Source organism: Pelophylax lessonae (genome assembly GCF_965119305.1).
Source record: "Pelophylax lessonae genome assembly, chromosome: 6".
In the NCBI taxonomy this organism is placed as follows: Eukaryota; Metazoa; Chordata; class Amphibia; order Anura; family Ranidae; genus Pelophylax; species Pelophylax lessonae.
Window position 1 is genome coordinate 45,231,195 of NC_138773.1, and position 72,089 is coordinate 45,303,283.

General features: G+C 42.6%; 1 protein-coding gene across 1 annotated transcript; it reads left to right on the forward strand.

Moving 5' to 3' along the window:
- Positions 1-11,326: 11,326 nt before the first annotated feature.
- On the forward strand, positions 11,327-39,879 carry LOC309558576 (hatching enzyme 1.2-like; the record flags this gene model as incomplete). Its single annotated transcript, XM_082261653.1, has 10 exons — positions 11,327-11,354; positions 16,705-16,714; positions 24,778-24,808; positions 27,301-27,385; positions 28,045-28,197; positions 30,493-30,610; positions 31,634-31,812; positions 32,454-32,538; positions 36,825-36,949; positions 39,725-39,879. 10 exons carry the CDS (start codon positions 11,327-11,329, stop codon positions 39,877-39,879), a joined length of 969 nt encoding a protein of 322 aa, XP_082117779.1.
- Positions 39,880-72,089: the final 32,210 nt, after the last annotated feature.

A 72,089-nucleotide genomic window follows, 5' to 3' on the forward strand; every position in this document is an offset into this window, starting at 1 on the left:
AACGAGTTTTCTTTTGGTAATATTTTATCACCATTGGGGATTTTTTTTTTTGTATAAACAAAATATTAGCAAAAATTTTGGCGGGGGGGGGGGGGGTAGACTATGTTTTTCACTTTCTGTTATAAAACATATCCAATAAAACCAAATTTCTTCATAAATCTAGGCCAAAATGTTTTCTGCTGAATGTCTTTGGTGAATAAAAATCTAAATAAGTGTATTACCGTTTCAGTAATTCAATTCAAAAAGTGAAACTCATATTTTATATAGATGCGTTACACACAGAGTGATAGATTTCAAGCATTTCTTTCTTTTAATTTTAATGATAATGGCTTACAGCTAGTGAAAACCCAAATTCAGTATGTCAAAAAATTTGAATATTACATAAGACCAAAAAAAAAAAAAGATTTTTAATACAGAAATACTGAAAGGTCTGTCCATGTACAGTATAGTGTGCACTCAATACTTGGTCAGGCTCCTTTTTATGAATTACTGCATCATTGCGGCGTGGCATGGAGGCAATCAGCCTGTGGCACTGCTGAGATGTTATGGAAGCCCAGGTTTCTTTGATAGCAGCTTTCAGCTCATTGTTGGGTCTGGTGTCTCTCATCTTCCTCTTGACAATACCCCACAGATTCTCTATGGGGTTTAGGTCAGGCAAGTTTGCTGACCAATCAAGCACAGTGACACCATGATTATAAAACCAGGTATTGGTACTTCATCATCAAAAGATTTGGGTTGTTTCTGCGTATCCACTGAAAAATCTGGAAAGATCATTAGCTTAGTTGACTCAAAATGAATGGTATCCATCTTGCGGGCTTCTATCTCCAAAGTTCAGCAGGCGGAAAATAAAAGTGGGAGCCGGCAGGGGGGGTTGGGGTTCTAGTGGGTGGCATGCGGTGTGCTCTCTCTACCGCAAAGAAGGGGGAAAAAGTGGCCTGCGGGTGCGGCGGGCATTGTGATTGATGATGGATTTACATTGAGGAACACTATTTTTTTTTTTTTTGAATAGAGGACTTGTCAAAAACTTTCTTATGTGTTTATTTTTTTTGTATACTTTTTTGGTGAATAGGTAGGGGTAGGATGCACCCGATACCCATTCACATAGGGGGGGGTTTCCAGATTGCGATAAGCCCCCCACCCGCAGACACCGACAACCACAGCCCAGGGTTGTTGGGAAGAGGCCCTTGTCCCCATCAACATAGCCCCCCTTGCCCCAAAGCACCCACCCCCTATGTTGAGGGCATGTGGCCTGGTATGGTTCGGGGGGGGTGCTTGCTCACTCGTCCCCTCCCCTTTTCTGCCATGCCAGGCTGCATGCTCAGCAAAGGGTCTGGTATGGATCTTGGGGGGGGGACCCCATGCCGTTTCTTTTTTACATTTTAAGTTTTTTTTATCTGTATTGCCTGAAGCCGACAATACATTACAGCTAAGAGCAAGTTCAAATTACATTTTTCCTTTAGAAATGTCAGTATTGCTGCAGCAGGCTCCATACATTGTACATATGCCCCACTTTACAGGCACATTAAGGGGATCCCCCAGACACGATATTTAAAGGAATTTTTCATTTTTATTGTTTCACTTTAAGCATCATTAAAATCACTGCTCCTGTAAAAACGATTGTTTTAAAAATATTTTTTGCATTGATACATGTCCCCCAGGGCAGTACCTGGGTCCCCATACACTTTTTATGGCAATAACTTGCATATAAGCCTTTAAAATGAGGACTTTTGATTTTTCATGTTTGTGTCCCATAGACTTTAAGGGTCCTTTCACACGGGCGTTCCGTATGTCCGTTTTTTTCTCCCATCCATTTGCGGATGAAAAACGGACATAATGTATGTCTATGGGATTGCGGACATTAGCGGATGACCATCCGCTGACATCCGTTTTGCGTCCATTCTGTTCAGTTCCATTTTTTGAGACGGAAGAGAACCCTATTTTCTTCCGTTTAAAAAACGGAACGGACGCAAAAACGGATGTCAACGGATGGGCAGAAGGAACCGCGCATTCATCCAAGGCCCGGCAGTTCCTAAATGTTTTGCAGGACAATTTCATGGGTCAGATGGTGAATGCACCGACAAGAAACAATGCGGTACTTGACCTACTGATTACCAACAATACAGACCTGCTCACGGATAAAGAAATACGGGGCAACTTAGAAAACAGTGACCATAGGTCAATTAGTTTCAGTATTAATCATGGAAATAGGAAACACAAGGGTAATACAAGGAAACTGAATTTCAAAAGAGCCAGTTTCCCAAAACTGTGCTATTTGCTAGAAAATATTAAATGGGATAGAACCCTGGGAACAAAGAACACGGAGGAAAAATGGGAGTGCTTCAAGAGCATACTGAACCAAGGGATTGGCCAGTGCATTCCAAAGGGAAATAAATTTAAAAGATCAAAAATAAACCCTGGGTGGCTAAACTCCAACATAAAAATGCATATTAATACTAAAAAAAAGGCCTCCAAAAAATACAAGACTGAGGGGTCACTGGCAGCATTCAAACATTACAAAGAGTGTAATAAGAAATGTAAAGGCAAAATCAAGGCAGCTAAAATAGAACACGAGAGACATATAGCGGAAAAGAGTAAAAACCCCAAGAAATTCTTAAAGTATATAAATAGTAAGAAAGCGAGGCCAGAACACATTGGCCCCATAAAAGACAACAAAGGAAATCTGGCCACAGAGGACAGACAGAAGGCGAAAGTGTTAAAAAATTTCTTCTCTTCAGTCTTCACAAAAGAATGGCGGGGCTACACTAACCCAGCTTGTAATGCTAAACTAAATAATACACCTCAGGAAGTACCCCTATGGCTACCAGAAGATAGACTTAGAACAAAACTAGAGAAACTTAACATAAATAAATCACCGGGACCGTATGGCTTGCACCCGAGGGTTCTTAAGGAGCTCAGCCAGGTGATAGCCAGACCATTTTTCATGATCTTTAAGGATAGTCTACTGACGGTATGGTGCCAGCTGATTGGAAAAAAGCCAACGTGGTACCAATATTTAAAAAGGGCCAAGATATATCTATAGGCTGGTCAGCCTAACATCAGTAGCCTGCAAGATTTTGGAGGGGATGTTAAGAGATTACTTACAAGACTTTAGTAATGAAAACGGTATTATTAGTAGTAATCAGCATGGATTCATGAAAAATCGTTCTTGCCAGACTAATCTATTAACCTTCTACGATGAAGTGAGTTGCCATCTAGATAAAGGTAAGCCTGTGGATGTGGTGTATCTGGACTTTGCAAAGGCATTTGACACAGTTCCCAACAAACATTTACTGTACAAACTAAGGTACGTAGGTATGAACCATAGGGTAAATACCTGGACAGAGAACTGGCTCCAGGGGAGAGTCCAGAGGGTGGTCATAAATGGGGAGTACTCAGATTGGGCGGGTGTGGAAAGTGGGGCCCCCAAGGTTCTGTCCTGGGACCAATCCTGTTTAATTTATTCATAAATTACCTAGAGGAAGGAATATCTAGCATAATCTCGGTATTTGCCGATGATACTAAACTAGGCATGCCAATATCTTCAAAGCAGGATGTGGAAACCTTACAAGTGGACCTGAACAAAATAATGGGGTGGGCAACTACATGGCAGATGAGGTTTTATGTTGAAAAATGTAAAGTAATGCACTTGGGCATCAGAAACATGAAAGCAAGCTACTCACTAGGGGGGGAACCTATGGGTGAATCTAAGATGGAAAAGGACCTGGGGGTCCCGGTGGACAACAGGCTTGGCAGTTGCATGCAATGCCAAGCTGTTGCAAGCAAAGCCAACAAAATACTGGCATGTATAATAAATGGGGATTCACTCCAGAAATAAAGAGATTATTCTCTAAGATAATTCCTTCTGGTGAGTCTGTATTTCTCCCATTGCTTGGCAGTGTTTGGAGGGTGCCACCATCAATGTATGCACATCTTGAAGTCACACCTATCGGCTGCTATTCTTATTTGCACATGGAATCAACATTTGGACTGTGTATTGTGTGAATATACATATATATATATTCAGGACATTTTATTTTTTGTGTGTTTTTTGCACGTTAACGCACCATTTTTCACAATGGCACCTTTTTGCACAATCAATACTTGTAACTAATTTATTACATAATTAATGTTTTGCACTTTGTTTTTGATATATTGATTATGGAATGATTGTATCACTATTTATTAATTATTTATTTATTTATTGTATATCACAGTAGAGCACTTGGTTTCTATGTGAGGATTTAGCGCTGCTAATTTCCCATTTATTTCACTGAAACTGCCTTACTAAAACTCACTAACTACCTACTAATAGGGATGATCGAAGGGTTCGGGTCGACCATCGGTTCGACCCGAACATTGGCTGTTCGAGGTTCGGCCAAATTTAGAACTTTTTGCTGAAAAAGTTCGGAATTCGGCAACCAGAACCGACCAAAATGCAATGGTTCAGGAAATGGGCTTTAAAAGCCAGTGATTGGACCAGAACCATCAGTAAAAGCCAATTGAGGGGGCAGGAGAATGCTAGGAATGTGATTGGAGTGACTAGGGGGTCCATAGGCCAATCATTAGTGAATACACCCCCCAGTATATAAGATAGCCCCCGCCAAATTCCTAGCATTGTTATACAGGGACATGGAAGAGAGTGGAAGCAGTTCTGTTACTTCTGCTACAAAGTGTCATTTAGCAATTATTAGTGTGAGGAAAGGGATATCTAGTGTAGTTAGGGTGCTATTTTCCACTATAGTTAGCTTTAATTATTCAGTTTCTGTAGGGAAAGTGTTAAGTGTAAGGAGACCGTAGTGTAGTGTAGGGTTAACTGACTCTGACTGCTATGGCAGGGTGACAAAACCCTTCCATATCAGGATGACTGCTATAGAGAAAAGATCGTTTCTCTTAAGTCACTTTCAGAGCACTGATATGGCTTCTCACCGGTCAGCCTGCTTTTTGGCTGCAGGCGTTTATAGGGATTTTTTGAGGACATGTTTGGAGTCAGGCATGACATCTGAACATGTGTATAGGGGTATATATACACACACATGTCTGTATATATACACCTGCACATATATAGGTGTGAAAGGAGCAGAACACTATACTTGCGCTAATTAAATAATTAACACCAATATGGCTCCGCTCCTATCACTCCTATATGTGTGTAAGTGTAAAATACATTTAAGTGTGTGTGTATATATATATACCCCTATAGAGAAGTTCAGATGTTTTGCCTGCCTCCAAAGAACCCAAAAAAATGCCTGCGCCAAAAAAAAAAGCCCAGGTGTGTTTTTGCAGCAGGCGTTTTTTTGGGCATTTTTTTGGGGTCTTTGGAGGCAGGCAAAACATCTGAACTTCTGTATAGGGGTATATATATATACACACACACTTATATGTATTTTACACTTACACATATATAGGTGTGATAGGAGCGGAGCCATATTGGTGTTAATTATTTCATTAGCGCAAGTATAGTGTTCTGCTACTTTCACACCTATATATGTGTAGGTGTGAATATATACCCCTATACAGAAGTTCAGGTGTCATGCCTGCCTCCAAAGAACCCAAAAAAATGCCCAAAAAAAACCCTGCAATAACACACCTGGGCGTTTTTTTTTGGCGCAGGCGTTTTTTTGGGCATTTTTTTTGAGGCAGGCAAAACATCTGAACTTCTGTATAGGGGTATATATACACACACACTTATATGTATATATACCCATACACATATATAGGTGTGAAAGTAACAGAACACTATACTTGCGCTAATGAAATAATTAACACCAATATGGCTCCGCTCCTATCACACCTATATATGTGTAAGTGTAAAATACATATAAGTGTGTGTGTATATATATACCCCTATACAGAAGTTCAGATGTTTTGTATGCCTCCAAAGACCCCCAAAAAATGCCCAAAAAAAACGCCTGCTGCAAAAACACACCTGGGCGTTTTGTTTTGTTTTTTGGCGCAGACCTTTTTTTGGGCATTTTTTTGGGTTCTTTGGAGGCAGGCAAAACATCTGAACTTCTGTATAGGGGTATATATATATATATACACACACACACTTATATGTATTTTACACTAACACATATATAGGTGTGATAGGAGCGGAGCCATATTGGTGTTAATTATTTCATTAGCGCATGTATAGTGTTCTGCTACTTTCACACCTATATATGTGTATGGGTATATATACATATAAGTATGTGTGTATATATACCCCTACACAGAAGTTCTGATGTTATGGCTGCCTCCAATAACCCCCAAAAAATGCCCAAAAAAACGCTTGATACTAAACCGGCAAGGTGTGAAAATAGCGGAGCCATATCCCTGTTCTATAAGTGACATAATACAAACAATCTTTTTTTTATGGTTCTGGACATGCTACAGAGCTGAAACTTCACAGGTACACTTTTTAGACCCACCAGACACTAAATCCAAAGTCAAAATCCAAATCTCTTTTTTTTTTTTTTTTTTTTTTTTAATTTTTTCAATAATTGGTTCTCTATCAAAAATGACAATTTTTAAGAACTTTTTTTTGTGTGATTAATAGTCCCTGGGGCATGACCCAGAACCCTAGGCACTTTTTAGGGGCATTTATTGGGTTTTAGGGCTTCAAAATGGTGTTTTTTGATTACCGAAGTTCGGGTCCCATTGATTTCAATGGGGTTCTGAAATCCGGGCCGAACTTTCGGGAAGTTCGGATGTTCTGGCCGAACTGAACTTTTGAAAAGTTCGATCATCCCTACCTACTAACTGCTAAAACCAATGGCCAGTACTCCATACTCATACTATTGGACCTTTCTGCTGCCTTGGCCACAGTTTACCGCCCACTCCTCCTCAACAAACTCCTCTCACTTAGCCTCCATCATTCTTCCCTTTCCTGGTTCTCCTTCTACCTATCTCAACGCACTTTCAGTGTCACATATAACATCATCTTCTCCACAGCCACTTCCTCTTTCTGTTGGGGTAAGTTTGCCTCTTCCTGACTAAAGACACCACAAAACAACGTATTCACTCCTTGGTTATTTCCCTCCTTGACTACTGCAACTCTCTCCTTACTGGCCTACCTTTCCACAGGCTATCCCCCCTTCAGTCTATTATGAATTCTGCTGCCAGACTAATATACCTTACTAACCAATCCGTGACTGCTGCTCCTCCTCTCTGCCAATCCCATTACTGGCTTCCCCTACTCCACCGTAAAAAATTCAAAATACTAACCACAACATACAAGGCCATCCACAACATTGTCCCCCGGCTACAACACCAACCTCATCTGCAGACATCACCTAAATTGTCCTTTCCCACTCCCCTCAAGATCTCCCGCTCTCTAGCTCCCTTCTTACCTCCTCCCAATGCTTGCCTCCAGGACTTCTCCAGAGCCTCTCCCATCCTCTGGAACTCCCTGTCCCTGTATGTCCGGTCAGCACCTATCCTGTCTGCCTTTAAGCAATCCCTGAAAACTCACTTATTCAGGGAAGCCTTCCGCAGCTCCACCTAAGAACTCATCACCCCCACAGCTATTACCTTTTGTACCACAACCCCCTCCCTTTAGATTGTAAGCTCCATGAGCAGGGCCCTCCTATTATTTCTGTATTGAACTGTATTGTAATTATACTGCCCCCCCCCCTCTAAATTGTAAAGTGCTGCGTAAACTGTTAGCACTATATAAATCCTGTATGATAATAATAATGTAAAGTGCTCTTCATGACAATAGGCCACGTCCCTCTCACAGACATCCATATATTCAAATTCTTGTGAAGAATCCACTAGTTATTACATGAGGACATGCGATATTTCTGAGATCCGTAAACATCAAAAAGAACAATTAAGAGCATCCAGCCTCAAGTCCCATAGTGAATTTCAAGCAATCGCTTCCTCCGAGACAAATGTGTTATTAGCGTTCGTTTTCCTAAACATATACAGGCTACTAACAAGATAGGATCTGTAGGTTTGTTCTTAAAGTGTGTGAAGTCTCCTTTTTTTTTTTTTATAAAAATAACAAACATGTTATACTTAATAAACAAGCAAAAAGTTGGGGGAGCAAACCCTGAACATGTATTTCTAAAGCTTGTGCAGCTATGAACCAAGCGACATGCATATTAAAAAAGAATAGCGCACACATGCAAAAGAAATGACTATCAAATATGAAGACAATCCATAAATAAAAATGGGGATTTGGTCCCACCATATGGCCATATCGTGCTCAAGCCCACCACTACGTCAAAGTACCCCATTGTCAGTGGGTCCTATGTGACCAGCGTCCATGCCCCCTTCAATGCAATCCAAACCGCCACCCACATTACACTATTGGACAGGCACAGAAGCCAGCCCCAGCCACAGTTCGTGAATCACAGGGCGCTTGCCGGCCATCCTGAGCATGAAGTTCATGGCGGCTGGAGCCCAGTGCAGGAAGACAAGAGATATTAGGGAATAAAAGGTCAGACGGTCTCTCCTGCCTCCCCCACACTTCCCCACTGGCTGGGACATAGTAAATTAGCCGGGACAATATCCTATTTGGCAGGACTGTCCCGTGAAAAAACGGGACAGTTGGCAGCTATGGGATCTATTGTTGCTGGCTGCATGGGATCTATTTTACTGCTTTTCTTTTTATCATTGGCAAATTCTATACAATTTACTTATCACCAAAATTGTTACTTTGTTCTGTATTCCCTAAAAAGGGCAGTACTGGGAGGTGGGTGGGGCGGAACCAAGGAATGGTGCGGGAGGTCTCCCTCCTTTCAGTACAAGTACGGATCCATTGAGGAAGGGATCATTGATTGGAGATCCGAAGATGAGACGGAATGGGACTGGGGTTCTAAAGCTGGGAGCAGCCCACCAAGCCCTGAGGTCTTCATTGTGCCAGATAAGGAGACTCAAGAGTCAATAGAAAGAGGGGAGCTGGCCCAAAAATTGGGGTTCTGTGAGGCCTACACAAAAAGGGTCTCAGACCTAACCCCACCTACAAACTATGCCCGGGCTCGGGACCAGAATGAGGCGTACAGCTCCCTGATTATAAAAGAGGAGACCCCTTTTTATTTGCCTGGGAGAGGCAATAGGAAAACCCTCCCCCAAGGGTTTTCCTATTGCAAAGATGGATACACCTCAAGGTTGCAATGGAGTATGGCTACGATTATCCGTATGCTCCCAGGGAGGTCATGTTAAATATTGAAAAAAAAAGGGACTTCTGGTGTGATGAAGCAATATGGGATTTTCTCTTTGTCCCCAAGCCTTTTTGGCACTCACCCAGGACTGACCTTAAAGAGAAATTTAATGCAGTGAAAGCACAGTGGTTATACGGATGATCTATTTACATTGACAGGGTGGACGTTCGTCGTCCAGAGGGATCGGGCCAGGCTTGGTCCATCGGAGTGCGAGACAGCCAGGGAGCCACTGTCGGGGTCCCCCACCCAGAGTATTACATTTGAAAAAAAAAAAAGGGGGGCAAATCTCTACACACAAAACTGTACAAGTAAGGCTGGCTAGCCATCAAAAAAAAAAAAGAAAGAAATTTAATGCTGAATTTTGAAGTTACCAGTTCAAGTTGTGACCTTTTGTTTGAAAACACTGGTGTTCTACAGACCCCTTGGGCCATCGGGCCAGGGTCCTAAAGAGGAACTCTAACCTTAGAGATCCCTTGGGCCAACTGGCCAGGATCTCTTGGATTACAAATGTTGTTTGAAAGACCACCGAATTTTTAGTTAGAAGGAAAGAAGCCGGTGGCCATCACAGTAATGGGCGGTGCATCCAGGAAGTCTGGTGAGGGGTGCTCTGAAAGACCCCTTAGGTTTCCCTGACTCAGCAGGACTGCAGGCCACTCAGGCTCCAGTGGTTTAGCCTGTTTCCAAAAAGGAGAAGTACTGTGAGAGGTGGCAAGAAGATGCTGCAGTGGACTTCTTCAAGGACTCTGCATAGGTAGTCAGTGGTAGGGCACAGATTCCCCCAGGAGGAGGGAAGAATTGGACCCGGCGTGTCAAGCACTGAATAGCAGAGGAGTCAGGGAATGGAGTGAGAAGGTCGCCGCCTGCGGTGAGGGTCTTTTCACTTAACTGTCCAGGTAGTTAGTCCTGTAATGGATGTATGTTAAATACAACTAACTTTTAATTTCTCTACAGGTGGGCTCACGGTAGAGGTAGACAGTCAGGATGTGTATAGTTGCCTAATCCTCACCAAGCAGATTTTTGTTTGGTGGGGGGTGCATCCTTTCATGCACCTTAAATAATTTGTATATGTGTACAGTACAAAGATGTTTATATATTTTTTTACGTAAATTATTTGTACATTAGTTTCTTCCCTTTTCCCCTTTTCCAAGTTTGTGGGATACTCCTGATTTTTTGGCAGAATTTTTGTAGGATGTAGCCAATGGGGACATGGCTCATTTTTGGTGGGGGGGGGGTGGATGTAGCACCCTCCTAGGTAGGTGCTAGGAAAAACCATACAGGTACCCTGTCTGCATATCAGGGGGGGGGGGGGCTGATCATTTAGTTAGGCTGTCACATGTTTCCAGGTGTGAACTGTTGAGCCTGGGGAGTCTCCCCACTGTTTCCAATTAGGGCTTTTACTGGACAGTGGAGGAAACCCAGCCAATAGTCCACTAGGGCTTATGGCTATCTCAGTGGGCGGAGTTTGCTGCAATGCACCATGGGATGAGTTATAAGTCTGAGGGGAGCATGTGACAGGGCGTCTTTGGCAGAAAGCAGAGTCCCAGGAGAAGGATGACGGCTGTCTCTCCTCCTGTCAGCGCTAGTGAGGTTGTCCTGGGCAGTGAGATGAAGGTTGAGATGAGCTGCAGAGAGGGATCCAGTGTGCTGTGGACAGAGTGGAGCTGATAGGCAGACATTTCCAGGAAAAACAGTAATGTGAATACTCCAAACTGCCCAGGGGTCTGCCTAGGAGAGGGGACCACTCCAGAAGGTCAGAGGGATCCGGGAGCCAGCTTACCAGTAGTGAAGACTTAGAAAGGGGGTGCCAGTGTCTAAGCCCTAAAGATAAGTGAGTAAAAGGGGGCGCCGGTGTGGGCCCTGAAGTGTTTAGCAGCGCATCAGCAAGGAGTACTTAAGGGAGCTCAAGGAGGACTTCTTTATACAGGAAAGCAGTCCCAAGTCAGTTTGGAGTTAACGGGCAGCAAGCCATCGTTAACCAGCATCAACCGGCGTTGACCGGCATCTAGCCAGCGTCAAGTCAGCGCCAATCGGCATTTTTCAGTTGTCCCTAGCAATTTGCGCATAGTTGAGCCAAAGGAGTATCCCACTCATTCCCTTCTCCCATCCAAGTTCTCAATAAATATAAAAACCCAAAGATACTGGACTGGTCATTGTCTCAGTGATCACCCTTGGAGAACATGCTTAAACGTGCTGTTGTTGCTAACGGTAAGCCAGGCGGACCCATATCCAGCAAAACGGCTGGGAATCCTGCCACAGTTATTAAAAAAGTTATGCCCAATTTTACATTACTTTCAGTACAGCCCTTGCATAGTGTCAAAACGTGCGAAAGTCCTTCAAATCATGATTAAAATAAATGTATTTTTTAAATATATTGATTCTCTAAAACCCAGTGTACCAAAAAAACATGACATCCTCTTATCCATGTATAATAACTCACATGATGAACAGTGAACACTCCTTAATAAATCACTAATACCAGACCAAGGTGATAATCCAAAGGCTTTCCCACCTTGGCACCCCAGATGTTTTGGAACTACATTTCCCATGATGTTCATGCACTCTGCAATGTAGCTGAGCATCATGGGAAACATAGTTCCAAAACATTTGAGGTGCCAAGGTTCGCCATCGCTCTCTAGACACAGACACACCTTTTTGACCAAGGCGTAACTAATTTATATTACCTAGTTCAGAGACACACTTGTATTTCTTTGAAGGTCAATCTGGTTCCTGTGTCACCTTTCCACCTTATTCCTGCTCACTGAGCAATCAATCAGCACCATCACCTCTATTCAAATAATAGTGTAGGCTTTTAATGAAGGGGAATTGTCCAGGTGTAATCAATCATACAAACCTGTCTAGCTAATAGAATTTAGTTTAGGTCTGGACAAAAAGGTGTGTCTGTTTCCAGAGTGGGAGAACAGGCTTCAGATTAATACCTTGGACTGGACTGATCATAGTAATTAAAGAAGGAATGTAGTCATTGTACATAATGGGAATTGTTATACATGGATAGCGGGATTTCATGTTTTTTTGGCACACTGAGTTTTAAAGGATCAGTGTATTTGAATTCAAAGGATGTGAACAATGAATGGATTTTAATGTCGGGCTGAAGGACTTTCAGGAATGTTATAACATATCATTGAATTATTTACAATAGTGTCCCTATTTTAGTGGGGTACACACTATAAGAACATCGGGCGAACGATCGATGAACGCAAATTCTCCTACGACAAAGGCTTTTTTTTTTTGCTGTTTATTGTTTCTGATCATGCGCAGTCTTTCTTTTCGAATTTTTCCTGTACAAAAATCGTTAGTTTTTTCCCGTATGAGAAAAACTTTGTAGTTTGTCCCTTCGAGAATTTTCTTATGAAAATTCAGAATCGGCTGTTGAACATTGTGTACACACTATACGAAAATCGTACGAAAATTCTTTGGATGAAAATGTTCGCCCGATTTTCTTATAGTGTGCACTAGCTTTGCACAAGGTTGGGTTAATTATGTAGGTTGTAAAAGTTATAGCAGCACTGTGCTTCATTTATTTTCACATTTTTCAGTAGGTGCTGGCTGCTTCACTTTTTGGAGATTCTTTTTAGGGAGAGCATGAAAGGATATCCATGTCTGCTTCCCCCACCATGGGATTTGTCTCTGTTCAGCATGCTCTGCGTTATATTTGAAATGGTAAGCATAATTACAGATTGATATTCAGATATGTTAGTGGGATTAATGATTTCTGTAGAACAATTTATGTTTGTATACATAATTCTTCCCCTTTTTCTCTGTAATCATTTGCATATAGTATTTAGAAACAGTGGTGTGACCTAACCATCTGATCCCTGAAGAAGCCAATATAAGAGCCTTCTTGCCTCGGCGAAAACTGTAGGACGTATTGAGTCACACTGTTTTCTATGGATACGTTTCATGATATACATCTTTGTAGCACTGTACATGTATGTTTTGTCAATCATAGTTTTGACCACTTCCATACCGCGTCATTGTAAAATGACGGCGGCAGGAAGTCTTTGAGGATCCGGGAGCACGCAGCGCGGCACGCAGCGCGGCACGCAGCGCGGCGATCAGGGATGAGGCTCGTCCCTCGGACTGAGCCCATCCCCGATCAAGGTAAACAGCCAATGAAATGAGTAGCAGAATGTATTTTGGGGTTTAATTGCAAGTATGCCTATACTGTGTGTGAGAAATAACTTGTAATTATGATAATTTTGTGTAAAAAAAAAAAATTATTTCTTCATTTTCCCAAGAATTGTGGGAAAAAATTACAACTTCAAAAAACTCACCATGCCTCTTACTAAATACCCTGGAATGTCTACTTTCCAAAAAGGGGTCATTTGGGAGTATATGTACTGTCTTGACATTTCAGGGCCTCAAGAAATTAGATAGGCCGTCGGTACATCAGGTGTGATCAATTTTCAATGATTGGCACCATAGCTTGTAGAGTCTATAACTTTCACATAGACGAAATAATAACCACTAATTCGGGTTATTTTTACCAAAGATATGTAGAAGTATAAATATTGGTCACAATTTATGAAAAAAAATTACTTATTTGCAAAATTTTATAATAGAAACTAAAACAAAATGTGTAGCTATTTTTTCACTTATATCGCAAAAAATAAAAAACCCAGTGGTGATTAAATACTACCAAAAGAAAGCTCTATTTGTGTGGAAAAAATGATAAAAAATTTGATTGGGTACAGCGTTGCATGACTGAGTAATTATCATTCAAAGTGTGAGAGCGCCGAAAGCTGAAAATTTGTCTGGGCAGGAAGGGGGTGTAACTGCTCTTTATGGAAGTGGTTAATATGTATTGTTATTGCACCTTAATAAAACTTATGTTTTTACTACTGCCATTTGTATGTTATTACAGACCACCCTGTAGCCCTTGAAAAATCCCAATTTATACAGTGGTATAGTTTGTTAGCCTCATATGTCCATATGGATTGGAGGACTTCTAAACTACCCTTGCCTGCTTTTGTTCTCCAATATATTTAGGGATGTGACTATGGGTGGCTGTTATCTAGAGCTAACATTCCAAAATCATTATTAAGCATGAAAGGATCTCTTACAGAGATAATTTGTCTGCCTTGCCCTCTAGGTTTTGCTCACTGAGTGCCTCTGCCCCCTGGTTAGTGGTTCTTACTCTGAATGGCCTAAGGTTATCAGTGGTTTACCCCAAGGTTCAGTGTTGGGACCTTTACTTTTTAATATCTTTATAAATAATATAGGGTCTGTGAATAAAAGTAGAATTTCAGTCTTTGCAGATGACACCAAGCTAAGCTTACATGATGTCTCCGACTTACAAGCTGTCCTCAATGCACTGCTTAATTGGGCAACTATGTGGCAAATGAGGTTTAATGTTGATAAATGTAAAGTTATGTACTTGAGGGCTAAGAAAATGCACTTGGGGCTAAGAACAACTGGGGGAATCAATGGTGGAGAAGGATCTGGGTGTTCTGGTAGATCATAAGCTTAATAAAAGCATACAATGTCAAGCTACAGTTTCAAAAGCGAGCAAAGTCCTTTCTTGTATTAACATGGAGGCATGGACTCCAGAGAGAGATATAATTTTGTCCCTGTGCAAATCATTAGTAAGACCTCATCTGGAATATGCAGATCAGTTTTGAGCACCAGTTCACAAAAAGGATATTGGGGAACTGGAGAAAGTGCAGAGACCTTTTCTGAAGTCGCAGCGACTTAAGTAGTGTCAAATGGAACGGATCTCATAGAGGTGCATGGAATTTCACAAGTCAGATCCTAAGCTGCACAGGTGTGAAAGGAGACCAAGGTATATACTTAAAATATGTGAATCCAGTGCTGTCTAACAAAAAAACTCTATTATCACTCAGTGCAAGTGGTGTTGAAATCATCTACATAGATATAATACTACATCAATTCATAAAAACATCAAATAAAGTTCATATAGTGCGGCATATATCCGTGCATCTATTCAGTGCCGACAATAAGTTAGTCCTTTAAAGTGCAATCTGTGCTCCAGTTTTCTTGTGCCGATGTTGTGCAATGAAAAGCAATAAAGTGCTGTGTTCCCCTCCTCATGTGTCCTCACTCATCAACTCCCAATAGGTATAGCGCTATAGAGGCATAGGACAATCCTGTCTGTGATGGGCAATTCACAACTCCTTCACATGCTCTAGCAGGGTAACAGGTCTCTCACATACACTGATCAAAAAAAGTAAAGGAACTCCAGGAACTGGCTGCATACTCTCACCACCTGAGGCCGGACATTGTCGTGAACATGGAGGAACGCAGGACCCATTGCACCAGTGTAGGGTCTGACAATGGGTCCAAGGATTTCATCCCGATACCTAATGGCAGTCAGGGTGCCATTGTCTAGCCTGTAGAGGTTTGTGCATCCTTCCATGAATATGCCCCCCCAGACCATCACTGACCCACCACCAAACTGGTCATACTGAACGATGTTACAGGCAGAATTACAATCTCCATGGCTTCTGCAGACCCTTTTACATCTGTCACATGTGCTCAGGGTGAACCTACGCTCATCTGTAATAAGCACAGGGCACCAGTGGCGAACCTGCCAATTCTGGTGTGGAATGGCAACTGGCAATCAATCTCCACAGTGCCAGGCAGTGAGCACAGGGCCCACTAGAGAATGTCAGGCCCTGTCAGAAACATTCCCACCAGTGGCCTGCTGGAGGTCATTTTGTAGGGCTCTGGCAATGCTCATCCTGTTCCTCCTTGCACAAAGGAGCAGCTAAGGGTCCTGCTGATGGGTTAAGGATCTTCTACGATCCTGTCCAGCTCTCCTAGGGTAACTGCCTGTCTCCTGGAAAATCCACCTTCCCCCTAAGACTTTGTTGGGGAACACAGCAAACCTTCTTTTGCATTCTATTCATTAAGATAAAAAGCCTTCTGTATGTAGCAACCTCCCCAGCACCCCTGATACATACCTGTGCCCCATATCTGTCCAGCGATGCCCATGAGTCCCTCTGCTGTCCGGGACTTTCCCTCCTGATTGCCTGAGACACAGCTGTGGCTTTGGCTCCCACAGCTGTCAACCAAAGTCAGTCAGCCAATCATGAAAGAGAGGGGCGGGGCCGAAAAAGCAGCTCCGTGTCTGAATGGACACACAGAGCTGCAGCTTGGCTCTGGTGCCCCCATAGCAAGCTGCTTGCTGTGGGGGCACTCGACAGGAGGTAGGAGCTAGAAGCAGCGAAGAGAGACCTGAGAAGAGGAGGATCTGGGCTGCTCTTTGCAAAACCAACTGCACAGAGGAGGTAAGTATAACATATTAGTTATTTATTTATTAATTTTTTTAAATGAGACTTTACAAGCACTTTAAGGTTTAAAATAGCAATTGTGGTTCAAGTAAAAGGGGCCGTACCGAAGCCAACCTGCAACTGTGTTCAATGCATGCAATTGCAGCACAGTGGGGGGCTATTAGAGGTTAGAACAGGCAGTGAGGATTGGGATGTAATGCCTTCCACTTCCAGCAGAAGGCAACACTAATGTAAACGTGCTCTAAGGCTTTACTGAATTCTCCTAAATGTCTTTTCTCTTATAGGAAATGTCAGGTACGTTAGACCTAACCCCTAAACTTCATACAGTCAGTCCCCGAATTACAAACATCCGACTTACATACCACTCATACTTTCAATAGAGGGAAACAACAGGAAGTAAGAAGAACTTACCCTTTAACCACTTCCGGACCGCTTACGTTATATTTACTGCGGCAGGCTGGCTCGTACAGGCAAAATGACGTAGGTCTACGTCGCTCGCCTGGGGGCAGCTAGGGGGTGAGCGCGCGCCGCCGGCGGCGCGCTCCCGCCCCCGATCGTCAGCAGGGAAGTCGATGTGGGTGTCAGACGGCTCCGATGAGAGAGAAGGACGATCGGCTGTTGTAAACACAGCTGACAAATCTTCTCCCTGGGATAATCACAGAGCTCCTGTGATCCTGCTATATAGGATTACATGTCTCTGTGATCATTTCACAAGCCATGCCCCCCCTCCCCCCACAGTTAGAAACACTCCCCTAGGCTCACACTTAACCCCTTGATCACCCACAGGGTTAACCCCTTCCCTGCCAATGGAATTATTACAGTAACAGTGCATATTTTTAGCACTGATTACTGTAGTAATGTCACCGGTCCCCCCCAAAAGTGTCAAAAAATGTTAGTTAGGCATCCGATCTGTCCGCCGCAATGTCGCAGTCCCACAAAAAATCACAGATCACCGCCATCACTAGTAAAAAACAAAAAAAAACAAAATTACATAAATTTTCCCGTAGTTAGTAGACGCGATAACTTTTGCGCAAACCAATCATAATACGCTTATTGCAATTTTTTTTTTACTAAAAATATGTAGCAGAAAACAAATTGGCCTAAAATGTTAAAACATTTAGATTTTTAAATGTTTTTTTTTTTTTTTTATTATATAGCAGAATGTGAAAAATATAGTTTTTTTTTTTTTTTCAAAATTTTCGCTTTTTTTTGTTTACAGTGCAAAAAATAAAAATCGCACAGGTGTTCAAATACCACCAAAAAAATGCTCTATTTGTGAGAAAAAAGGACGTAAATTTCATTTGGGTACAGCGTCGCACAACCGCACAATTGTCCGTTAAAATAACGCAGTGCGGAATCGCAAAATAGGGCCTGGTCATAAAGGGGGCAAATCCTTCCGGTCTTAAAGTGGTTAAAAGAGAAATTCACTCCTGTAAGAGTTTTTTTTTTTTTTTTTTTTTTTAGGAAAAAGGTGTTTCTACTGAAGCTTTATCACCAATCCTGGTTTCCACAACAAACAAAATTTTCTAAATCCAATTGTCACAGGGACAGAAAGTGAGGTGAAATCTTCTGAACAGGGGTACACAGCAAAACGAACGTTACAGGGGTTCCCTATTCCCTATTTTTGCTATCCAAAAGATGTAAAAACATTTTTTTTTTTTTTTTGGCTGGAGGTACACTTAGAAAAATGTACCTCTTCAAACAGAACCTATCTTGTTTGTAACCCGGGGACTGCCTGTAATATTGAAAAGATTAGTACCATGCCACTAAAGCACATTATAATACCACTGATGTGAGATGTCCTCCTAGAAGTTTGAAAATAAGTTCAATAATCACTTTATGGAGCTGTCTGTGGGTACCCTTAGTCCCAGGAAAAAGAGAAAAAGGAGGCGCAAACACCTAGTGCATTACCCGTGGTCACTGTTAGTAATTTTAATAAAATGCCAAATGCATACTCACAGACATGAAGATAATAAAAGCGTGCTACAAGAATCCACCATAGATGAACAGGAACATGTCCTTGAAATCAGGACCGCTAACGCGTTTCGGGAGTCAAGCCCCCCTTCCTCAGAGCTGGTCTTACCAGTAGCAGATCAAAAATATATATAGTGGCTTCAATTGCATTGGTTAAGCCCCCCTCCCCCTCCACCCAGAGGGAGTGGGCGGGATCATCCAGTACCTCAAATAATAGCCCTCTCCGCCTTAGATGAACCTTAACCCTTTACGCATGCATTAGATCTTAAAATGCAGTCCAGAAAAGAAAACCCTAAAAAGTGCCAAAAAAAATAAAAAATAAATTGCCAAAACATAGCAAACTGTTATATGTAGTGAAATTGCTATTATCATGACAATATATGTAAGCTCTAGGCGGTATGGGCACTTATTGGTGGGCAGATTCATGGGTTAAGTGTATTTTATTGGGTTAAGTGTATTTTTGGAACATACCCCGCTCAGATCTCCTTGATGTTCCACCGTCCTCTCTGCTCAAGCGACCCCGGTTTAGCATGACTGTGGCCCATCATGTGAGAGCATTTACTACTGCTCTCTAGACAGCATTTTTTTTTTTTAATTTACCCTTAGTCCTAGGTTCACACTGGGGCAACTTGGCAGGCGACTTAGCGCTCCATTCAGTGCTACTGCTATGGAACCATTCTAATTGAAGCAACTCAAGTCGCTCCGACTTAGAAAAAGGTTCCTGCACTACTTTGGGGACACCATACCCCCCCCAACCACACCAGCTCCAGCCCACACTGCCCCCCCCCCCGGGTCACCGGTCCCCCACCAGCTCCAGCCCGACTTAGAAGAAGATTCCTGCACTACTTTGGGGACACCATACCCCCCCCCAACCACAACAGCTCCAGCCCACACTGCCCCCCCCCCCGGGTCGCCGGTCCCCCACCAGCTCCAGCCCGACTTAGAAAAAGATTCCTGCACTACTTTGGGGACACCACACCCCCCTCCCCAACCACACCAGCTCCAGCCCACACTGTCCCCCCCGGGTCGACGGTCCCCCACCAGCTCCAGCCCGACTTAGAAAAAGATTCCTGCACTACTTTGGGGACACCATACCCCCCCCAACCACAACAGCTCCAGCCCACACTGCCCCCCCCGGGTCGCCGGTCCCCCACCAGCTCCAGCCCGACTTAGAAAAAGATTCCTGCACTACTTTGGGGACACCACACCCCCCTCCCCAACCATACCAGCTCCAGCCCACACTGTCCCCCCCGGGTCGACGGTCCCCCACCAGCTCCAGCCGACTTAGAAAAAGGTTGCTGCACTACTTTGGGGGCGACTTGCATTGACTTCTATTAGAGAAGTCGTTTGCAAGCCTTGGTGAAGTCGCGCGACTTTGAAGCCAACCCAGTGTGACCCCAGCCTTACACAGCACCTGAAACAATAGTACATAGCAATACCTCCCATACACAGTTTAGCACATTTCTAATGACATGGAGCATCAAAGTATAATGAGGGGCGTAGCCAGCAGGATTGGCTAGTAGTATATATATAGGACATCAGAGGCTAGAGCTAAGGTACTAAACCAGAAGCCTCACCAAATGAGTCTCTACTGAGCAGCAAAGAGAAAATGAGGACCTTACTACTTCTTGCTGCTACATGCAGTGCATGCTTGGCTTTACCTGTTCAGGTTGTATAAAGCTCATTCATATCTTTAATATCTGCAATTACACAATGTTTTTTTTGTATGTATAGTAGCAATAATGCCTAATCTACAAGTGCAAGTTTTAGTAGTATGTAACTAAAATCTCTAGAGGTAACCCATTCCCAAAGATTGGTGCTAATTTTTAACAAAGTTTCTTTTATCTAAGAAAAGTAGAGTAAATAGTCCCAGATTCATATACATGGACTGGTACAGACATCTGAAACTGCCAGAGCTGGTGCAATGAGTGGAAAATATCTACCAGCAAAGTCGTTTTTTTACATAACTTGCTTATAATTTCTATTGTCCAATTACCTGCTCTGTGCAAAACCAGCACCTAGCACCAGCACATACGTATAACATGTTTATTTTGCTTTGGATTTTGTTTTGTTTTTTCATTTAGTATCACTTTAATCCAAAAATTTATGAAATTTAGAATGTCAAACGTGTATTCATGATGTGTTAGAGCAATAATGTGAATGATGCATTTATTTAGCAGTGTATCTGTACTTGTGTAAATTTCAATATTCACTTTAATACTAATTATAAAGTGAAAGTAAACCCCTTAATAACTCTTACCTGTAGGAACTTTAAATATCTCCTAAACTTGCACTGTTTAGGAGATATTCATACTGCATGCATGTGATGTCACCGGTACATGTGTTCTGAAGGGACAGCATACCTGTGATGTCTCTTCACAGCCGCGGTCCGTGACTACAGCGTGCATACACAGGAGTGACGACATTGCGGCCTGGCCAGTCAGGCAGCCAGAGGACGCAGGACTAGGAGGAAGACCGAGTGAAGAAGGAAGCGCTTTCAGTGGTGACATGGTGCCGCTGGTAGGCTTCGTTCTAAGGTAAGTATTTTATAATGTGCTAGTATGCAATGCATACTAACAATCAGGGCTTTTTTTCATCGGGAACGCGGGGGAACGCAGTTCCGGCACCTCTAGCACTGAATGTATGCCATGGCAAGGGGTGCTGGAGGGTCTACTGATGCTGGATCTATTGATGCTGGAGGGGAACTATTTTTGGATGGCAATCTATTGTTGCTGGTGGAGGATCTTTTGATACTGTGGGTTAATTGTTGCTGGAAGGGATCTACTGTTTGGGGAGGGGGGTGTACTGTTGCTGGCTGCTAGAGAGTCTATTGATGCTGGCTGCTAGGAGATCTTTTGCTGCTGCTGGGGGGTCTATTGCTGCTGGGGGGGTATATTGCTGTTGGCTGTGGGGGATCAATTTTATTGCTTTTCTTGTTATCATAACCAAATTCCATACATTCCACTACAAAATTATACTTGGCTCCTTATTCTCTAAAAGGGGCTGTACTGGAAGCTGGGTAGGGGGTGGATCCAAGTGTCGGTGCTCAGAGGTAGAACCAAGGGTTAGTGCTCGAGTTCCTGCACCTTTTCTCTGAGAAAAAAAGCCCTGCTAACAACTAGCATATTATGCAGTTGTCTTACAAGGTTTTTTTAAAAAAAATGAGGTTTACTACCGCTGTAAACCAGTAAGTGTGGTTGGGTGATAAAACCAGCTCTGTTGATTTCTTTCCAGGGATGAGGCATGTTTGGACACAAGTCTGAACCATCCTGAGCTATTCCACTGGGAAGCTGTCAACATTGGCAGCCAATCATAGACAGCAGAGTCATTTGTAGCATATGTGCAGCTGCGGGGAATGCCTCCACCCCCTGTGATTGGCTGTTGGCTTTGACAGCTTCCCAGTGGGACAGCTCAGGACAGTTTTCAGACTTGTGTCTGAAAGTGCATGTGCTCATTCCTATTTCTTACTAAGAAAAGTGTCAAAACCAGTGGCGGCTGGTGCTCCATGGGCCAGGGGAAGCCGCAGATGTACCACACCATACCCCCCCCCCAACCACACCAGCTCCAGCCCACACTGCCCCCCCCCCGGTTCGCTGGTCCCCCCACCAGCTCCAGCCCGCACTGTCCCCCACCAGCTCCAGCCTGCACTATCCCCCTTCAGCTCCAGCCTGCACTGTCCCCCACCAGCTCCAGCCCGCACTGTCCCCCACCAGCTCCAGCCCGCACTGTCCCCCACCAGCTCCAGCTTTCACTCCCCCCCCTCCCTGGTCCCCGGTCCCCCACCAGCTCAGGCCTGCACTGTCCCCCTCCAGCTCCAGCCCGCACTGCTCCCCCCCTCCCCCCGGTCACCGGCTCACTCACCCTGGGCAGGCAGCAGCGGTGGCGGCTTCCCCCTCAGTCTCCTCCGTTCTCCTCCTCCGCTCCCTGGTCAATAGCATGGCTTTTCCGTTCGGACAATCAGGAAATGGGTCTCAGGACCCGCTTCCTGATTGGCCAGGAGGAGAATCAGTGTGGCAATAGCGAATATTCATTCGCTATGGTCACACAACTGGGTGGGCTCAGGGCGCAGTGCTCTGCTCCCTGATTCCACCCTTTTTTGAAGCCTATTAGAGCCTCTGGCTCTAATCACGTGCTTCAAAAAAAAAAAAAAACCCATCGGAATCCATGCTCCTGGCTCCCTGCATGTTGATTAGGGGGCCGGACGCATGGATGGGGGGGGCGGCGTCCCTGCGCCCCCAATGCACCAGCCGCCACTGGTCAAAACAGCTTTATGAATCTGACTTTTAGCTGTCATTAATTGCTTAGAAAGGCGTTATTGTGTGGCCTGTTTAACTTAACAGTAGAAGAGTTAGAAGCTCTGCCAGGTTTTATTGCTGTCTGCATTACCATTGGGTAGAACTGATCTGCAGAACTGGAATTTAATTTTCTTTATTAAAATTAAATAACAAACATGTTATACTTACCTGCTCTGTGCAGTTGGTTTTGGACAAAGTGGCCCCGATTCTCCTCTTCTCAGGTCCCTCTTCTGTGCTCGTGGCCCCTCCCTCCTGTTTAGTGCCCCCATAGCAAGCAGCTTGCTGTGGGGGCACCCGAGCCGAGTTACAGCTCCCTGTGTCCATTAAGACACCAAGCCACGACCTGACCCCGTCCTCTCTGTCTCCTGATTGGCTGACTGACTTTTGATTTTTTGATTTTGAATTGACAGCAGCGAGAGCCAATAACGCCACACTGCTGTCTCAGCCAATGAGGAGGGGAGTCCCGGGCAGCAGGGAAACTCCTACAACATCGTAGTAACACCAAGTATTAGGGGGGTTGCTGCACACAGAATGATTTTTTTTATCTTAATGCATAGAATGCATTAAGATGAAAAAAAAAAAAAACCTTCTGCCTCTACAGTCCCTTTAAGGTAAAAAATGTTTGGGCGTCACTATCCCCCCACCCCTCCATTTTCTTACCGGAGTTCTCAATTGATCGAGCGCCTTGCACGTCTGCAGCTCTTCTCTCCCCTCACTTCCGGGTCTCGTTTGCTTTGCTGGGACACTGGGAGCCATTGGCTCTCAGTGCTGTCAGTCAAAGCCAGTGATGAGAGAGCGAGGGGCTGGGTCAGTGGATGCAGCAGCGGGACTTGGGTGCGAGCACGCACAAGTGCCCCCTTGGGAAGCAGCTCCCAGAGAGGAGGGGCCAGGAGCACTGGCAGGTGACAGGAATAGAGGAGGTTCAATTCAATTGCATAGAGAAGGTAAGTAAAGACATACGAGAGTCGCGCGCCTGCTGCTAGGGGGCGAGCGTGCGCCACCGGCTGTGCGCTCCCACCCCCCACTCAGCAGGGTGGACTCCGATGCATGGGCCGGCGGCTCTGATTGCCTCTGGGCAGCCCGCGATCGCTCCCCGCTGAGAGAGAAGAATGGTCAGCTGTTGTAAACACAGCTGACCGTTCTTCTCTGGAATGATCACAGAGCGCCTGTGATCCTTCTATATAGGATCACAGGTCTCTAGTATCATTTCACAAGCCCCGCCCCCATACAGTTAGAAACACTCCCCTAGGCTCACATTTAACCCTTTGATCACCCTCTCTGTTAACCCCTTCCCTGCCAGTGTCATTATTATAGCAACAGTTCATATTTTTAGCACTGATTACTGTAGTAATGTCACTGGTCCCCCCAAAGGTGTTAAAAATGTCAGTTAGGGGTCCGATCTGTCCGCCGCAATGCCGCAGTCCCGCTAAAAATCGCAAATCACTGCCATAACTAGTAAAAAAAAAAAACAATAAAAATTACATAAATCTTTCCCGTAGTTAATAGACGCGATAACTTTTGTACAAACCAATCATAATATGCTTATTGCGATTTTCTTTTTACCAAAAATATGTAGCAGAAAAAAAATCCTAAAATGTGAAAAAAAAAATAGATTTTTCATTTTTTTTTGGGGGGGGGGGGGGTGTTATATAGCAGAATGGGAAAATATTGTTTTTTTTTTTGTTGTTTTTTTCAGAATTGTCGCTATTTTTTTGTTTATAGCACGAAAAATAAAAATCACACAGGTGATCAAATACAAAGAAAGCTCTATTTGTGGGGGAAAAAAGATAACAATTTTATTTAGGTACAGTGTTGCATGACTGCGTAATTGTCCGTTAAAATAATGCAGTGGCGAATCGCAAAAAATGTCCTGCTCATTAAGGGGGCAAATCCTTCTAGTCCAGAACTGGTTAAACTATGCTCAGTATCCCAGCCAAAGCATCCACAACATTGCAAAAGTCCCAGTTACAGGACAGCTCACCAAGCAGGTTCAAGACAGCGCGACTAGATGAATTGATATGTAAGGCGTTGCTTATTGTCCCCATAACCTCTACCATTGTTAATGGAATTGTATGTCTCTTTTGTCAGGAATTACAACAAAAGAAGTCGGAGATACAAGGTAAGACTTGAGGGACTGGTTAGAGTCATGTATAAACATGAGCTGGTGGTCAGACTTGACTGGTAATTGGTTTATCCAGTTCCGCAATTATGCACTAAAAAACTGTATAAAGACCAGAATACTTATGTAGCCTGATGGTATGTTACCTTGATGTTACCAATCTTTGGATTATTCCAGGCGACTTGCAGGTTTGACAAATCAAAAGCCGGTCACAGACTTGACAAGCCTTTTGCTAAACTAGATCCAGTGACAATATAGCCAAAAACACATCAGCAAAATCTTTTGGCTGACTCATCCCCAGAAGCTGGTCACTAATTTTAAAAAATGGGGACAAAAAAGCAGTAAAAAATTGCGTGACTTTGAGGTCGCAAAAGTGTGAAAGGGGCCTTCAGTAATTAAGGTATAGTGTGCCCTCTTTCAATGCAGAGAGACCAGCGTGCCCCCTTTCAATGCAGAGAGACCAGCGTGCCCCCTTTCAATGCAGACTGACCACAGCATGCCCCCTTCAATGCAGAGAGACCACAGCATGCCCGCTTTCAATGCAGAGAGACCAGCGTGCCCCCTTTCAATGCAGAGATGCCAGCGTGCCCCTTTTCAATGCAGAGAGACCAGCGTGCCCCCTTTCAAAGCAGAGAGACCAGTGTGCCCCGTTTCAATGCAGAGAGACCAGCGTGCCCCCTTTCAATGCACAGTGACCAGCATGCCCCCTTTCAATGCACAGTGACCAGCGTGCCCCCTTTCAATGCACTTTGACCAGCGTGCCCCCTTTCAATGCACAGTGACCAGCGTGCCCCCTTTCAATGCAGTGACCAGCGTGCCCCCTTTCAATGCACAGTGACCAGCGTGCCCCCTTTTAATGCACAGTGACCAGTGTGCCCCCTTCAAAACAGTGACCAGCGTGCCCCCTTCAATGCAGTGACCAGCGTACATGCCCCCTTCAATGCAGAGACCAGCGTGCATGCCCCCTTCAATGCAGAGACCAGCGTACGTGCCCCCTGTCAATGCAGAGACCAGCGTGCGTGCCCCCTTCAATGCAGAGACCAGCGTACATGCCCCCTTCAATGCAGAGACCAGCGTACATGCCCCCTTCAATGCAGTGACCAGCGTACATGCCCCCTTCAATGCAGAGACCAGCGTACATGCCCCCTTCAATGCAGTGACCAGCGTACATGCCCCCTTCAATGCAGAGAGACCAGCATACATGCCCCCTTCAATGAAGTGACCAGCGTACATGCCCCCTTCAATGTAGTGACCAGCGTGCATGCCCCCTTCAATGCAGTGACCAGCGTACATGCCCCCTTCAATGCAGTGACCAGCGTACATGCCCCCTTCAATGCAGTGACCAGCGTGCGTGCCCCCTTCAATGCAGTGACCAGCGTGCGTGCCCCTTCAATGCAGAGACCAGCGTACATGCCCCCTTCAATGCAGTGACCAGCATACATGCCCCCTTCAATGCAGTGACCAGCATGCGTGCCCCCTTCAATGCAGTGACCAGCGTGTGTGCCCCTTCAATGCAGAGACCAGCGTACATGCCCCCTTCAATGCCACCACAAGACACAAAACAGGGGCTGTGGGCCATGGTGCAGGAGATGCAGGGCTGTGGGCATGGCACAGGAGATGGTTTGGGCATGGCACAGGAGATGGTTTGGGCATGGCACAGGTGATGGTACAGGCATGGCACAGGTGATGGTATGGGCATGGCACAGGTGATGGTACAGGCACGGCACAGGAGATGGTACAGGGGATGGTACAGGCATGGCACGGGAGATGGTACAGGCATGGCACAGGTGATGGTACAGGCATGGCACAGGTGATGGTACAGGCATGGCACAGATGGTACAGGCATGGTACAGGAGATGCAGTGCTGGGGGCATGGTACAGGAGAATGTCCTGTACCATGCCCGCAGCACTGCATGAGGAAATGCATGGGCTGAGGAAGAGTCTCACTTACCTGTCGGTGAGGCGCCTTACATTTAAAAATGGCACCGCCCGGCGCCAACACGTCACCGCGCATGTGCAGCCAATGCTCGGGAAAGCCCGTACATGTTCGGCTATTCCCGGGCAGACGGCGCATGCACGGTCATGTGTTGGCGCCGGGCGGCACCATTTTTAAAAGGTAAGTGAGACCGTGACTCGAGTATAAGCCGAGAGGGGCTTTTTCAGCATTAAAAAAAAAGCCGGCTTACACTCGAGTATATACGGTATGTGAACAAGAAAAAATTAATTTATGAAAATAAATCCCGATCCCCCTCCACCCAAGTATTTTTATTTTCCTATATTGAGGTTTCATAAAATACATGCAATTGTTCAGAGGGTAGGGTTGGTACAGTGTTACCCTTCTCATAGCATTCTTTTATAAGTCCCACTTTGGTTACCACTTATCTATCTCTGCAGGACCACTAATACAGCTTGATCAGAACATCTGAATATTCACAAGGCAGGCCTGTCATATACTGTATATACATATATAGTAACATTATAAACCATGTAAGCTTTACAATGTATTTCTCCTCTTTACATGTGCCACAACAGACGATAGAATCGTGACTGATCTGATTTACGAAGTCAATAATAAAGGTAAGGTAAAATGAATAACAGTTCTATATAACATAAAGTATTTTTTAAACTTAAAGGGGAATTCCACTATCTTAAATAAAATATAGCATCTAAAATGGCCATACAATCATACCATAGATTTTGTAATTTAGGTTAATTACCTTTGTTTTAATCTGAAGCCCCTTTACTGCAATCTTCTAAAACTGTATATAAATGCCATAGGTGATGGCCATATCTACAGAACACCGCCAAAAAGGAGGTTTCCTGCTTCTGTAATTGGCTCATTCATTTTATCAGATGTCTCCACTAAGATGCAAGTAACATTTTAAAGTTTAACTAAAGGCAAAACTTTTTTTTTTGTGTCCCCGTTAGGGAGATGCTCCCTCTCTTTTTGTTCTGTTTACCATTATCACTGAAAGGGAAAGTAAAAAAAAGAAATAAAACAGATTTTGTGTTGTCCACAGAAATGAGGGGAAATCTTCCAATGTGTACCCTAGTTCTAATGACTCTAGGGAAGAGTATGGAGGCCGCCAATGGCGACCCTTATGGTTTTTGTTTTGTTTTTACTCTTTAACCCAAAAAAAGGCCCTTTATTGTTCATTTATGTATGACTGTGATAACTGGATGTTTTCAGAGCAGCACTCGTGAATTCAATGACACAATCCTTTTTAATCTTTTAGGAGCAATATTATTTGAGAAATATGTAATTCAGGAATTGGACATCGCTTACAGCAAACAAAGGATTAGTAATGGATGCCCCAAGGACATCTGCCTGTGGAAAAAATCCAATGATGGAAACGTTTATATTCCATACGTTGTATCCAGCGACTATAGTAAGTACTTTCTTTGACCATCTATGTTAACCAGTTGCTGACCACCTGCCACAATTTTACTGTCGCAAGGTGGCTCGGCTGCGCGAATCGACGTACCTGCACGTCGGTCACGCGCAGGGGTAGAGGGTGATCCGGCAGTGATCTGATTCACTCCAGAACTGATCACTTGTTAGGTACAGGCCAATGATTTATGGCCTGGACCTGCTGATCAGTTCTAGCAAATCACAAAATGTCCTGTGCCTGTGTAATGTAAACATAGGCAGAGGAAATTATGCAATCTCTTCTCCTGGAGCCCTTTTTGGTTCCAGTGTGAGAGGAGAAAGCATCAAACAGTGAGTACACAAGCACTACACTGACACCAGTACACATAGGTACATTTTTCACCCCCTTATCACCCCCCCCCCCCCTCAGTTAGCCCTTTCATTCCCTGTGATAGTGTCACTATATAAAGTATACAGATATTTTACTGATTACTGTATTAGTGACACTGGTGACGCCAGTTAGTGTGAGCGCCAGTTAGTGGTAGTTAGAGGCAGTCCCAGATAACCACCATATGTCCCCTAATAAAGATTTAACCCCCTGATTACCCCCAGTTAACCCCTTCACTGCCCTGTCCCGGTGTCACTATTATAGTGTACAGATCTTTTTTCTGATCGCTGTATTAGTGTCACAGGTGACATTAGTTAGTGTTAACGTTAGTTAGCGTTAGTCCTGAATAGCGTCAGATTGTCCGCCACATATTTAGTAATACATTTTACCCCCCCCCCCCCGCCTTCTTCATTGGTTTTCTCGGGCTCTCCTGTCCCACCGGGTAACCCAAGACTGCAGTCAGTGGTTCTGTCAGCTGACCATAGAGCTGATTGGAGACTAGAACTGTTCTAATCATCAATATGGCCTAAGATACCGGAAGCTACGAGAATTTCATGACTTCGGTTTTGCCAGATATAAAAAGCGCCATTGGGAAATTGGGAAAGCATCTTATCACAACAATCTTGGTGTGGTCAGATCCTTTAAGGGCAGAGGAGAGATCTAGAGTCTAATAGACCCCAATTTAAAAAAAATAAAAAATACTTATTGCTATCATAAGGGATATTTAAATTCCCTGTGATAATAATAAAAATTCTAAAAAAAAAAAAATAAATAAATAAATAATAATTTTAAAAAATGAAAGCACCCCTGTCCCCCCGTGTTTGTGCGCAAAGTTATATATGTCATATGTAAACAGCAATTGCACCAGGCATGTGAGGTATCGCTGCGAATGTCAGATCGAGGACAGTAATTCTTGCAGTAGAACTCCTCTGTAAATCTAAAGTGGAAACCTGTAAAGGCTTTTAAATATGTACGTAGTTTGTCGTCGCTGCATGGGCGTGCCCAATTTTAAAGTATGTCATGTTTGGTATCTATGTACTCGGCATAAGGTCATCTTTTATATTTTAACAAACAATTGGGCAATATATAGTGTATTTGTGCATTCAATTCCAAAAAAAGTGTTTTTTTCCCATAAAATTGCATTTGCAAAACCTCTGCGCAAATACTGTGTGACAAAAAACATTTCAAGACCCACCATTTTATTCTGTAGGGCCTCTGCTTTAAAAAAATATATATAATGTTTGGGGGTTCAAAGTAATTTTCTAGTAAAAAATATAATTTTTTAATGTAAACAAAAGGTGTCAGAAAAGGCTTGGTCTTCAAGTGGTTAGAAAAGTGGGTGATATGTGGCATAAGCTTCTAATATTGGGCATAAAATTCCAGGACAGTTCAAACACCCCCCAAATAACCCCTTTTTGGAAAGTAGCCACCCAAGCTATTTTCTGAGAGGCATGTTGAGTCCATGGAATATTTTATATTATTGTTGCCACAAGGGAAAATTACAATTTTATTTTTATTTTTTTACACAAAGTTGTCACTTAATGATTTATTGCTCACACGTGCCATGGGTATATGAGGAATGACACCCCAAAATACATTCTGCTGCTTTTCCTGAATACAGGGATACCACATGTCTGAGACTGTTTCGGAGCCTTACTGTTTACGGAACACCAAAATCTAATCACTACCTTTAGGCTTTCTAAGGGCGTAAATTGCTCATTTTACTTCCTCACTGCCTATCACAGTTTCGGAGGCCCTGAAATGTCAAGATAGCTAGATCTCAAATTTGATAGATAACTAGATTGGTAGACCAGTCCAAAGTGAACCCAAAAGTCCTTCCTTTACAGTACAGAAAAATACATGAAGCTAAATGTACACTGAGAAAAGAAGTCTGTTTAGTTATATGTTCATCTCTATCTTCTACAGATGTCAATGAAGCACAAGTAATACAGTCTGCAATGAAGGGCATTGAAAGCCTCACATGTATCCGTTTTATCAAGAAGACATCAGAGGTTGATTACCTTAGTTATCAGCCTCAGAATGGGTATGTAATAAATAAAACATGTGTACAAATATACCCAAGCAGGGCAAAGCAATAGGTTATTAGCAGTTCTCACCTCTAGAAAAATGTATGTTTTATTCGTTTCCTACTGTTCCATGCTGGTGTATCCTCCATGTATGCAATGTGGGCAGTGCACAGGGCCCCCAGGGGAGTGAGGCCCACTGTGCTCTCCCACATTGAGCAACAAAAAGTGTGGGAAAACTCAGTTCAGTTCCTCCTTTTGTGGCTCTGCTGCAGCTGCAGCTGGCTTTAGATCTGTCACTTACTACAGACCTCTGTACTCTGTCACTATTGACCCCTGAACTCTGTAGTAAGTGACTCAAAGGACAGTAGTAAGTGAGGTAGAGTTCAGGGGTCAGTAGTAGGTGAGGCAGAGTTCAGGGGTCAGTAGTAAGGGATGTAGAGTTAAGTGGTCAGTAGTAAGTGATGCAAAATTCAGGAGTAAGTGGAGCAGCATTCAGGGGTCAGAAGTAAGTGACGCAGAGTTCAGGGGTCAGGAGTAAATGACGCAGAGTCCAGGGGTCAGGAGTAAATGACGCAGAGTCCAGGGGTCAGGAGTAAAAGATGCAGAGTTAAGGAGTCAGGAGTAAAAGATGCAGAGTTTAGGAGTCAGTAGTAAGTGACGAAGAGTTCCAAGGTCACTAGTAAGTACTACTGAACTCTGAACATGTGCCCTAATGTCTAATGTATGGCCCTGCCCCTCCAATGTATAGATACTGTGCTTAAAAAACAATATTCAACACTGCCTCATTCTACGCAATGTAAGTCAACTTAGACTCTAATTGCACCTCTTTAAGCCACTCCCAATATTCAGTGCAATATGAAGTCACCCCTTTTTTTGCACTTGTTTCCAGGCATTAAGGGCACACTTTGAAATCTTGCACACAGACCTGCTGTTTTCAAAAATTAGCCCTTGAGTGAGGTCTAATATTAATTATGTGGAGATTGTGTTCCAGCTCACTGCCATCCTCTAGGTTTCAGACTAAAGCTGCATTTTCTTTTCAGATGTTGGTCAATGGTGGGACGAATCGGAGGTGAACAGGCCATCTCTTTGGATTCATCTGGATGTGTATTTGAGGGAATCGCCATCCATGAATCTCTACATGCCCTAGGTCTCAACCACGAACATATGAGGAATGACAGAGACAGCTATGTGAATGTCCTGTGGGATAACATTCAAGACGGTATGTAAATGAAGACATCTTGATTGAGTACTGAAGCCATTGAATCAGTATGATCCCATCACAGACGGCCTTTGTTAAGGTCAACTGTTGGAATCTCTACATGCAACCAATCAACACTTTCATTAACTTTCTGGAAGTAATTTGAGTCACATGACAAAATTAAGAACCTCACACTCTAAAAATGTTATCTGTGACTGCCTCTTTCATTAGATATCCTGCTGACAGGCTTCCTTTTAATGCTCGCCACACATCTGGTGGTATAGGCACTTGGACACATTTCTCCTGAAGGTGAGGATCAGTTCTGAATGACTGATTGTACCCTTCAGAAGAGAGCATGTGATCCTTGTTTCTTTAATATTCTGATCCTCTCTGGAATACCAAAACACAACATCTGACATTTTCATCGGGACGGGTTTTCTTGGGTGGTAAGCAAAGTCCAGACATTTGTCTGGAAGGGGCTCAAACCACAGTGAAAACATTGTAGGCTTAGAAATGTGATCTCATATACAAGGCTAAAGAAGTGTCATCTGAAGACTAAACTAAAGGTTGGCTCCATAAGGAAATGAGATTTAATAATTACCCATGCAGTGTTTGTGTTTTTTTGTTACCGGTGTAAAAATATGTTTTGGCTTTCATTTTAGGCCTCGCTTATGCTTTTCAGAAGGTTAATACCCTCAACATGGATCTCACCAAATATGATTATGGCTCCATCATGCATTACTCTAAGTGAGTCTATGGAATGGGAAGGGGAGGTTTGGGGCTTTAAATGAAGTGCAGGCCAAGATTAGCCATTTGCTTTCATCTCTATATGTATTACCAAGGAAGAGAGAAGTGGGACTTTAAATGAGGCACTTGTCAAATAGCTTGCAAAATAATCAAATGTAAAAAACATGTAATAATTAATTCATGTATATATACAAATCAAATGATAACAAAATAGCATGATACAGTTTGTACATGATGATGAAAAAAGCTGATTTGTATTAGAGTCTTCCTATACAGTTTACTAACACATAATAGAGTTACAAAAAATCGCATATAAACCAGATGTGTAAACCCATGAATATGGCAAAAATGCATCAAAATGGCTTGACGAGTTTCGTGAGAACGCTCCACTTCCTCAGGAGCAGGTGCATAATACACAAATGCGTATCAGTAAGAAATGCATATATATGTATAAAAATCAAAGGTATTATGCTTGATCAAAAACTGGAGGGAGTGAAAGGGAAACACCCCCATGAAAATGTCCCTTCCCATTTAACCTACAGATCGGCCTAAGTACAACATGTGGTGCTATGAACCTAGAGTTGTCGGGGACATTAGGGAAGCACAAAATAGATAAACATATCTATAAGTTTATAGATAGATATAATAGATAAAGCTTATCTATTTTGTGCTTCGCTGGTCATGGATAACACCACTACAGCTGCCGACACAGATGTCCCCAACAACCCTTGGTTCATAGCACCACATGTTGTACTTAAGCCAACCTGTAAGTTAAATGGGATGGGATCTTTTCATGGGGGGGTTTGCCTTTGCCCCTTTTCTCTTCCCCTTCCTCCAGTTTTTGGTCAAGCATAATACCTTACTACTGTACTACTGCATACCATTCTCTGCCCATTCAAAAAGATGTATCTTATTTATAATTTTATTCTGCTTTGCGCAGAGAGAACTAAGCAATGTTCTTAATAAACATAATTGGGAAATCAATGGGTCAGAGAATGTGGGACAGGGGATGAAGAATGGGGTAGGTCTATCAGCGGCATGCTGTAAGTAATGATTGGAGCATGCACTGATAATGTAAATGGTTTTGGCACACTACAGCAAACTAAAGTTTAATAGCAGCTATCATACTGTCCCACAATAAAATATACGTCCAACAGTGGCGAAGGAAAAAATTATCTGGTCCTGGTGTGAGGAGGTGGAGAAAAAATGTCCCTTTGTCGTTGGAAGGAAAACTGGTATAATTCCAAGGCATCAGTAGGATTAAGGAAAAGACTAAAGCTAAAAAGCTGGAGTGGGGGGGTCCTGTGGGATGTATTGAACAAAGGGGTCCTGGGTGGCTGTAGGGGGGTATGAAGGACTCTTTGGGGCTTAAAGAAGGAGAGGGGAGTTCTAAGTTGATACCCTCCTCACTTCCCTGGATATACTGACAGTTCAGACCTCTATCAGCGTGAGTCCATCCAAGAATGAAGGTGGCTGATTTTTCAGTCTCTTACCATGTGATGTCATATGACAAGGTAAAATAAAAAGAGGGCCAGTCCGCCATCGTACCCCAGTGGTATCTTTATTGAGGAGGTCTATTCTCAGTGGGCACCCCCTCTCACTGTCCTCCTCCACCCCCAGTAGGCTTCAATTAAAGGGAGGTAAGAGCTAAATTCTAACTCCAGCAGCTATCCAGTCCCTGCTCTGCCTTACAGGAATTACTCTATGGTCACTCCTGTCAATCCGCTGGAGAACTGAGGTCGGCACCCAGAGAACTGGTAACCTAAATGAAAAGCCAGAATCTCTGGATGAAAGGCAATAAATTCCTAGGTATATGCATAAAAGGGAAACAAAAATGCATATTATTCTTAGTCTTTACCCCAAAGGAAGAGGAAAAACATCAGGTCACATAGAAAAAAGGAGCCAAACAGACTTCTATTTCTATTACCAGCACAGTAGCAGATCTTGGAGCTCACCTACGTCAGTCCAACCTCTCTAGCTGCAGGTATCATGAAGTAATTCATAGTCCCAAAAGTGCTTGATTACAAAGTATTTTTTGTGAACGTTTATGCTCTTTATTTGACAATATAGCAAAGTTTAAAATCCAAGTCAATGACCGTTTCGCCTGAACACACTCTTAAGGCACTGCTTGTTCACACAAAATGATTGCTGGCTGATGGATTTTAATGTTTCTAAACTTGGCTGAACCATTCCAATGAAAAAATTGGAAACGAAGTGCCCTTAATGTCTCTCTGTGGAAAACGCATTCACATAATACAGTGCAGCCGGAAAGTATTTGCAGCGTTTCACTTTTTCCACATTTTGTTATGTTACAGCCTTATTCCAAAATGGATTAAATTCCTCATTTACCTCAAAATTCTACAAACAATACCCCATAATGACAACGTGAAAGAATTTTGTTTGAAATCTTTACAAATTTATTAAAAAGAATTTAATCCCATACATAGGTATTCACAGCCTTTGCCATGATACTCAGAATTGAGCTCAGGTGCATCCTGTTTCCACTGATCATCCTTGAGATGTTTCTACAACTTGATTGGAGTCCACCTGTGGTACATTCAGTTTATTGGACATGATTTGGAAAGGCACACACCTGTCTATATAAGGTCCCACAGTTAACAGTGCATGTCAGAGCACAAACCAATCCATGAAGTCCAAGGAAATGTCCGAGACAGGATTGTATTGAGGCACAGATTTGGGGAAGGGTACAGAAAAATGTCTGCAGCATTGAAGGTCCCAATGAGCACAGTGGCCTCCATCATCCGTAAATGGAAGAAGTCTGGAACCAACAGGACTCTTCCTAGAGCGGGCCGCCTGGCCAAACTGAGGGATCAGGAGAGGAGGGCCTTAGTCAGGGAGGTGTCCAAGAACCTGATGATCACTTTGACAGAGCTCCAGTGTTTCTCTGTGTAGAAAGCAGAACCTTCCAGAAGAACAACCATCTCTGCAGCACTCCACCAATCAGGCCTGTATGGTCGAGTGGCCAGATAGAAGCCACTCCTCAGTAAAGGGCACATGACAGCCCGTCCGGAGTTTGCCAAAAGGTACCTGACCATGAGAAACAAAATTGTCGGGTTTGATGAAACAAAGATTGAACTCTTTGGCCTGAATGGCAAGTGTCATGTCTGGAGGAAACCAGGCACCCTTCATCACCTGGCCAATACTATTCCTACAGTGAAGCACGGTGGTGGCAGCACCATGCTGTGGGGATGTTTTTGAGCGGCAGAAACTGGGAGACTAGTCAGGATCGAGGGAAAGATGAATGCAGCAATGTACAGAGACATCCTTAATAAAAATCTGTTCCAAAGAACTCTGGACCTCAGACTGGGGCGAAGGTTCATCTTCCAACAAGACAATTACCCTAAGCACACAGCCAAGATAACAAAGGAGTGGCTATGGGACAACTCTGTGAATGTTCTTGAGTGGCCCAGCCAGAGTCCAGACTTGAACCCAATTGAACATTTCTGGAGAGATCTGAAAATGGCTGTGCACGGACGCTCCCCATCCAACCTGATAGGGCTTGAGAGGTCCTGCAAAGAAAAATGGGAGAAACTGCCCCAAAATAGGTGTGCCAAGCTGTAATGGGTGTCAAAGGTGCTTCAACAAAGTATTGTGAAAAGGCTGTGAATACTTATGTACATGGGATTTTTCATTTTTAATTAATTTGCAAAGATTTCAAACAAACTTCTTTCACATTGTCATTATAGGGTATTGTTTGGAGAATTATTTTAGGAAAAAACTTAATTTAATCCATTTTGGCATAAGACTGTAACATAACAAATTGTAGAAAAAGTAAAGAGCTCTGAATACTTTCCGGATGCACTGTAGGTGTGCCAAGCTTGTAGCATCATACTCAACAAGACTTGAGGCTGTAATTGGTGCCAAAGGTGCTTCAACAACGTATTAAGCAAAGGCTGTGAATACTTATGTGTACATAGGATTTTTTTTTGCAAAGATTTAAAAAGAATCTTCTTTCACTTTGTCATTATGGGGTATTGTTTGTAGAACTTTGAGGAAAATAATGAATTTAATCCATTTTAGAATAAGGCTGTAACATAACAAAATGTGAAGTACTGTGAATACTTTCCAAGTTCATTATACTTGGTGATCCAGCAGTTTTGGGACTCTAAATACTTCATGATAGCTGCAGCTAGAGAGGTCAGTAAGAGGTTGTTTTAATGCATTTTTTCTTCTTACGATTTGTTACTATTGTGTAGATTAAATAGTTCAATGTCTATAGCCTGACATTTCAAACGTATCACTAATTTTCGGTTTCCCACTTACAGATATAGCTTCTCCAAAAATGGCATGCCTACACTGGAAGCCATTCCCGACAACAGTGTCAGTTTTGGACAGAGGGTTGCCATGAGTAGTCTGGATATCCTAAAAATCAATACCCTGTACAACTGCTGTAAGTTTTTTGTGAAATCGTATAATAAAAGGATGGATTTTTTATAAACAGTTCAGATTAAAGTAGAAAGTGCAGTACCCTTAGTGACCAATCGCAACCCACCTTGCACTAGCCTGATTTTGATTAGCTGCTATGGGGATCTGTACTTTTGCATTTTGCTCCTAGCAATGTTTGTCAGCTGGTAGTCCAGGAAGATACAGACCTGTTAAATGGATACATAACTTGTTTAATTAGCCTATGATTTTGTCCCCCATTTCCAAGGGGACTGTTTGACAGTTACACTACTGAGATAGATGGTAACACATGCTTGTACACTATATTACCAAAAGTATTGGGACACCTGCCTTTACACACACATGAACTTTAATGGCATCCCAGTCTTAGTCTGTAGGGTTTAATATTGAGTTGACCCACCCTTTGCAGCTATAACAGCTTCAACTCTTCTGGGAATGCTGTCCACAAGGTTTAGGAGTTTTTCTATGGGACAATTTGACCATTCTTCCAAAAGCACATTTGTGAGCTCAGGCACTGAAGTGGACGAGAAAACCCGGCTCACAGTCTCCGCTCTAATTCATCCCAAAGGTGTTCTATTGGGTTGAGCTGTAGGCCAGTCAAGTTCCTCCACTCCAAACTCATTCATCCATGCTTTGTGCACTGGTGCACAGTCATGTTGGAACAGGAAGAGGCCATCCCCAAAGAACAACTGTTCCCACAAAGTTGGGACCATGAAATTGTCCAAAATATCTTGGTATGCTGACACCTTAAGAGTTCTCTTCACTGGAACTAAGGGGCCAAGCCCAACCCCTGGAAAAACAACCCCACACCATAATCCCCCCTCGGCCAAATGATTTGGACCAATGCATAAAGCAAGGTCTATAAAGACATGAATGAGCGATTTTGGGGCTGGAGGAACTTGACTGGCCTGCACAAAGTCCTGACCTCAAACCGATAGAACACTTTTGGGATGAATTAGGGCGGAGACTGTGAGCCAGGCCTTCTCATCCATTATCAGTGCCTGACCTCACAAACGCGCTTCTGGAAGAATGCTCAAACATTCCCATAGACACACTCCTAAACCTTGTGGACAGCTTTCCTAGAAGAGTTGAAGCTGTTATAGCTGCAAAGAGTGGGTCAACTTAACATTGAGCCCTATGGACTAAGACTGGGATGTCATTAAAGTTCACGTGCACGTAAAGGCAGGCGTCCCAATACTTTTGGTAATATAGTGTATATTGTAATATGCATACTGATGTAGCACCTTCCTAGGTAGGTAGGTGCTAGGTAAATGCATCTAATGCTCCTTCTGCTTATCAGGGGAGCCTGATCTGTTAGGTAGCCTGTTGCATGTCTCCAGGTGTTATTCACTGGGTTTGAGGGAGTGTCCCCACTGTATCCAATGAGGGAGCTTGTTGGACAGTGGAGGAAACCCAGCCAGTGACACATTGGCTTTTGTGGGAGTCCCAGTGGGAGGGCATTCATGCAATGCATCCTGAGATTGCTCATAAAAGCCGGGGGGACATGTGACCGGATGTCTTTGGCGGGAAGCAGAGTCCCAGGAGGTCTCTCCTCCTACTGTTTATGAGGAAGGTGATCTTAGGCAGTCGGCCTAGTGAACCAGGTGTGGAGCTGAGTTGCAGAGGATCCAGTGTAGCTGACGGTGGAGTTTCTGGCAGATTCTCTTGGGAAAAACAGTGTCCCTGAGTACTGTGGGACTTGCCAAAGGGTCGGTCCAGAAAGGGGACCACTCCAGTGTAGTCAGGGGATCAAGGAGCTAGCTCACACGGAGGGAAGTACAGTAAAGGGGGTGCCGTGTAGAACCCTGAAGAATAGGGATAAAGGGGGTGCCTAGTTAGACCCTGAAGAGCGATTCACAGAGTGATACAAGTCCATTACATTTTTGTTCACTGCTATCGACAAGGTGAAGCAGCAGCCTTGCCGCACTCAGTTATTTCTAGACGTCCCAGAAAATTGTGCATAGTTTATTCAAGTTGGAGTATTCCCTCTCACCCCTTCTCCTACCCAAGTTCTCAATAAAACTACAAAAAAATCAAAACCCCTAGATCAGTGATGGCGAACCTTGGCACCCCAGATGTTTTGGAACTACATTTCCCATGATGCTCACCAACACTGCAGAGTGCATGAGCATCATGGGAAATGTAGTTCCAAAACATCTGGGGTGCCAAGGTTCGCCATCTCTGCCCTAGACTGTTTCTTGACTGAGCCAAGCACTTTGAAAATGCTAAACTGTGATGTTGTTGCTATGGGTAACCCAGGGGAATCCGTAACCAGCGGCTCCCAAGGGAGTAGTGCTACACTGGCAAAGCCCAAGGTTTATTATCTGTAAAGCTGAACCCGAGGAAGGTGTAATTATTGCAGCTCTGTGCATATACATCATCAAATGCAAGCAGTACCTAAATCGGACTTGGCGTGTGCCTTTTCTAGTCCCTGTACAGGAGATCTCAGAGAGGGAGACAATCGGGTGTGCTGCAGTGCAAAGAGTATGTTCAAGGGAGGAGAGCAGAGTGACCAGGGTGACCATATCTAACCCCTGCTTCTCCTTTCACTGTCCAGTCAGCATTGGTAGGACCTGTAAAAAGTGAACTTTTTAGTCCAGCCAGGACTATGGGACTGTGCTGTATGGCAGTGTTGTGTAAATCTTAGAAATCGATGAACAGAAATACATTTGCATTGTGTTTCACCTATTTAGTGATTCAGCTTCAATTAATTATCTCTGAATTTTTTATCTGAAATGTGTATTCTGATTTTCCCTAACAGCAAATTCTAATGGCCAGACAAATACCATGACAACTCCAACTACCACCACCACCACAACATTAACTACAAGAACCACCAGCACAACGCCTGGTTTGGTCATACCCAATGGTAAGGAAGTAAAAGGCTTGGTAATGTTTCCTACGTCAATTCACTAACCTCTTCCAAACAATAACACCTCAGATTTTAAAGGGTTGCACTTAAAGAGTAACTCCACTTTCATGGGGAAAAAAAAATAGCAAATATAGAAAAAATAATATAGCGTAAACAATTGCGACACAAATCATATTGTAATTGAATGTTATTAAAAATTACCATTCCTTATTAATCTGCAGCTGTTGTAATTTTCTGAAAATGCAATGCAATATGGCTACCTGGAGGTGTTCTGTACACAGAATGTATACTGACCACACCCCAGAAACATAATTTCCTGCTTGTGTGATTGGCTCATAGATTTTTCCAGAAGTCTGCCTAAGATACAAGTCAGATTTCTGGCATCCCCTGCATCAAAAATGTAATTTTTGGTGAGATACTCCCAATAGGAACATGTCTAAAGGGATGCAGGCCCTGCAGTTTTCCTCATTAGAGCTCTGCAGCTGCCACAGCTGTTAGATAATTATGAAGCCACTCCCATTAGACCCACTCAGCACAGAGGAACAAACAATGATTTCTTCAGAACAACAAAAGGTAGGAATCTGCAACAAAGTTGGTTAAAATGCTTGTACTGTACAGAGATCACCCAGAGGGGAATGTTTTTTTTCTCAACAAAAGTGGAGTTACGCTTTAAGTGCATGCGCGTGTATATCCAAAACTTTATTTATATATTTATTTTGGGTTGAGTAGGGAAGGGTAATTATCTTTCTGCCTATGTACAGTACATGCTACTCTGTACTTTAAAGTGTTTGATTTGCCATCACTTTTTGTTTCAGTGACAGTGGGTAGTAGGACAAACAAAGGGGTGGACCTTATCAGCAGGGACACAACTGGCAATAAGCTTTCAATGGCTCTGACATTCCCTGCTCTATCCAAAACTGAAAACAAAATTGCTTTACATACACATTAAAGAGTAATTGAATAAAAATGTCATTTGTTCTTGGATTTAGATACTTTTAAGGCTATATCCAGCTACCTGTTCAACTGACTTGTGTTATGACCAGAGTGGCTATATGTTTGGTATTTCTAAGTGTATTTGGCTCAATATGCAGTGATGATAATAAGCAGCCAACATTGTATCTTGTATTTCTCCTGCACTTACTTGATCACACAGTATCTATCAGATGTTGCAGCTTGGCAATTGTACATGCTAAAAAAGATTGTAAATATGCCCATTCAGATTAAAATGAAGAACTCGTGGAAGATCCCCCTTCCCAGTGATACTTACTTTAGTTGCATTCCCCCAATTCTCCTTTCCTCCAGTATCAGGAATCCAAATCTGTGGTAAGATTTGTAGAAAAAAGATAACACCAAATGGTGTATACCCGGCGCCTAATGGTATCAGTGAATAAATATTTGGTTATAGTTAAAACAGCAGCTATAGAAAAATGTGGTAGTATGTAAAAAAAATAGTCTAAGGGCTCTTTCACATGGCCGCTCCGCTGTTCTTGTCCGCTGCGGGACTTTTTCTTTTTTTTTTTTCACGGAGCGGATGACATTTGTGTCATCCGCTCCGTATGCCCGCATATCATTTCATCCGTTTGCGGATGATATGCGGACATAATGTAAGTCTATGGGCATTGCGGATGTCAGCAGATGACACCGCTGACATCCAATTTTCCTTCCTTTCCGTTTTTTGAACGGAACAAAAATAGGGTTCTGTTCCGTTCCAAAAAACGGAACAGAACTGAAAGGAAGAAAATCGGATGTCAGCGAATGGTATTCCGCTGACATCCGCAATGCCATAGACTTACATTATGTCCGCAAATCATCCTCAAAAAAATAGGAAGATTTGCAGACATACGGAGCGCCCGTGTGAAAGGGCCCTTAGGAGTTGAGACTATATATAGCGCTTGCTAAACCATGGGGTGCTGAATGCAATAAATCAATAGATATCTCTGTTGGCGCTTTTCCACTGCATAGAACCGTACCGGCTCGGCACGCTTTTGTGCTTTTCCACTGCGGTACCGCATGGTATAGGGTCGGAACGGTTCGGTACGGTACGGTATAGGTTTGCTTTTCCACTGCATGGAACCGAACGGTACGGTACGGCTCTGAAAAAACAGTACCTACTCGATTGTGGTTCCAACAGGTACCAAACTGGTACCATATCCCACAATCCTTTGCATGCAGTCACTACTAGCCACTGATTGGTCAGAGAATCCCACCCACCCCGTTGTTATCCCACCCACTTAACTTTAGTACTACTTTAGAGGAAAAGCAAACCTATACCGTACCGTACCGAACCGTTCCAACACTATACCATGCGGTACCGCAGTGGAAAAGCAAACCGGGCCAAGTAGGGCCGAGTAGAGCCGAGCCGGTACTAGCCGGTACTTGCAGTGGAAAAGTGCCATATGCTATTAATTAATGTGCCAATAAATCATACATAGACAGCTAAATAAATAAGTAAATAAATGTTATCCCAACAATAAAAACTTCATAAAGTGCATCATCTGGTGAATAATAGGGATGATCGAACTTTTGAAAAGTTTGGTTTGACCAGAACACCTGAATTTCCCAAAAGTTCAGTTCGGATTCCAGAACCCCATTGAAATCAATGGGACCCGAACTTCTGGAATCAAAAAACACCATTTTGAAGCCCTAAAACCCAATAAATGCCCCTAAAAAGTGCCTAGGGTTCTGGGTCATGCCCCAGGGACTATGAATCAGGCAAAAAAAAGTTCTTAAAAATTGTCGTTTTTGATATATATATATATATGTATACCCCTAACCCAGAATCTGCATAGTGGGGTCACCCTGACATGGCAGAGTTCGGTCACCCTGACATGGCAGCGTCAGTTCACCCTTAACTACACTACGGTCACCCTGACATGGCAGAGTTTGGTCACCCTGACATGGCAGCTTCAGTTGACCCTTAACTACACTACGGTCACCCTGGCATGGCAGAGTCAGTTCACCCTTAACTACACTACGGTCACCCTGACATGGCAGAGTCAGTTCACCCTAAACTACACTACGGTCACCCTGACATGGCAGCGTCAGTTCACCCTTAACTACACTACGGTCACCCTGGCATGGCAGAGTCAGTTCACCCTAAACTACACTACGGTCACCCTGGCATAGCAGAGTCAGGTCACCCTAAACTACACTACGGTCACCCTGACACTTAAAGCTATCCCTACAAAAACTAGATTTTTGAATCTAACTATAGTGGTATATAGTACCCTAACTACACTGCATATCCCTTTCCTCACACTAATAATTGCAAAATGACACTGGAGCAACACAAATGCTTCCACTCTCTTCCACAGGCTCTGTATTACAGTGCTAGAGTTTTGGCGGAGCTATGTTATATACTAGGGGGCGTATGGGGGGGCGTATTCACTCCTCATTGGGCTCTGGACTCCGTAGTCACTCCAATCACATTTTACTGATGTTTCTTGGCTAGTCATGGGCTTTTAAAGCAAAAAGTTCGGAATTCGGCTGAATTTCGAACACCCAATGTTCGGGTCGAGCCGATGGTCGATCCGAGCCGTTCGATCATCCCTAGTGAATAATCCAATGTGTACAAATAAATAGTAGTGCAAATAAATATATCAAAATATATAGAAATCCAATAAATAGTGCAATTAATAGTCCATATTAGTGAAATTAAACGCGACTGTAGTGGCAATGTCCAAATTTCCTTTGTGCAAAAGAAGAATCTTCCAGTCTTTAATCAAAGTGCAGGTGCTCAATATTTACAACTTTATCCGATACGTCTTTGTGACTATAGGTGACATGGGTTCCTTTTTCCACAGTGATTTATTATAAGGATGGGTGACTTACCAGATGTAATGGGTCTTATGTACCTTACAGCACTAAGACCAATCACGCTTGTAGGCCCACAGGGCCAGGGTAGGTTCCCTCGTGCCACTCCTGTGTGAGGACCAAACTGATAAGAGACACGGAGGAGCTCAGCTATGAGGAAGGATTAGAGAAACTGAATTTTATCTCTCTTGAGAAGAAGTTGGGGGAAGTGATACCTCAAGGGGGGATATGATCAACATATCCAAATACATAAAGGGTCCATATAATGAACTCTGTGTTGAGTTACAGTATTCACAGAGGACAGTGGGGCACTCTTTACTTCTAGAGTAGGGCTTCCAAAACTTTTTTGGGCCGAGACCCATTTCTAAATACAGTTATTTTTCGGGACCCACTTGCAGCCATTTTCATGTCATGGTGCTCCTTTACACATCGCAGCGTCCCATTACACTGTTGCCATTTTCACGTCATAGTGCCCCTTTAAACATCACAGTGTTATACTAGTGCGGTATGACTTAACTGGTTCCCTACCGCTCGTCACAGTTTTTATTTGTAAATTGCTTTACTACTGCTTTAGGCCTGGTTCACATGTATGCGGGTTGGTGGCCCACATTTGCACAGACATAGCAGCTCATTGATTTGAATGGGCTACTATGCCCTTGTTTTCCGCAGAAAAAAGGTACATGCAGCATTTAAAAAAATGCAGTGGCCATGAAATCCATCCTTCTTTTGCACCTTGCGACTTACCTGCAGTTCCTGCACTGGCAAGTTTTTTGCATTGTTATATACGTGGGCCCAGCATTTAAAAACACAGTTTGCGTGTGCAGGAACTGCAGGTAAGTCGCTAGGTGCAAAAGCAGGATGGATTTCACGGCCACTGCATTTTTTTAAATGCTGCATGCACCTTTTTTCAGCTGAAAACGCAGGCATAACAGCCCATTCGAAACAATAGGCTCCTATGTGGCAAATGTGGGCCGCCAACCAGGCCTAAAATAAGCCATCAAGCAGTGTCTAGACTCTGGCCTACCTGGTGACTGGTCCTGGCGCTCAGCTCCGATGCGATGCACTGCACTCTGATATCGGCTCCACTCAGTCAGACTCCTATCCTGTGGCAACGCCCCCCGTGCGGCGCCGCCTCCCGTACAGAACAGCACGCATGGCGAGGGGCGGGGTCAGAAGTCAGTGGAACTCAAGGCTCCGCCTGCCTGCTCATAACCCAGTGCGCTGCCGATGCCTGGGCAGCTCTGGCTCAAAATACGCCGGCGACCCTCTGAAATGCAGCTCGTGAACCACCAGTGGGTCGCGACCCACAGTTTGGGAACTCCTGGTCTAGAGGAAAAGAGATTTCATCTCCAAATACGGAAAGGTTTCTTCACAGTAAGAGCTGTGAAAATGTGGAATCTACTCCCTCCAGGGGTGGTTCTGGCCAGCTCAGTAGATTGCTTTAAAAAGGCCTGGATTCTTTCCTAAATGTACATAATATAACTGGATAATAATGTTTATAGGTAAAGTTGATCCTCTCGGGGGATCAGGAAGAAATGTTGTCCCCTGCTGTAGGAAATTGGATCATGCTTTGCTGGGGTTTTCCCCCTTCCTCTGAATGAACTGTGGGTATAGGATTGTGTATATTGGATTGTATGATTTTTTTTTTTGTATTAGTTAAACTGGATGGACTTGTGTCTTTTTTTCAACCTGACTAACTATGTAACTATTTATCTTGTATAGCTGTGTTATACTTTGATTTTTTTCTCTTCCAGCTTGTGGTGGCGTGCTGACCGCCCCACAGGGAGTTATCACTTCCCCCAACTTCCCGAACAACTACCAGAATAATGCCTTCTGTCAATGGACAATCAGCACCTCCTCTAAGGTATGGGTGTGTAATAGATCCAAACTTCATGTATGATGGATAAGTACCCAAACCTTATGTAAGAATGTTTAATAATAATATCTCGCGCTCGTACTTCATTATGTCAGAATATTTATACTGCTCTGAATATAGCAGTGTCTATTTATGGTTAATAAGCAAAGATCTGTGCGGAAGGAGAATCTCCACTTATTCCATAAATCAATATGTAGTGAATTCTTTTTAATTGATTAATTTCTTTTTAAAAGCATATACCAATCTTAGTGAGTACAGTCTACAGTATGGAATATATATAAAATATTTATTCTCAAGACATGTAATCACAATATATGATCAAACAGGAAGTGACACAAAGATAACTCTTACATAAACTACTAACTTCAAACAATCAATGCAATGTGATGTTTAGCTCAATAATGAAAGTGAAACTGAAACAAAGTGAAAGTGAGAGCAAAACGAAAGCAAGATTACCATTTCTCCAGGTATAGTATAAACCATATGAAAGTGTTCTATATAAACAGACCACAATTGTCTGCAAATTGTATAGCCGAAAGTCACCTCACTGCAGATGAAGCGAGAATAAGCCGTGCAAAACGGAAGACAAAAATCGCAATTAATGTGCTAAATCTGATATTAATAAAAATGTATAAAAACAAAAATCAGCTTTTTAGAGAAAAATCTACCATGGTTTATACGGCTGGGATTGTAATCTTATTACCCTTAAATATGCAATATAAAACATATAAGGAAGGAAATAAACAATTGTTGAATAAAATCAAATAACATAGCAAGGCATATTTACCACACTTAAGATGGCCGCTAGCTTCAAATGGTGGTTACCAGAGTCCTAAGATGGATGCCTTTCTTAAGATGGTGGCTTCCCTCCAAGTTTCAGATGAATGATGGAGCAAGATGGAGTATGTCTGGAGTCTATAGATGGATGTAGTAGCGTGTGTGTGATGTAAGTGTAAGGTGTGTTGTCAGTAGTGATGTGTGTCCTATCTCTCATCTGGGTTGTTCTTTTATATGGTATGAACAAAGGGCTATAAAAATTACCATAAGTTAAACCCAGAGGGATGAAACATTATCCCCATTGGTTGGGATATTCTATACCTTAACTGGTGAGGTCAGAGTCACACCTCTCCTGATAATTCAATGTTCGTATAATAAAATTAAAGGATGATTCCTCTATATTTAAGATTAATCATATAACACAACATAAAACTTTGTCCATACTCCCAGTACATACATAAATGTCCATCTGTATCTCCATCATTCCCCTTGGCAAGTAACGCCATTTCAATAATAATTATTTTAAATACAATATAATATTTCTATATGGGAAATATCTAAAATACCCCAAGACTGCATTTGGTATTTCATCTACAGAGGGCAGTATCGTACCGTTCATTAGATTTTGTATGTAAAAATAATTACCACTATTCTTATCTGATGATCTTTGACCTGTTGGCTAGTGAAAGTCCATTAATTATTTGACCATGCCATAGGCTGTCAGACATTTTGTCTGGGATTGGAAGATCTATGATACCTTGAACACTTAGCCTAGTCCAAAGCAATTCTTATATAAACACTCCTACCACATGCCTTAAAATGAAGTAATTAGTATTCACTCTAGTCTTAAGTCTAAGTAAGATTACTACTGTAAGAATATAAACCCAAAATGGGATATAACATTCCTAAATATATATGTATATGCCTTACATAATATAATGACACAATTATGGCTAATATCTTCTCACACATAATAATGTATCTTTAAAAACTTATATATAGTTCATTTTAAATGTCTGTTAGAGTATACTGGGGTATTGTCCATTGTTAAATAATTACAGACAGAGTGGCACTACCATTATGTCTTATCTAAAGAGGTGTCTATGTAAATCTTATTTACGATCTTAAAAGAAATACAAAGACCTTTGTTGAAACTCTATTCTCTCTTGTAAAAGACATTTTGTTTAACAAGTACATATGAACTTTCCTTCACCTTAAACAAAATGGACGCTGCACTTTCCAGCATCATATATGCATAAGATGAAATATACATGGCTTTTTAAATCCATTTTTTTTTACCTATTATTATTATTTTAATCACCCCCAATAATCCCGACACTTACATCTAATTTTCCTTTCCGTGTGTGAAATCATGCCAAAGCAGAATTTCAATATTTTGCTTAATAGGCAAAATATCTACTTCAATTTTTTGTTCTCTCCTGCTTTTCTTTGTTTTCTTTTTTTGTTGTTTTTTATTTCTCTTTTCCTTTTGTCCCATCTCACCATACAAGATACATGCAATATAAAATGTGCTCCTTTTTATTCCAGTTTCAGATCACCTTCACAGATTTTGATGTAGATGGTGACATGAACACAGGCTGTGCTGATAAGCTTCAGATCTACAACTCAAAGTATATGTTTGCAGCATATCTGAATGTCTTATGTGGGCAGACACTGCCACCACCTATTATGTCCCAGGGGAACGTCATGCAAATTATCTTCACCAGTGATTTCACTGTCCCGAGAAGCGGGTTTAGACTTGTATATGGACCAGGTAAGCTCAGTCATAATTCTACCCTTTATTAATTCAAGTCATCATTGCTTAAAATGGGATTTGTATATTTGTAATGGCCCAGATTTGGTAAAATTTATCCCAGCTTCAATATGGCTACTTTTTATGTGGCGTTTGAATGGATTAGGGGATCAGTGTTAAAGCCTCGTACACACGCAACGATTGTTGGCCGTGAATTTTCAGCCAACGTCTGATCGGCCGATTGTTGGCTTGTTGTATGATGCTTCCGACAACCGACTGCGACTTTTCGGCCGAAAAAAATCTGGTGTGCATGCTATAAAATTTTTATTGGCCGTCAACAGAATGGCCGATTTTCCATCAGTCAGTACAGATTTCGGCAGACAAAAATCAGATGAGCAAGACTGGGCATGCTCAGAGAAGAAAAAGCACACAGAAAGTAAACCAGCACATGACATCACTTCTGAAGTTGTTGTTGTTAGCCGAGAAAATTTGTGTGCAGTCTAGAGCACATTTCAACCAACACAACAACACTGGACAAAAGACGGCCGATCGGTCAGCCAACAATCGTTGCGTGTGTACGAGGCTCTAGGCTTAAAATGTGTGTCAACCCAAATTGTTGGAAGAAATCAAAGTCCTGTTAGGCTTTCATTGCTGTTCTGGAATCAATATTGTATCTTGCTGGCAATGATTTTCCAGACCAACTATTGCCCCTGAATTTGAACCCCCAACCTAAATAGTGGTCTTAACCACTTAAGCCCTGGAGGATTTGGCTGCTCAAAGACCAGGGCCTATTTTGCGATTCGGCACGGCGTTACTTTAACAGACAATTGTGCGGTCGTGCGATGCTGTACCCAAATGAAATTGACGTCCTTTTTTCCCCACAAACAGAGCTTTCTTTTTGTGGTATTTGATCACCTGTGCGATTTTTACTTTTTGCGCTATAAACAAACAAAGAGCGTCAATTTTGAAAAAATAACAATATTTTTCACATTTTTTTATATGAAATTCCCCCAAAAAATGTTTTTAACATTTTAGGCCAATTTGTTTTCTGCTACATATTTTTGGTAAAAAAAATCGCAATAAGCGTATTTTGATTGGTTTGAGCAAAAGTTATTGCGTTTACTAACTGCGGGAAAGATTTATGTCATTTTTATTGTTTTTTTTTTTTTTTAACTAGTAATGGTGGCGATCTTCGATTTTTATTTTTGCGAGACTGTGACATTGCGGCGGACAGATCGGACCCTTGACTGACATTTTTGACACTTTTGGGAGTACCAGTGACATTACTACAGTAATCAGTGCTATACATATGCACTGTTACTGTAAAAATTACACTGGCAGGGAAGGGGTTAACTTAGTGATCAGTGGTTTAAATGTATCCCTAGGGGCGTGATTCTAACTGTGGGGGGCGTGGCTTGTGATGTTACTACAGACATACGATCCTACATAGCAGGATCGTATGATCTCTGCAGTTACATCATGGAGAATGACAGGCGGCTTTGTTTACATCAGTCGTCTGCCTTTCTCCCTCTCCAGCGGGAGATCGCGAGTGGCCGGCGGACATCGGAGCCGCCGGTCACTCGCACAGGGATGTCAGGGAACGAACAGGGGCAGGAGCGCGCCTCCGGCGGCGCACACTGGCCCCCTAGAGGCACCTGGGCGAGCGACGTAGCCCTACGTCGGTTTGCCCAGGAGAGCGAGTCTGCCGCAGTAAATAGTCGTGCGGCGGTCGGCAAGTGGTTAAAGTGGAACTTCGCTGAAAAACAGAAGTTCCGCTCTTCCTTCTTCTCCCCCTCCTCTTCTAGGTAGGTACCTAGCTTAATATAAATCAAAAAAATCTGCGCTAAGTCAAAAATATGTGAATAAAAATGTGATACAGAAAAAGCTGCATACACAGACCCATAGAACAAAGTCCAGATAATACGTAATAAATATGTGTAGCGCTATTAAATAAATAATATACAAGTGAAAAAAGACACCATACAATAAATGGATGATATGTAGATGATATAAACACCATATGAAAATATAAGTAGTATAAAACCAGTGTTAAGAGGGACTACAAGTCCCAACATATATAATAATAGTGTCAAAAAATAAAAAGTCCTCCAATATAATATAGTCCCAATAGTGAAAAAGGGTCCTTGAGTGAAGGAAAAAGGAACAAAAAGTGCCCAAAAGAAAGTAGTGAAGCACACTTGAAAGGAACCACAAGTCCCAGCAATTGCGCAGAGTATCCAGTTAAGCATCCAAAAGTGGCACCCATGACCAGAGAGATATATATTAGGCTGCTTACCAGGCCTTATGGCCATCCAACCTAATGGATAGACCACAAATTTGTCCCCCACTGGAGGGGATTGAATACAAAGAGGGAGATATCCTGCATTGAAACACATGGATATACTTATTAAAAACAAATGTTCCTCACGGTTTGAACGTGGAGTGGGATATCAACTGCTTTATTAATAATTGTTGACATGTTCCTTTGCCAGTACCCATTCATATCTGTTGAATATTTTTTTTTTGGTGTAATATAATTTTTATCTGATGGGGGATAAGGAGGTGCTCCATTATATGCACAGAGTTTCTTTCATAACATTATACTTTTTTTGCCACTAGGTGGAGCCTTCCTTTTTCTTTGTCTCTCCATATAATTTTTAATGTTATTATTCATATATGGATAATTCCTGGTATATGTAATTTTTTATGACAAATTTTCTATTATGATCTAACCTAATGGATAGACCACATATCGCTTAGGAATAGGGCAAATCAAATGGATCCCACGTTCAAACCGTGAGGAACACATGTTTTTAATAAGTATATCCACTGTGTTTCAATGCAGGATATCTCCCTCTTTGTATTCGATCCCCTCCAGTGGGGGACAAATTTGTGGTCTAGCCATTAGGTTGGATGGCCATAAGGGTCTGGTAAGCAGCCTAATATATATCTCTCTGGTCACGGGTGCCACTTTTGGATGCTTAACTGGACACTCTGCAATTGCTGGGACTTGTGGTTCCTTTCAAGTGTGCTTCACTACTTTCTTTTGGGCACTATTTGTTCCTTCACTCAAGGACCCTTTATCACTATTGGGACTATATTATATTGGAGGACTTTTTATTTTTTGACACTGTTATTATATATGTTGGGACTTGTAGTCCCTCTTAACACTGGTTTTATACTACTTTTTCATATGGTGTTTATATCACCTACATATCATCCATTTATTGTATGGTGTCTGTTTTCACTTGTATATTATTTATTTAATAGCACTACACATATTTATTACGTAGGTTCCTAGCTTGACAGGTACAGGACGGAGCTCCGATATTTCGCTGCTCACTTCCTGGAAGTTGGCCACGCCCCTCCAGTTTATATTTTAAAACACTGAGCACCTCCCTAAGGGGCAAGAGGGCCAAATAGGACCCCCCTCCCCCCAAAATAAAGAAAACCCTAGACCTATAAAAGCTGGAAGAGAACCTTTGTCTTGTGAAGGCAACAGTAGGTGCCATTCTGTTTGGCTCATATACTCGGGCTGAGCAAAACTAAGGAAGCTAGCTTAGATAGCAGGCAAAATAGACTTAAATCTGGTAGTGGTAAACTAGAAAACCAAATGGCATTCAGTTAGGAATTACTGTATCATAAACAACGGCCATTTCATTTTGTGTAGTGTATGCTAAAAAAAACGACCTGTGGTCTCCATCAGAAGCCCTTGTGACAAGGTGACTGTACAAGAGCACAATTTGAAGACTTGGGCCAGCCCCATACATTGGTTAAATTCCAAAATAATTTTCTTTTGAAGAATCTTATCTAAGAATTTTAGTTCGAGTTTCGCACCATTAGTGGGCCACACCAAAGGGGCGATTTTCATGCGGCCATCGAATTTGAGTGATCGGGCATGTTGGAAATTTTTTGAAAAACTAACAATTTTCTAATCCATGATGGGAGAATCATGTGAGAAATACAATTGGATGAAAAATCTTTAGCTATTAACTAATTGTCCCTGCATAAATTTAATCTGTTTTGGAGTGTTTGGCCAGGTGGAAAAGACACCTAACCTGTGACTTCACAGTTATCCACTTTTCTTCTTCTTCTTCCAGTCCTCCCCCTCCTCCACATCTTTCTCCATCTCTTCTTCCCTCCTCTCCCCATCTGCTGCCCTTCTTCCCTCATCTTCTCAAATTTACAGCTCCGCCTGGTAACAGGCTTATTTTTTCAATTGGAAGCTCCTCCCTTTGGACCACAGTATGTTCCCATTTGGGGGGGGGGGGGGGGGGGTCTGAAGGGTGAAGTAATACCAGCCTTTCTGCTATCCGACGAGAGAGTGTTCATTGTAAACTTACATGTAAGAAGTTGTATATGTATAGTTCTGTCTTTGTACAGTTTTGTTTTTGTATCAGCGGATGTATTACTGTATTTTCTGGCGTATAAGACTACTTTTGAACCTCAAAAAATCCCCCAAAAGTGGGGGGTCATCTTATACGCCGAGTATTTTTTTTTTTTAATTTATTTATTTACAAAAAAGAAGATACACAGGAGATTTACATCTACAATATTCATGAGATCTGGTCCAGTTAAATCAAACAAAAAATAAAGCAAAAACTAACAACTAACACTTAATTGTTATCATTATATTCATACATCCATAAATTGTTAACCTTGAATGTTTATTCTAAGAGGTCTCAAATTCTATCCGAACTTCCTCATTCTGAAATAGGGGAAGAGTAATAAAGAAAAAGCTCCCGTGTCCCTATATCTTTATTTTATTTTTACACCAAAAGAGTAAGAAAAACCAACAAAAAAAAAAAAAAAAAAGGGGGGGGGGAAGAGCTTTCCACAACATGTTACGCTTTTTACATTTTGGTCCATCCCTCAATCCTTTTATAATAAAAAAAGAAAAAAAAAAAAGGAAAAAAGGGAAAAGAAACAGACTCTATCCTCTAGATCTATGTATCTCTCTGTTCTCCGGATCTATGACCATCCTATCCATTTTATGACTTCCTCTCATTTCTATTTATTTAATTCTTCTTTCCTTACGTCTCCTACCAATGTTATGGCCAGCCCAAAGAGATGTATTCATCTCCTTGGGTATTCGTCTATCTGGGAGCCGGTATGGCTTTCCCCTTATAAAAGAGAGAAAGGCGAAGAGAGCACGTGGGGGGGGGGGGGGCGGGCGGAGGACAGGGAAGGGGGAGGAGAGAAAAAAAAAAAAAAAAGAGGGTGTCACTATACCCTCGTGTTCCGTTGTAATCTGGTGTTCTCTTTAATCTATCTACGCATTCCTTGTTCTGAGTGTTCTGAATGTTCTCTTTGTGTTTATCATGACCATCTTCTTGACCTACTTGTGACTTGTGTCTCTACCTTGTGAAAAACAACAAAAAAAAAAAAAATTTTGTCTCAGTGCCCTCGTGTTACCTTGTGATCAGGTATTCTCTTGATCTGTCTACGTATTCTTTGTTCTAAGTGTTCTCTTTTGTGTTTATCATTAACCATCCTCTTAACCTCCTTGTGTCTCATCCTTGTGATTGTGTATGTGCCTTCGCTGTTCCCTTATTCCCCCTTGACTGTGCTATAAGGTCTTATTTTGTTCTCAGTGAAAAAAAAAACAAACAAAAACAAAAGATTTCCCTCCTCCCCCACCACTCCCCCCCCCCCCCCCCCATCCAACAAGGGTTTCTTTATATCCCCCGCCTTCCTCGTCTCCGTATCACTATGGATCCATAAGCAACGCCTTCCCTTCATCTGTTTCTATGAACTGGTTCCACAGTGTCCATTTTTTACTATGTTGTTCCTGTCGGCCTTGTGCTGAATAGATCATGCGTTCGAACGTATTTATTTCTTCTATTTTGTTCCGCCACATACTAATGGTCGGGGGGTTAGAGTCCCGCCATCGAAGAGGTTTGCAAGCTTTGGCAGAGTCCAGTAAATTAGGTATAATGGATTGTTTATATTGTTTACCTGTTATATCCAATGTATGAAAGAGAAAGAATAGAGGTCCCTCGGGTATTCTATATTCGGTAGATTTCTGTGTTATCTCCCGTATTTGACTCCAGAATCTCTCAAGCTTAGGGCATTCCCAGAAAATATGTAGTAAGGTCCCCTTTTCTTCCTGACAACGCCAACATCTTTCCGATACTTGTGGGTTAAATATATGTAGGCGTGTCGGTGTGTTAGTACCACCTAGATAGTAGTTTAAAGTTAGTCTCCTGAATGCGTGTGCAAATTGAAGATTTAAATGTAAATTTCATTATGTGTTGAAGTTGTTTTTCTGTAAATTTATATTTCAGTTCTTTCTCCCGGCTAGTAATGTATTGTGGTCTATATTCTGCAGATGGTGTGACTATCAAGGCATAAATTTTTGAGAGTACGTGGGATATCCCCCCTGTCTGAACACACATACTCTCGAAGGTGGTGAGGGGCCTGTCAAATTCTTCAGGGGGGGGTAGGGATTTTAAGAAGTGTTTTAATTGGGATGCTCTCCAAGGGTCTAATCCATACCCCCCTTCTGCCAAAGTCAGGTTATTTGCTGTCACCCATGCTCCTGTCACTAAAAAGTGAGAGGCCTGGAATATCCCAGCCTTTCTCAAATTACAAAACTGGCCATCTTGGTATCCCGGGGTAAATTGTGGATTCCCCAATATTGGTGATATTGGTGAATATTTTGTAGAGAGATCTGAATTATAGAAAAGTTTTGCACATATGCGAATCGTTATCCCAACTGTCGGATGTCGCATCATATCTCGAGGTAAATGACCCAGACACCATGGTGATCTATTCAATGGTATTTCGCAATGGTATTTCGCCAAGTATAATATCTCCAAAGTACCCTAAGTATAAGTATTACCGGTGGATGTAATTTCTCAAGACGCTGGCTGTGTGGGAATCCTGTACCGGTATACCATGTGTACCGTAGCTTCGGCTACATACAGTGTACCGCGCTGAGCCAATCAGGGAGAGCGATGTATTCTATTATTGAATGCAAAGCCTGCTCGGATTGGTGGAGTAACATCAGCCCACTTCTCTGACTCTGCCAAACCGAGCAGGCTTTGCATTCATTAATAGAATACATCGCTCACTGTGATTGGCTCAGCGCGGTACACTGTATATAGCCGAAGCTATGGTACATAGACTCCCCCCAGAGGTGGTTCTGGCCAGCTCACTAGATTGCTTTAAAAAAGGCCTGGATTCTTTCCTAGATGTACATAATATAACTGGATACTAATATTTATAGGTAAAGTTGATCCAGGGAATTTCCGATTGCCTCTCGGGGGTTCAGGAAGGAATTTTTTCCCCTACTGGAGCAAATTGGATCATGCTTTGCTGGGGTTTTTTCGCCTTCCTCTGGATCAACTGCGGGTAAAGGATTGTGTATATGGGATTGTATGGTTGGGTTTTCTTTATTATTTTTTGTTTTTTATTGGTTGAGCCAGATGGACTTGTGTTTTTTTTCAACTCAACTATGCCTAAACAAGGACCTTCATGGGAGGACCACAAGCTGTAAATTTAAATGTTAGACGCTTTTAAGGCTTAAAAATGACTGCTTCCAAAGTAGTTTTGTGTTTTGCCCATAGAAGCAGCTCAGTGTTATCCTATGTATCCATCCATAGAACGATTAGAGGCATATTTTGAGCTCAGAGTTTCGAGGCTTTTTCCGGTTTGCATTTTTGATTGGAGCTTTCTGGCAGACAAAATGCTAAACACTTCCAACTCACCTAAAGGCATTTTTTTTTTTTATGCCAAGGAAACTGCCATCTTTTAAACCTAGTGTGTATAGTGCCTAACGATTGATACAAGAGTGAAGTAACTACCTGACACAAATTCTTTCTCTTGCAGTTAATGTATGAAAATTCGACTTCAAAACCTTCCAGAATGATTTTTCTTCACTCTGAAGATAGGAGGTGGATCACAAAGAATGGCATGATTTGCAAATATTATGTATACTAAATATGTTCATTTTATACAACTCTCTTTTAACCACTTACGGACCACCCGCCGCAGTTATATATCGCTAATTTGACGTTAAATACCAGGGTTATGGCAGCCGATAGCTGCCATAACCCTTGTATTTTTTTACTGGGCGGGCGGTCCTCTTTCTCATAAAAGTGGTCCCAGCGGCAGATTCACCACGGGATTACTTTTATGGGTGGTGGGAGAGGTGCACCCCCTTGTTCCACCTCTTCCCGGTCATTTTTCCCCGCTTAACAGAGCCCTTGGTAGCGGGGAAAACGATCCGGTCTTCTCCCCACCTAGGCAGGAAGTCGAGTGAGGGCAAGCTGGCCCCCCACTCCACTCTATTGCTTTGGAGGACCGGGAAAAAAAATGACTTTTTTTTTTTTTGCTTTTTAGTGTAGATGTGAGATCTGAGATCTTTTTGACCCCAGATCTCACATTAAAGAGAACCTGTCCTGCTCATTTCAACTAGAAGAGATGTTTACATTCCTTGTAATAGGAATAAAAGTGTTAAAAAAAAATGTAAAGGGACAATGTAAAAATAAAAGGTAAAATAAATAAGAAAAAAAAATTAAACGCCTCGTCCCTTTGCGCTCACACGCAGAAGCTACGCAAGTCGCGCCCACATATGTAAACGGTGTTCAAACCACACATGTGAGGGATCGCCGTGATCGTTAGAGCGAGATAAATAATTCTAGCCCTAGACCTCCTCTGTAACTCTAAAGTGTTAACCGTTAAAAATTATTAAAATGTCGCCTATGGGGATTTTTTTAAGTATCAATGTTTGTCGCCATTCTAAGAGCGTGTGCAATTTTGAAGCATGACATGCTGGGTATCTATTTACTCGGCGTAACATTATCTTTCACATTATAGAAAAAAATTGGGCTAACATTACTGTTTAGTTTTTTAAATGCAGTGAAATGCTTTCGAAAGCCTGCTGCACAAAAAATATTGCAATGACCGCCATTTTATTATCCAGAGTCTTTGCTAAAATATATATATATATATGTGTATATATATATATATATTTATATATATATATATATATATATATATACATATATATAATGATTGGGGGTTCTAAGTCATTTTCTGGCAAAAAATACAGATTTTAACTTGTAAACAACAAGTGTCAGAAATAGGCCTGGCCCTTAAGTGGTAAAGCGGAGTTCCAGCCTCCCCCTCCAAAAATATAAAGTCAGCAGCTTCACATACTGTACACATACTGTAGCTGCTGACTTTTAACATTAGGACACTTACCTGTCCTGGAGTCCAGCGATGTCGGCACTGCAGCCGATGTTTCCATCGGCCGTCGGGTGCTGCCGCTGCCATTGCCGGTAAGGGAACCCAGCTGTGAAGCCTTGCGGCTTCACGGTCGGGTTCCTACTACGCATGCCTGAAGCGCGCTGCCCATTCAGATTGTCTTAGCGGCGGGGGAAGGAGGAGGGCACCGTCTCCCGGAAGTGGCGAAGGGTACCTGTCAAAAACAGGTACCCGTTGCCCCTTCCCCCCCCCTGAAAGGTGCCAAATGTGGCACCGGAGGGGGGGAGGAAGCAAATGAGCGGAAGTTCCACTTTTGGGCGGAACTCCGCTTTAAAGACATAAGATAAAGCCATGCAGCCAATCCGGTCTGGTTCCAGCAACAGCTGTCAGCGGCGGCTTCAGCATTGAGGCGGGTGCAGGAGAGGCACTTGACAACGGAAGCCCCATAGTAAGTCTATGGGTGATGTCACTTCCCATTCATTTCACAGACTTGTCGGTCCTCTCCTGCACAGACCTTCCGCTGCTGGAGACCAGACCGGATTGGGTGCAGAATAGGTAAGTACAGCGATTTTTGCTTTACAGGGTTGGATAGATTAGGGTTAGAATGTGGCACAGAGCAGGTTTAGCGTTAGTTAGTTTTTGCTTGGACTTATCCTTTAAGTAAAAGTGTTAATGTGCTGATTTTTCTAGAGTAATATCATCTTGCACTGCACCTGGTAAATGGTTACTTTAAAGAGGGGCTTCAGCCCCCCCCCCCCTCACCCCCGCCCACCAAAAAATTAAAAGTCAGCAGCTACAAATACTGTAACTGCTGGCTTTTAATATCAGGACACTTACCTGTCCATGGATCCTGTGATGTTGGCACTCCAGCCGATTTTTCAGTTGGTTCTCGGGTGCTTCTGCCGCCATTCCTTGTAAGGGAAACTGACAGTAAAGCCATGCGGTTTCACAGCCGGTTCCATACTGCGCATGCACAACAAGTGCTGCACTTTCTGAATGGCCTGGTAGCGGGGGAAGGAGGAGGGGGGCTAACTTCCGGGGGGGCTAAACTTCTGGGGGACCTCGTCACATTAATTTGATTTCAATCAAGTCGATTTAAAACACAATTTAAATCAGTATTTAAATCACTAGTAAAAAGGCTTGATTTAAATCAAATCGATTAATTTCAGTTGAGCAACGGTCATCTCCGTCCCGCAGCGGCTCCTCCTCTGAAGTGCTGTTGACTCACTGACAGTCCCATTCACTTTAATGGGACGGCTGGTGATGCGGCAGTGACACAACAAGGTGAGGGACGTGGCAGCAGCAGGTGAGTGGATGCCCGCTAACAGGCGCTGCCATGATGGATCTGAAATGACAGGTTCTCTTTAAATATAAGGTCGCATTCTAGCTGGTAGTTATTATGAAATTGTGTGAATACATCAATGCAGTGCATGTTATCTCAGCTTGCAGAGCTTGGATTCATTAAATGAGTTTACCAAAAATGTATTTCTTGCAGAATATACATATATGCGAAGAATATATATATATATATATATATATATATGTATGTGTGTGTATATATATATACAGTATATATATATATATATATATATATATATATATGTAATATATATATATTTATGTATATATATATATATTATATGTGTGTGTATATATACATATATATATATATATATTAATATGCTACATAACTAAGCTCCATTTCATGCTGAATAAACTAAAGTATTAATGTATCTTAAATAGAAAACTATCTTTAGATAGTTTTTTACTCCAAAAGCATTTTATTAAAATAAATGTGATAAAAAAAAAAAAATCTGATTTCAATTTAAAAAAAATCTGATTTAAATTAAAAAAAAATCTGATTTTTAAAATGTTATTTTTTTTTTTAAATCATCACTTTTTATCTACCCTGGTCATCCGGAAGTGGGGATGGGTACCTGTCAAAAACAGGTACCCACTCCCCCTCTAAATGTGCCAAATGTGGCAGCGGGGAGGAAACAAACAAATGGAGCTTCCCCTTTTTGGGTGGAGCTTCCTCTTTTTTTGGGTGGAGCTTCCCCTTTAATTGGGTGGAGATTCCCCTTTTTTTGGGTGGAGATTCCCCTTTTTTTGGGTGGAGCTTCCCCTTTTTGGGTGGAGCTTCCTCTTTTTCTGGGTGCAGCTTCCCCTTTTTGGGTGGAGCTTCTCTTTTTTTGGGTGGAGCTTCCCCTTTTTGGGTGGAGCTTCCCCTTTTTGGGTAGAGCTTCCCCTTTTTGGGGTGGAGCTTCACTTTAACTTCTGTTGATATTTTTCTGATTCAGTTGATCTCCACTCTGTGAATTGTATGTGGATTGTTGAAATTGGTCGTTGTGTTGATGCTTTGTTTTCTGTACTGTCTAAAAATGTTTCAATAAAAATGATTAAATGATAAAATGCTGGTATTCATCCATAGCTCTCCCAAATGCTGTATTTTCTGGATGATTCCTGACTGTTATGATTAGTGTGCTGTATTTGTGCTGTGGCTATAACTATGAACCTGTTCTTCTGTGTATCTGTGGAAAAATTAAACAATTAAAAAAAAAAAATACTTTTTCATTCTTTGTTGCATTTCAGTTCTGCTGATCTCCCGCAGCCTCATAGCAGCCATTACTTGTTTACACGCACTTCCTCCAAAAGAGGCAAATTACATTTCTCATGTGGGGTGGTGACAACACTGGACCATGTCTGTGTACTGTGTTTTGAAATAGTGAACATAAAGGTCATCCAGCGCCCAGGGCAAACATGCCAAACTGCGCCCCCTTCTCTTAGGGTTAGGGTCAAACCATCCCATCCATGCAATAAACCATTGTGCCCAAGACAGCCGCTCCCTCCTGCCCACCCCTTGTCCCGGCCCTGCTTGGGAGACAGGGACAAATAGTTGTCACCCTATAACAGGAAGTGCCGGCACTAGGATCTTAATGGCAGCATCACCATGTATTATTTTAATAAAAACAGCAGATTTGAAAAAAAAAAACTAGAAATGACATGAACATTTTGATGCTTACTGTATATGAATCTGTAGTGATTGGATTTACATCTACTTTAACTACTTGTCGACCAGCAGGTCGGCAGGTTCCCGCGAATTACAGCGGTTTGCGGGAGCGAACGTGGGGGCACCCATTCACCAGTGGGGAAGCTGTTGTAAACACAGCAGACCGTTGTTCTCTCAGAAATCATTCCAAGGCTCCTGTGTTTCTCCTATTTAGGATCACAGGTCCCTGTGATGATTCCATAAGTCCATCCCCCACACAGTTAGAAAACACCCCCTGGGCTCACATTTAACCCTTTGATCACCCCTGGGTTAACCCATTCCCTGCCAGTGCCATTAGTACAGTAACAGTGCATATTTTTAGCACTGCAGTAATGTCACTGGTCCCCCCAAAAGTGTCAAAAATGTCAGTTAGGGGTCCGATCTGTCCGCCGCAATGTCGCAATCCAGCTAAAAACTTTTTAAAATAAATAAAAAAATAAAAATGACAAATCTTTCTCTTAGTTTGTAGATACGATAACTTTTGCGCAAACCAATTAAATTACGCTTTTTGGGATTTTTTTTTTTTTTACCAAAAATATGTAGCTGAATATAAACTGGCCTAAAATGATGAAAAAAATAAGATTTTTTATTTTTTTTATTGGGAATGTTATATAGCAGAAAGTGAAAAATATTGTTTTTTTTTGTTTTTTGTTTTTTTATTCAGAATTGATGCTCTTTTTTTGTTTTAAGAGCAAAAAATAAAAATCGCACAGGTGATCAAATAACACCAAAAGAAAGCTCTATTTGTGGGAAAAAAAGGACATCAATTGTATTCGGGTACAGCGTAGCACGACCGCGCAATTGTCAGTTTAACCACTTGCCGTCTGCGTACGGTAATAGTACTGCGGAAAAGTGGTATTGTTATCGTCTGACGAAGTAGATCTACGTCATAAGACACTCCCCTTTCTCGGCGGCGCGCGCACGCCGCCGGAGGCTCACTCCCGCTGTATTCAGTCACAGCGGGAGTCGGGCCAGGGGAGGAGCAGCGGCGATCGCCGCTGCTCTTCCCCGATCGTCGGGGATCTAGTATGGAGATCCGCCTGCTTGTGTAAACACAAGCGGGCGGATCTCCTAAGTGTCAGGCAGGGTCAGATTGCAGGGTTCAGCATAGCTGAACCCTGGATCTGACCTTGTGCCACATAGTCCCCTCCTCCCACACATGTCAGTAAGCACCAGGCATACATTAACCCCTCCCTCTCCAATAAAATTAACCCCTTCCCTGCCAGTGTCATTTTTACAGTAACAGTGCATATATATAGCACTGATTACTGCAGTAATGTCACTGGTACCCCCAAAAGTGTCAAAAATGTCAGTCAAGGGTCCGATCTGTCCGCCGCAATGTCGCAGTCCCGCAAAAAAAATCGCAGATCGCCGCAATTACTCGTTAAAAAAAAAACACCAAAAATTACAGAAATCTTTCCCTTAGTTAGTAAACGTAATAACCTTTGCGCAAACCAATCAAAATACGCTTATTGTGAATTTTTTTACCAAACATAGGTAGCAGAAAACAAATTGGCCAAAAATTTACAAAAATTTTGATTTTTACATTTTTTGGGGGGAATTACATATAAAAAAATGTGAAAAATATTGTTGTTTTTTCAAAATTTACGCTATTTTTGTTTATAGCGCAAAAAGCAAAAATCGCACAGGTGATCAAATACCACCAAAAGAAAGCTCTGTTTGTGGGGAAAAAAAGGACGTAAATTTCGTTTGGGTACGGCGTCGCACGACCGCGCAATTGTCAGTTAGACGTACAGCGCCGAATCGCAAAAAGTGGCCCAGACGTAAGACAGCAAAATCCTCTAGTGGTAAAGTGGTTAAAATAACGCAGTGCCAAATCGCAAAAAATGGCCTGGTCATTAAGGGGGAAAATCTTCCGGTCCAGAAGTGGTTAATAGGGATCAGATGTCCTCTCCTAGTTTTTTTTGTTCAACACAATTAACTTTTTTTTTTTTTTTTTTAATGGGTCATTATAAAACATTTCCTTCCAATAGCTAGTAAGCAGACCTCAGATACACAGCTGTACACACAAGCTACACAATAATGCTGACCGTAGACGACTTGACTTTCTCTTGTTCGGATTGCTGGAAAAATTAGAGAAATCATTTAATTCCCCATCCACACCAATCAGCATAGATAGGGAATCTCCACTGCTGGCTATTGTATTCTGTATTATGCAGTCGCTGTTCAGTCAATAATTCTCTATTCTGCTCAGCAGGGCTTTTTTTCAGCTGGAACTTGGTGGAACTCAGTTCCACATCCTTTGGCTCAGGCCCTCTGCACTCTGCTCATCACTATCACTTGTAGGGTAGAGGTCTGGCTTTCTGTCTTTTCCAAGTGCAGTATGGGGACAAAGGAGATGCCTTTGCCTGGGATGCAGTACGAATGCTGACACCCCCACTGGATGATCCCCCTGCAAGTGAGAGAGGAGAAGTCATCTACAGTGTGAGGGGAGGTACTAGAGAAGAAGAGGGGTAAAAGTGAGATGTGTTTGGGGGGTGCAGAGCTATGCAGCTGTTGAAGAAGGCTAAACTCTGCACTCTGTGTGAAGCGCACCCCTAAACTCTGCACTGTATACGTAGAAAACTCCCAAACTCTGCGCATAGCACACCCCTGAACTCTGCACTCTGTGTGTAGCGCACACCTGAACTTTGCAATGTATATGTAGCACTATCCCGAACTCTGCACATAGCACACCCCTGAACTCTGCACTCTATGTGTAGCACATTCCTGAACTCTGCACAGTATACATAGCACACTCCCTAACTCTGCATGTAGCACAACCCTGAACTCTGCACTCTGTGTGTAGCGCACCCCTGAACTCTGCACTCTGTGTGTAGCGCACCCCTGAACTCTGCACTGTATACGTAGCACACTCCCGAACTCTGCACATAGCACACCCCTGAACTCTGCACTCTGTGTTTAGCACACTCCTGAACTCTGCTTGTAGCACACCCCTGAACTCTGCACTCGGTGTGTAGCGCATCCCTGAACTCTGCACTGTATATGTAGCACACTCCCAAACTCTGCTTGTAGCACACCCCTGAACTCTGCACTCTGTGTGTAGCACACCCCTGAACTCTGCACTCTGTGTGTAGCGCGTCCCTGAACTCTGCACTGTATACGTAGCACACTCCCGAGCTCTGCACGTAGCACACCTCTGAACTCTGCACTCTGTGTGTAGCCCTACCAAACTCTGCACTCTGTATGTAATGCACTCCTAGTATTTGATGCCCCTTTAAGACCCTCTCACTGTTAGTGAAATTTTGTACCAGTTTGGGGAGGGTGTTTTGGGGGGGTCGTGGTTGAGTTCCTGCACCTTTTTTCTGAGAAAAAAAAGCCCTGCTGCTCAGTCGATTTATAAATCGACTTTTGCCAATCTTGTTGGTGCTTGCAGGGCCACCCACTGCTCGGGTTTTGGCATATTCAGCAGGAATCTGGCCATTTTAAGATTGGTTGGTGCATATGAATCACCTGTGGAGTCAATTCTATAGCAAATAATTCTAAGTAGCTGGTTATAAGCTTCTTAGGGGATGTCTTCATGAGCATGCATGGGGCAGCGGAGTGTTGCATTGGGAAAATTAACAAAGAGCTTCACAGAATAAATCACTTGTGTATGTGATACTACTTTCAGAACGCTACAAGTTACTAAAACAGATCTTTTTTTTTTTTTGGAAAATTATTTTTATTTATTTACGACCTTATACAAACACGGTATCCTAGATACCCAAAAAAAGAAGATAGTTACAACAACAATTGGCGCAGCCAAGTAACAAAAGGAATCAAAAAGACAAAAATACCCTAGTGCAGGGATGGTGAACCTTGGCACCCCAGATGTTGTAGAACTACATTTCCCATGATGCTCAACAACTGCAGAGTACTGAGCATCATGGGAAATATAGTTCCAAAACATCTGGGGTGCCAAGGTTCGCCATCACTGCCCCAGTGCAACACCTTAACCACTCAAGGTCTGCCCGCTGCAGTTGTACTGCGGCAGGCAGCCCCTCCTGCGCAAACCGACGTTGCTGTACGTCAGTTGCGCGCCTGCAGCTAGGGGGCGAGCATGCCCCCTAGCTGAAGGCGCGGCAGCGGGGCCATTTGGCAGCGGGGACTCGGATTCACGGGGCTGCCTGACACCCATGATCGTTCCCCCCTGAGAGAGAAGGACGATCAGCTGCTGTAAACAAAGCCAACCGTTCTTCTCCCTGGGATGATCACAGAGCGCCTGTGATCCTTCTATATAGAAACACAGGTCTCTGTGATCATTTCACAAGCCACACCCCCATACAGTTAGAAACACTTCCCTAGGTACACATTTAACCCTTTGAACACCCACTGTGTTAACCCCTTCTCTGCCAATGTCATTATTACAGTAACAGTGCATATTTTTAGCACTGATTACTGTAGTAATGTCACTGGTCCTCCCAAAAGTGTCAAAAATGTTAGGGGTCAGATCTGTCTGCCGCAATGTCGCAGTCCCGCTAAAAATCGCGGTTCGCCTCCATTGCTGGAGGAGGAGAGCATTCCCAGAAGCAGAGGCAGAAGCAGTGTGTATGTGGGCGGAGCAGCAGTAGCAGTTGCGAGCAGCAAGCAAGGCGAGGCGAGAGAGCTGTGTGTGGAGGTGGAGCCGCGGGTGACACGTGCAGGGAAGCCGCACAAGGAAGCCGGGTGCGGGTGCAGAGGACCTCAGGGACCAGTGACAGAGTGGTGGTAGCGGCGGCGGAGGATGGAGGGCTGTGACTGGGAAAAAGACAAAAGAAAAGGGGCGCACTGACCTAGTGCATTACCACTAAAACCATTTATTAAAATATTAAAAAGTATGCAATATACTCACAAAGCAGGTGTGAATGCACACACATCAACATATTGTACATAAAATCTCCAAGGTAGCCAAGGTCCCACACAAAGCTGAATGGCATGCAGTGTGCCACATGGGGCTGCTGTGGCTGGGCTGACGCGTTTCAGGGGCGAGCCCCCTTCCTCAGAGCCAGAAAAGTTGCTGCTGAACCACACTCTGGACAGGCCAGGGATTAAATGGGAGCTGACCACACCCTTTCCTATTCCTTTCCAAACGGGGGGGGGGAAGGAGGACAAGGGTCAATGGGCGGGGAGATGGAAAACCTGCCTGGGCCAGAGACACCCACCTCCTGGGGCCAAGCCAAACTGTGTCATCAGCAATACAGAAAAGCACACAGGATGATCACATTTAGCGCAAATAACAAGGCAAGAGGGTAACATAAGAACCCTAAACTTCAGAAGGGCAAACTTTCCCAAATTGTGCTCAATGATGGAAAGGGTAAACTGGGACCAAACCCTAGGAACACTGACCACGGAGGAAAAATGGGAATGCTTTAGGAACATATTAAACAAATGCATCTCGCAGTGCATTCCTATGAGAAATACATTTTGAAGAGACAAAGCCAAACCTGGCTGGCTAAACCGTAATGTTAAAAAACGTATTAGGGGTAAAAAAAAGGGCCTTCAAGAAATATAAATCAGAGGGCACAGTATTGGCTTTCGAGCAATACAAGGAGGCAAATAAGAAAAGTAAATACGAAATCAAAATGGCTAAAATCAACTTTGAGAGACAAATAGCGGAGGATAGTAAAAAGAACCCAAATAAATTCTTTAAATATATCAACAGCAAAAAAACAAGGGCAGAGCATATTGCACACCTAATTAACGATGATGGGAGGATGGTTACAGAGGACACTGAAAAGGCAACCGTGCTGAACGCTTTTTTCTTCTGTCTTTACACAGAAAAAGGAGGGGTACACTGACTATGACTGTATGGTTAGTTAGGACTTGCCGATATGGCTAACAGAGGGTGAAATCATGAGGGAAAGGCTGGATAACATTAACACAAATAAATCACCAGGCCCGGATGGCGTACATCCGAGAGTACTCAAAGTACTTAGTAAAACTATATCTAGACCACTGTTCCTGATCTTTGCTGACAGTAATATGACAGGAAATGTACCAGGGGATTGCAGGAAAGCTAACGTGATACCGATATTCAAAAAAGGGCAGAGGCATATCCCGGGAAATCATAGGCTGGTCAGTCTGACATCGATAGTATGTAAACTTCTGGAGGGGATGATAAGGGACTATATCGTAGAGTTTGCTAAAGACAACAACATCATCAGCAGTAATCAGCACAGGTTTACAAATGGGTGTTCTTGTCAAACCAATCTCTTAACATTCTACGAAGAGGTGAGCTGTGATCTAGATAGGGAGAGATCAGTGGATGTGGTGTACCTGGATTTCGCTAAGGCGTTTGATACAGTTCCGCACAAGCACTTAATTTATAAAATAAGGCTTGTAGGCATCAACCGCAAGGTTTGCTTTTGGATACGGAACTGGCTAAAAGGGCATTTCCAAAGGGTGGTAATAAATAGCGCATACTCAGACTGGTCTTGGGTGGTAAGTGGGGTCCCCCAATGCTCAGTCCTGGGACCAACCCTGTTCAATTTATTCACAAACAGCATTGAGGATGGGATCAGTAGTTCTATATCAGTTTTTGCAGATAAAACAAAATTGGGCAGGGCAATAACTGCACAGCATGAAACAGATATCTTACGGAATGACCTGAACAAAATAACAGAGTGGGCAACGACATGGCAAATGAGGTTTAATGTGGAAAAGTGTAAGGTTTTGCACTTGGGGACTAAAAACGTAAAAGCACAATACACTTTAGGGGGGGAACCTTTGGGGGAATCAAAAATGGAGAAAGATCTGGGAGTCTTGGTGGAGAATAGACTAGGCTACAGCATGCAATGTCAAGCGGCAGCTGCCAAAGCCGGCAGAATATTAGCATGCACAAAGAAGGGTATGTATTCCAGAGATAAAACTATAATTCTACCCCTTTATAAAACTCTGGTCTGACCGCATCTGGAGTATTCTGTCCAGTTCTAATCGCCAGTCCTCAGGAGGGATGTGTTGGAGCTGGAGAGAGTACAGAGAAGGGCAACTAAACTAATTAGGGGATTGGAGGACGTTAATTATGAAGAGCGTCTACAATCGCTTAATTTATTCTCCCTGGAGAAGAGACATGATAGCAATTTACAAATACCTCAATGGTGATCTCAGCATAGAAAAAAAGCTATTCAGTCGCAAGGATTGCATGAGGACGTAAGGACATACAATGCGATTAGAGGAGAAGTGTTTTAACCTGAGGCAACGCAAGGGGGTTCTTTACTGTTAGGGCTACAAGATTGTGGAATTCTTACCACAAGAGGTTGTTTCTGCAGGAAGTATGGCTACTTTCAAAAGACTCTTGGACATACATCTCAAAGATCAGAACATTAAGGGGTATGAGAGATGATTATGGCCACAAACACCTACACAGGTTGAACTGGATGGACTATTGTCTTTATTCAACCTCAACTACTATGTAACTATGTAACTATATGTAACTTTTAACAGACAATACCAAGAGTCCTACTTGAAATATGGATTTATCGGGACAGGCGATTTCCACACACCAAAACCGCTCTGCATAGTTTGCGGCGACCGGGCCGTAGTAAAATTATCAAACGTTGATCAGCCCACGGCAATAAAAAGGTTGGGGAGCACTGGGTTATGAGACAAAAAATACAACCGTAGAGGTGATCAATTACCACCATAGAATGCTCTATTTTTGGGAAAAGAGGACAAAAATTGTATCCTGGTACAGCATCGCACAACCGCCCAATTGTCAGTTAACCTCTTGCTGACCACCCGTCGCAGATATACTGCGGCAAGGTGACTCGGCGGTGCGAATCACCGTATCCATACGACGCTCCTCGGGAGCGTTTCGCGAGAGGGGAAGCTGATCTGCAGGGCCAGTGGCCACGATTGCCGCCGGGCCCCCGCAATCACTCCCCGGGAAGAGAGAACGGCGGTCTTCCGTTCTAAACAAGGTAGACCATTGTTCTGTCAGCAATCAACACAAGGCTCCTGTGTTCCTCCTATTTAGGAACACAGGTCTCTGTGTTGATTCGATAAGCCCATCCCCCTCACAGTTAGAAAGCACCCCCTACGGTCACATTTAACCCTTTGATCGCCCCTGGTGCTAACCCTTTTCCCTGCCAGTGTCATTATTACAGTAAAAGTGCATATTTTTAGCACTGATTACTGTAGTAATGTCACCGGTCCCCCAAAAAGTGTCAAAAATGTCAGTTAGGGGTCCGATCTGTCCGTCGCAATGTTGCAGTAACGCTAAAAATCGCAGATCGCCGCCATTACTAGTAAAAAAAAAAAATAAATAAAAATTACATAAATCTTTCCCCTAGTTTGTAGACGTGATAACTTTTGCGCAAACCAATCAATATACACTTATTGGGATTTTGTTTACCAAAAATACAGTGGGTACGGAAAGTATTCAGACCCCCTTAAATTTTTCACTCTTTGTTATATTGCAGCCATTTGCTAAAATCATTTAAGTTCATTCTTCTTCCTCATGAATGTACACATAGCACCCCATACTGACATAAAAACACAGAATTGTTGACATTGTTGCAGATTTATTAAAAAAGAAAAACTGAAATATCACATGGTCCTAAGTATTCAGACCCTTTGCTCAGTATTTAGTAGAAGTCCCCTTTTGATCTAATACAGCCAGGAGTCTTTTTGGGAAAGATGCAACTAGTCTTTCACACCTGGATTTGGGGATCCTCTGCCATTCCTCCTTGCAGATCCTCTCCAGTTCTGTCAGGTTGGATGGTAAACGTTGGTGGACAGCCATTTTTAGGTCTCTCCAGAGATGCTCAATTGGGTTTAAGTCAGGGCTCCTGCTGGGCCATTCAAGAACAGTCACGGAGTTGTTGTGAAGCCACTCCTTCGTTATTTTAGCTGTGTGCTTAGGGTCATTGTCTTGTTGGAAGGTAAACCTTCGGCCCAGTCTGAGGTCCAGACTCCAGAGCACTCTGGAGAAGGTTTTTGTCCAGGATATCCCTGTACTTGGCCGCATTCATCTTTCCCTCGATTGCAACCAGTCGTCCTGTCCCTGCAGCTGAAAAACACCCCTACAGCATAATGCTGCCACCACCATGCTTCACTGTTGGGACTGTATTGGACAGGTGATGAGCAGTGCCTGGTTTTCTCCACACATACCGCTTAGAATTAAGGCCAAAAAGTTCTATTTTGGTTTCATCCGACCAGAGAATCTTATTTCTCACCATCTTGGAGTCCTTCAGGTGTTTTTTTAGCAAACTCCATGCGGGCTTTCATGTGTCTTACACTGAGGAGAGGCTTCCGTCGGGCCACTCTGCTATAAAGCCCCGACTGGTGGAGGGCTGCAGTGATGGTTGACTTTCTACAACTTTCTCCCATCTCCTGACTGCATCTCTGGAGCTCAGCCACAGTGATCTTTGGGTTCTTCTTTACCTCTCTCACCAAGTCTCTTCTCCCCTGATAGCTCAGTTTGGCTGGACGGCCAGCTCTAGGAAGGGTTCTGGTCGTCCCAAACGTCTTCCATTTGAGGATTATGGAGGCCATTGTGCTCTTAGGAACCTTAAGTGCAGCAGAAATCTTTTTGTAACCTTGGCCAGATCTGTGCCTTGCCACAATTCTGTCTCTGAGCTCTTCAGGCAGTTCCTTTGACCTCATGATTCTCATTTGCTCTAACATGCATTGTGATCTGGAAGGTCTTATATAGACAGGTGTGTGGCTTTCCTAATCAAGTCCAATCAGTATAATCAAACACAGCTGGACTCAAATGAAGGTGTGGAACCATCTCAAGGATGATCAGAAGAAATGGAAAGCACCTGAGTTAAATACATGAGTGTCACAGCAAAGGGTCTGAATACTTAGGACCATGTGATATTTCAGTTTTTCTTTTTTAATAAATCTGCAACAATGTCAACAATTCTGTGTTTTTCTGTCAGTATGGGGTGCTATGTGTACATTCATGAGGAAGAAGAATGAACTTAAATGATTTTAGCAAATGGCTGCAATATAACAAAGAGTGAAAAATGTAAGGGGGTCTGAATACTTTCCGTACCCACTGTATGTAGCAGAAAACAAACTGGCCTAAAATGATGAAAAAATTTGACTTTTAATTTTTTTTTTTTATTGGGAATGTTATATAGAAAGTAAACAATGTTTTTTTTTTTTTTCTTAAATCGTCACTCTTTTTTTGTTTATAGCGCAAAAAAAATCGCACAGCTGATCAAATACCACCAAAAGAAAGCTCTATTTGTGGGGAAAAAAAGGACATCAATTGTATTTGGGTAGAGCGTCACACGACCGCGCAATTGTCTGTTAAAATAACGCAGTGCCAAATAAAAAAAAATGGCCTGGTCATTAAGGGGGTAAAACCTTCCGGTCCAGTGCGGTATCGCAAACAATGACCTGGTAAGGAAAGGGGGGTTAAACCTTCAGGAAGGTCAAGTGGTTAAGACAGTCCATTCATTATGATCCAGCTGCCAACACAATACAATGGACAAAATGCACAGGACCCTTTTTATAAGAAAGCGCACCGCAGTGAGGCATTGTGGTGAGTTCCCCTCTACTGTACAATACATTGGGATGCCATTCACAAAGAAAGGTACCACACACAGAGAAACATGCATTGTGATACTGCATAATAAAAACTGAATAGGTCCTGAGGTCCGCTCTTGTGGCACTCGACCCCTCTGGGTATAAAGCAAAGGAAAAAAAACATTTTTTGGCTGCAGTAGGGTTTTTAAGTGGACATTTCAGTATTTTTATGAATAATGTCATTTACATAATGGTGTCATTCAAAGTCTACACCAATACATTTTTGGTAAGTCAAAATATACAGAAAAAGTACCATAAAAAAAATTATAATAATATAGTTCCTTAACAATATTTTATTATTATTATTATTATTATTATTATTATTATGTAAGAAACTGTTGATGGGAAAATATATAATAATTATTTAAATATTTTTTTTTCTTTTTTCTTTTTAACTAAACTATATATTTTCCTATCTCACGCTATAGGTGGTCATTTATTGTTTGTAGTTTATTTTACAAAGTTATTTCATTGACAGTTCTCCTAATACATACACCATTGGCCTTCTGTTTGCATCAGTAAAAGAAAGTTTCTGAAAAAATGACAATTTCCTATCACCAGGAACAATGACAATTTCCTATCACCAGGGGCAGTCTTTTAATTCATTAAAACTTTCCCTTGAGCCCAGCCCTGCAAAACATAACAATGTTGTATTCTTAACAAAGGAAATTCCTTAGTGAGATCATTTTATTTGGGAAAGAAGAAAAACAAAATAAATCCAGTTGTTAAAATTCCCTGAGTAATTAATTAGAGGTCTCTGCATTAGAAATTACTATTTACACCAAGAGAATATTTCTATGAAGCTATCCCCAAAGAGAAGACTTAGGCTGTTAGCTGGTTTACCTGGTCTTGAGTCAGAATTACAGCAGATAAAGAAGGCAATGTAATTGTATTGTTGTGAATATTAAATATGTACAATAAAAAGCTAGGGTCAATAAATGAAAAAAAAAAAATCCCATTGACCAAACAGGCACTAAGGTCAAAATCTTAAAGTTGAAATCAATTGGATAGCAAAGCTTGCAATCTGATTGACTGGCCTACACAGACAGACCCACCCAGACCAAGATATAATGTGAATACATGAAGTTATCCTTTCATTTATTTCAGGGGTCTACAAACTTTCTAAACAAAGGGGCAGTTTATTATCTTTTAGACTTTTGAGGGGCCAGACCGTGGCCAGCAGGAGTGGAAAATGTCCTGGCGTTGGTAACAATGGCCCATCATTGGTGTCAGTGGGAGGAATAGTGCCTCA